The sequence below is a fragment of the Beta vulgaris genome, chromosome 3, assembly GCF_026745355.1.
Source record: "Beta vulgaris subsp. vulgaris cultivar EL10 chromosome 3, EL10.2, whole genome shotgun sequence".
Taxonomy (NCBI): Eukaryota; Viridiplantae; Streptophyta; class Magnoliopsida; order Caryophyllales; family Amaranthaceae; genus Beta; species Beta vulgaris.
Genome location: NC_079204.1, coordinates 8,411,470 through 8,470,614, shown reverse-complemented (window position 1 = coordinate 8,470,614; position 59,145 = coordinate 8,411,470). Strand labels below are relative to the sequence as shown.

At 33.9% G+C, this 59,145-nt stretch overlaps 2 protein-coding genes and 2 non-coding genes across 5 annotated transcripts; 2 read left to right on the top strand and 2 right to left on the bottom strand.

Moving 5' to 3' along the window:
- The first annotated feature begins 3,390 nt into the window (after positions 1-3,390).
- Positions 3,391-6,171, top strand: LOC104888551 (hypothetical protein). The gene is made up of 3 exons (XR_008968638.1): positions 3,391-3,613; positions 4,094-4,418; positions 5,526-6,171. It is a non-coding gene; the product is annotated as a hypothetical protein (transcript).
- A 3,984-nt stretch (positions 6,172-10,155) lies between these two features.
- Positions 10,156-15,122, bottom strand: LOC104888550 (seipin-2). Its single transcript, XM_010673569.3, has 2 exons — positions 13,953-15,122; positions 10,156-10,922 (listed from the first exon to the last, which is right to left on the bottom strand). Exons 1-2 carry the CDS (start codon positions 15,018-15,020, stop codon positions 10,476-10,478), a joined length of 1,515 nt encoding a protein of 504 aa, XP_010671871.1. The 5' UTR covers positions 15,021-15,122; the 3' UTR covers positions 10,156-10,475.
- A 3,905-nt stretch (positions 15,123-19,027) lies between these two features.
- Positions 19,028-19,099, bottom strand: TRNAC-GCA (transfer RNA cysteine (anticodon GCA)). Its single transcript has one exon. It is a non-coding gene; the product is annotated as a tRNA-Cys (tRNA).
- Positions 19,100-19,151: 52 nt separating this feature from the next.
- On the top strand, positions 19,152-27,662 carry LOC104888548 (uncharacterized). Of its 2 annotated transcripts, none has more exons than XM_010673568.4 (14): positions 19,152-19,302; positions 19,423-19,570; positions 19,679-19,797; positions 19,903-19,990; positions 20,287-20,426; positions 21,007-21,156; positions 21,228-21,338; positions 21,510-21,603; positions 22,194-22,328; positions 22,437-22,474; positions 22,566-22,655; positions 24,848-24,931; positions 26,429-26,578; positions 27,106-27,662. In XM_010673568.4, the coding sequence occupies exons 1-14, from the start codon at positions 19,228-19,230 to the stop codon at positions 27,241-27,243; spliced, it is 1,560 nt and encodes a 519-aa protein (XP_010671870.1). In that variant the 5' UTR covers positions 19,152-19,227; the 3' UTR covers positions 27,244-27,662. The 2 variants fall into 2 exon arrangements, with proteins under 2 accessions (XP_010671870.1, XP_057249534.1); XM_057393551.1 differs by having other exon boundaries at positions 19,903-19,994; positions 20,291-20,426.
- Positions 27,663-59,145: the final 31,483 nt, after the last annotated feature.

Genomic DNA, 59,145 nt, shown 5'->3' with positions numbered 1-59,145 from the left:
TTACAAAGAATTATTAAATCTCGAGCAAAACTTTCTAACAGGTAAAAATCGGTCACCTTTAGTTCAAAAAGATAATAACATTTACAAAAAAACCTCATTAATTTAAATCACTACCAAAATAATTTTGGATTAAAAAAATATATGCCTATTCGTAGATAAGATTGTTGACGCACGCATCGCGTGCATATACGGCTAGTATTTAAAATAAGAAGTTTGTTTAAATATAACGATGTGGACCAATATTATTGAGTGCGCGGTTCATAAAATGATACCTTAAAGTGGGACAAATGATTTGTGTTAGAACAAACCGTACGCAATGGCAGAAGAGAAAGATTTCAAAACTGTGCCGTGGTAGGAGACCACTGACTTGAAAGCAATTACGGCCCGACAACGGTGGTAATCAATCTGGCTGGAACGCTCCCCAAGTTTAACACAGTAGCTTAGACTGTCACCACTAGCAGAATAAGCTTTGGAGAAAAGCACGAAACCCAGGAAAGAGAAGAGAGTGTTTGTTTTTGTGTGTCTTAAACTCATCAGAAGCACTGATTTTATAGGAGAAAATCAGGCCAAATCTCCAACGATCACACACGCGCTTAGTCCCGGGTCCAAAATTTTAGTTAAGTTAATTCCCCAAATCCCAAGGCCCAAGGCCCGGTCCTGGCCGCCAGCGCGCGTGATAGAAAGCCCAAACCAAACATGACATATAACCACAAAAGCATCTCAACTCAATGAAAGGAAGGAGGGAGGGAATATATAAACAAGGAGGCATTTCCTCCCACAAGCAATGTGACTCCAACAATTTGCACTCAAGAAATCACTTTTATCTATTATAGACCACTGTTGAGATATACTTCCTCCGTTTTGTAATAGTTGCAACATTATGACATTTGCAGTATTATTTATGAACTAACTTATACTGAAATTTTTTTAATATATAATACACACGTTAGCATGTAAGACGATGTTGTTAGATTCTAATCATCTATATATATATATATATATATATATATATATATATATATTATATATATATATATATATATATATATATATATAGAGGTAGGATCCGCTGAAAACAGCTCTTAATCTGAAAACTGAAAACAAAGTAACTTTTAAGCCCTTTGGGGTAACTTTTAACACTTTTAGGGTAACTTTTGTCAGTTTTAGGGTAACTTTATTATATTAAGGGTAGTTCTATATATTTCAAGGGTAACTTTATTTATTATAAGAGTAACTATTACCACTTTTAGGGTAACTTTTACCATTTTTAGGACAACATTTTAGATTTTAAGGGTAACTTATTTTAACTTGATTATAGTTAAACCTATGAAGGATTCGAACCTACATCGTTGTTTTGCCAATTGAGCTAATAGGTTGTATGAATTTCGCCAAATATATGTTAGTGAGAGGGGGTAACAAAAAGCTTTAATACAGCAACTAATAACAATTTTTGGAAACTAATAAAAACAGAGTATGTTACACCATAATGAACAAGATAAAAATAACAGAGAGAACACCAAAAGTAAAAAGTAGACAATACCACATGAAACGAAAGATTAGGAAAATTAAAATTGCAAGGAAAGATTATCAGTTTTACATCAGAGAAAGCAACAACATCCAAGTAATGTAACCATAAGATTTAATTTCATAAACACGCAACATAAAGTTACCCTAAAAGTGCATAAAGTTACCCTTGAAATATATATGAAATTACCCTAAAATTGCTAAAAGTTAGCCTAAAAACGGTAAAAATTATCCTAAAAGTGGTAATATTTAGTCTTATAATAAATAAAGTTATCCTTCAAATATATACAACTACCCTTAATATAATAAAGTTATCCCAAAACTGGCAAAAGTTACCCTAAAAGTGTTAAAAATTATCCTAAAAGTGTTAAAAGTTACCCTAAAGGGGTTAAAAGTTACCCTTGTTTTCAGTTTTCAGCCTAAAGATAGTTTTCACGAGATCTCATTCCTATATATATATACTAGAATTTTTTGCACGCGATGCGTGCTTGAATTTTTTTTCGAAACAGAAACTCGATTTTCTTCGGCATAAGAGTCAAAATTTGAAAATTAGACATACAAAGTATAATTGTTTTTAGTTGCAAAATTTGATTGGTTTAGTTTCTTCACTTAAGTCTCTCACCATTCTTTTTTTTTTTTTTTTTACTTTTCAAAGTTAGAACAAAATAGAAATTTTATTGAATTTATTTATGATTTCTAATATTATAATTTTTTAGTTGATTTTTGAATTAAGTATAGTACTTCATAAATTGATAAAAAAGTGGACACTTTGATTTCAAGTCAATTTTTTCATAGGTAGTAGTTTGTGAGTGATTGTTAAATTTATTTTTGGTATTTTTGTTTGAAGCCCCATTTGATTTGTAAGTGAATTTGTAATTTAGAATGGGAAGGGGGTAAATAGTCTCTTCATTTGGAGACACCATAGCTCCCCCTTCTCTTATATAATAGAGATATGTTGTACTTTAATTCTTGGATGATATTATACATAAACTTTTTACCTTGATAATTAATCGCTATTATATAATAGAAAAAGATAGGTCCAAATATATGTAAAATTTTTATTATATATAGGAAACACTATAAAAAAGTAAATAATTTTTTTCCTTGTCTAACTTCTAATTAAATTCTGATTTCACTACAAATACACCTCTATTTTTTATTATGGCCCACCATTAATTGTGAATGGTTTTTGAGAATAGTGATTTGCAAGTAATTTTTGTAAATGTTTTTGTATGTATTGACGTTTTAGGTTATTAGTTTTAGTTTGTATGTTAATTTTAAGTTTTAATAAAGTTTCCTGATTATTTGGGTGATTTGCGTAATTTTCTCAATGTATGAGTGATTTGTAAAGTTTCTTCTTTTAAGTGATTTGTGAATGAATGTTGTAAGGTAGTTTTCTTTGAGTGCCTATTTTGATTTTGACAATCCTTTTGTAATTTAGAAAGGGAAGGGGGGCAAAATTGGCATTTCAAAAAAGGACACCATTGCTCCCCTTCCCTTATATAATAGAGATATATATATATATATATATATATATATATATATATATATATAAACAAGATTTCAACTTTTTGAAATTTTCACAAATATAGTTAAAAAATTAATTACCAAAGTTGTATATATTAACGAACGTGAAGATTATAACGTTGCAATTTAACAATAAAAAAAAAAACTATTTCAAGACAAAAGTCAAGGGCCACTATGATGGGGAAAATTTCATTGACGAAATTTTCCGATGAGTTTCTAAATTAGCCTACTTTACATTCCATAGTGGCATGATCTCCTCATGAAATTTCAAGGGTCCACAGACACTGTTGGAAGTTGGAACCAAAGTTTCAAACTACCTTCTATTTGAAATCCTTTCACATCTGCCACGCAATTTTGCATGTAGTGCTATTATAAATACTCATCCAACAAAGCTTTTCAACCCACAACATTCCTGATCTCTAAAGCAATAGAAGTGCAATAATAACAATCTAAATTTGATTTTTATTATTGCTCATCTATAACAAAATGGCTTCCCTTTTCAACATGATTACCCTTGTATTCCTTGCTCTCCTTTCTTCCCTTTTAATCCAAGGCACCCTAGGTAAGCTTCCATATAATAATAGCATTGCTTATGTAACGCGTTAAATGTTACTTATTTGCTATCTTTTGTAGTTTCATTTTTATACTTAAGAAGATTATGATAGAGTATAGATCTATTCTTGGGACTTCAACCATCAGTTTAAGCTTTTGGTTGAGTTGGTCCTTTGACATGAGTATAGATCTATTCTTGGGACTTCAACCATCAGCTTAAGCTTTTGGTTGAGTTGGTCTTTTGACATGGTATCAGAGCCAGCGTGACAAAAAGGTCACGGGTTCGAATCTCATCCACCCCTCCTTTCTCGTGGATTATTTAGCGCAAGAGGGCGTGATAGAGTATAGATCTATTCTTGGGACTTCAACCATCAGTTTAAGCTTTTGGTTGAGTTGGTCCTTTGACAGACTATGATAAGAGTAGGAAAATCTTGTACTTTCTCAAATGTACGTTGTTATCACTAACTTTCCTTTGTTCATATGTGTTTAGGAGAGGTAACATGTGAGCAACTTAACAAGGAGGCGTGTGCATTTGCTGTATCATCTATTGGCAAGCGTTGTGTGCTAGAGAAGTATGTGCGGAGGATGGTTTGGAGGCATACAAGTGCACTACATCCGCCATCGACACCGATGAGCTCAAGGACATGGTTGAAAGCAATCATTGTATTGAAGCTTGTGGCCTAGACCGTGATACCTTGGGAATTTCTTCCGACTCTCTTCTTGAATCTCGTTTACCCGAAAACTTTGCTCCCCACAGTGTTACCAAAAGTGCCCAAATGTTGTCGATCTCTACTTCAACCTTGCTGCTGGTGAAGGTAACAAACTGCTCTCTCAACTTAATAATGTTACTTCTTCACATAACTATAGTTCTTCTTATTCTGTATTATCTAATATCTATTCAATAACAAGATACTAATTTAGTGTAGGTAACTTTGAATACTAATAAAACTAACAAGTTACAAGCTGTTAATTAATCTATGTGCAGACATCATGAAAAGTATTATTTTTGCATCGTATGGGGTTACTCCTAACTTTCCATTGATTGCTAGTCAAATTTGTTGTCATATAAAGAAAATTTGACGCTGTTGGAGCAAGAATTTGACTTTTGTTTACTTTGAAATAAAATTATAAACTTCTAAATAAGTTTGAAATCTTCAAGTATATGTAATGTCACAGCACTTACACGCTTTAGTAAGCTATCATAGACTACATGTCATAATTCCTTTGATTGTTTTATAATACGCTAAGGAATGGCTAGATAAATTTTAAACAATCTTAATTATAATAGTTACCTTATAGTCATATGAGAATATTTATAGTACACCTAGGTGTACCATGCTCATGGTACACCCAAGACTATTTTCTCCAAATGAGCAAAATGAGCAAATGAGCAAAATGAGCGAATGAGCAAATGAGTAAACATTTCGGCTCATTTAAGAAAATAAGCAAACACTTTTATTACAAAATAAGCAAAATGAGCAAATGAGTAAATTAGCAAAATGCCCATATGAACAAACTTGGTGTCAAATGAGCACCTGAAGTTCTAATTTGTTACAAAAATACCCTTGGGTGTACCATGAGTGAACTCATAGTCATATTATATACTCTTCACCTGTCAATTGTAATATCCTGAAAGATACCTTATAATATATAGCTATGGTAGTGACTAAAATTAGAACCACACCCCAATAAAATCCTCGGAACAACTATTCTAGGAAAAAAAACTTAGACTCCTAATGACATAATAAATCTCATTTCATTTTGTTATTTTATGTCATGTCCCTAAGTTCTGTTTCGTGGTGCTTTGCGTGTTGTTACACCATAACTTATGGTGTAACAGCTACCCCCAAGAATTTGTAAAAACGTTATAGTAGTAACCACTAACAAGTAACAAGCAAACTTAACATTAACGAAACTTGCAGGTGTATTTCTACCCAAATTATGCGAGTCACAAAGTCAGAATCCAAGGAGAGGATTGTCCGAAATAAAGAGCTCAGGAATAGCAGCACCTGGACCAATGTCAGGAGTTCAAACTGCACAATTTTTGGGTGCTCCAATTAGTTCTCTTGAGTTGGCCGACGCTCCAATTGGCTCTCCTATGACTTCCATGGACTTGGAGATAGATATTTTTGCTCCTGCTGATGCTCCTGCTGCTGCTGCTCCTGCTGTTGCTGATGCTCCTGCTTCTGCTGCTCCAGCTATGCCTCCTTACTAGATTCACACATATCTGATTTTTCAGCTCATTTGCGAGGAAATAATTATTATGTGCTTGGAATAAGAACAATAAATTAGCAGTTAAGGCTAGAATTCTGTTATCTTTTGGAGTCTTAATTAGTTAGGAAGTTACTTATCATGAAGTATCGATCACATAAATAAATCATTATATTGTACTGTGTTGCGTAACTTGGGTTGGATTGGTAAAACATTACCATCACCATCTAGCTACTAGCTTATGGGACATGTATTGTTGTAGTAGTTTGTCTTGTGTTTTAGATGTTTTGCTCGCTCGTGTATAATTAAATTGATTTTGGGAAATAAAATCTATATATATATGCTTTGAGTGTGACATTGGATATTTCATATTGTTGCACCAATATTATCTGAAAAGCACAATAATACTGATATTTATTAATTATAATCTAGCTAAGTAGCTAACGCATCATGCAACGTTAGCTCTCTAGCTACTTCTCTTTTCATGTTAAGCTCTCAATTAAAAAAGAATTACATTTTTTTTTTTTGTGTGAAGAAAACAGAATAACATTGTAACCATAAGTCTTAATACCACATGTCTTTATGGTATATAAAAATATAAGAAATTTTAAGGATTTATTATTTATCGTCCGTATTTATTCAATACTGTCCATATTTTTATATGTATTTGTTTTTTTTTTTTTTTACTTTCTTTACCTCAAAAATATAAAAAATTAGAATTAACGAAAAAGATACCATTCCACATGGACCGGAGGAACATAAATGTTTTGTGGTTCTACCATGGTGGAACCGAAAAAAACTGTTCAGTTCGATGAACAGTAATTTTTTTATTTTTTAAAGATTTTCTGAGCAAGGAGGAGGAAGGAGAAAGATGACGAAGAAGAAGGGTGGGGGGGCCTGCGCACGGGAAGGGGGCTCTCGGGGGAAGCACGCAGGGGGGTGTCGTTGCAGGGGTTTGGCTGCAAAGGGGGGACCGCTTGGGCCTAAGAGCGTAAGCGGGGGCTAGGGGATAGGGACGAAGGGAGAGTAGAGAGGAAAGAGGCGTAGGGGGGAAAGGAGAGTGGGGTGGGGCCGGGGCTGCTGGTGGGGGTTAGGGTGGGGGTGCTGGCAGAGGGTGGCTAGGTGGTGGTGATTATGGAGAAAGAAGACAATAATATTGTATAAATAAATATAGGCGATAAACGATAAATACGAGCGGCAAATAACATGGAGGAAATTTTATTCTAATCCAACACGGGTCATTACATACCCAACATAATTATTACAGAATAATAGGTTCTCTTTATCAGTCTCAATAGCAAATGTGTCCCTCTTTTTCATTTCCTTTTGTTTCTCTCCTTTCCTAATAATTGTGTCAATGCTACATTATGCAAGTATAAGAAAAGGTAGGAAAATAAATCTTTCAAAATAGATTATTAAATTTTTTTTGAGGAAAAGTACAATGATAAGTCAGTTTTTTGGAGTTGCATTATATGACTATAAAGTCAAATTACAGCCTATTAGTAATAGAAAAAGTATCTTTTTGAGATTATTTTATGCCTCTATGGTATCTTCATTCATTTTCTTGAGTTTCATCTCATTCTTATTTAGTGCCCCTCTCCCTCCAAAAAAAAAAGGAAAATTGAATTCGGTATGACACCTAGGATGATCTTGAGGGTAAAACCAAACCCCATAAGGTAAAAGTGAGGAAGTGATAATACTATTAATATCCGATCCGTTTAGATCTATTAGGCACTATCACAACACACAATAAAATAATAACATTAAATCATGTTATTTGTTTGTACCAATCTGTAATTTTTGTGGTGTCAATTGAAAGAGATATAGGTACCAATCAATCTGATTTCACCGTAAATTATGATCTTATAACGAATAAAGATCTATACAACGGACAACCTCAAATAAAAGTGAAATATAACATCTTTAGAGACCATTTAGTTGGGGGGGATTTTCAAGAAAAATGATTTCCTCATTCTCTTTTGTTTGGTTTGTGAATGACATAAAATAATTTTCCACAAGGTTGAAAACATGTTCGAATACTACATTTTTCTGTCCACCTCTCACCTTCCTCTTTTGTTCCTCATGGCTCCCATCTATCCTTTTCCTTCTATTTCATTGTTTCATTTTCTAGTAACTTCTCGTGCAAGAAATTATAACTAAACATAGAAAACTAAAAAAAATTGGCTGAAAAATCAAATTATATCCAACTCTTATTAGTCATCATCTGTGCCTAAAAATGAAATTTACAACTTCGTCGAATCATAATTGTGGAAAGAAGATTCATGATTATGCTTGTATGTTCTGTTAATAGTTCTTATGATTGTAAATGTAGCGTGGTGTAAAGCGCCGCTGAAGAAAAAGCAGGAAAGCAAGATGAAGGCCTATGAGGCATTGTTGGCGAAAGTTGGAGGCAAGCTCGAGCTTAGTGTAATTTTTTTATATATATATTTTAGGGGAAAAGCATGATAATATTACTCCAAGAACAAAGTTTTCCAGCAACCAGCAGTGCATGAGGGGGCGAGATCCAACGACGCCTCCCGGATTCTTACAAGTTCAACTTGGATATCATCACTTGGAGGACAGGCCTCTCAAGGTTCAAATTCATGCTGTTTGGGATAAATCTAATCTTGCAACAGGAATGGGTTGGGCCGTTTCTTCTTCACTTGCGCAACAGTCACAACAGTATGGGGCCTTTTCTTATACTTCGTCAGCAATAGCGGCTACGGCAATGGCATGTCTTAAGGCTGTTACTTGGGCCAGAGCAGCTGGACACTCGAACATTATCCTTCTGACGTCTTCCACCCAACTTCTTCAAATTCTACAGTCCAGAGATTATCAAGATATTACTATTAAATGGACTATCGGAACTCTGAGGGAGGCGGGCCTTTCCTTCCCTTCTTGCAAGGCATTTCGAGTTTGTCGGACACAAATCACAGGTCTAGCCTTCCTTCGTCTGGTTTCGTCTCTTTCTTTCTTTTCCTGTTTTGTTTGGTTTGTGTTTCAGGTTTTGGTTTGTTTGTACGCTTCCTTGGTGTCAAAAAAAAAAAAAAAAAAAAAAAAAAACAAAGTTTTCATCAAAACATAAAGAATCGCCTAGCATAGTTCTCCCAAATTTGTTCCACACCAAAAGAAATTAACTTAGCTAGATGTAGACAACATAGTTTCCATCACGCTTAGTGTAAGTCAATGGTCAGTCGGTCAAGTGACTATTCTTGAACTTTCAGTGCGCAATTGTTTTAGTGAAAGCAGGGGCAATTTAATTGCTATAGAGGCCGAAAGATAAAATTGACCATTATTAATAGATTAAGCAAAAATATACAAAAAAATTTAAGTGATACAGTATGCGAAATTTGAGTTTTACATTATAAAAGTAGTTTGGGATTCTAAAAATCAACTAGTACTTGGTCTAGTGGTAAGGAGAGCACCCTTCCCACCTTGAGGTTGGGGGTTCAATCCCCACTAGAGACACTTTGAGGGTAGGGATTCTCGTTACCCTTCCCCCTTACTCTCAAATCCCTGGACCATTAAGACCTGAGCGAGTCCGGGCCACTTCTTCTTACCAAAAAAAAAAAATTGGGATTCTAAAATTTTGGGGGTCCTATGTAGTTCCCCATGTTAAACATGATCAGCGCACGCCTGAGTGAGGATCTCAGATCATCACCTTTTGACATTGGCATTGGGAAAAAAAATTGCAAAAATGACAAAGTAAGAATGAAGATGAAGAATTGGCTAATAGTTCTGCAATATACTTCATACCACATCTGCTTACTGCAGAAAAAAAAAAAAGCAGCCATGTCTCTCCAAGGAAAAGGACTCATCTCATAAAACTGTGGTTATATTCCTCTTAGTTTGTCTTCAATTTATCATAAAGTTTTGATCTTTGTAAATAAATTTTTTTTTTTGATTGGGTCTTTGTAAATAAAATTAAGTTTGAGTTACATGAAATTATTATGTATTAATGTTAGTTCATTTTTGGCAGATGACTTGTTTGTTTTTCTGTTAATTTTTTGTGTGAAATAGGATGATGAGTGACTACAAGGTGGAGATGATTAATGATAGCATGCGACAAAGTAATGTACTTCCTCTGTTTCATAATACTTGCTACACTTTCCATTGTGGGAAGTTTCACATTACTTGCTACACTTCTTATTTGGACAATAAACTCTCTCTCTCTCCTCTCACATGGGTCCCTTTTCTTTTTACTCTCTACCTCTCTCTTCTCCAAAAATTGCATAGGAATCCGTGAATTGAGAAGTGTAGCGAGTAATAAAAAACGTAAGAAGTACTAAAACTTCTTTCGGTGGAGAAACTTCTATAGATATATGTGTTTATTAAAAACAATTAAATGAAATAATTACCATTGAAAATGTACAGATCCAATATAAGATATTCACCTCACGAAATTGTGTTTTAGAGATGTACAACGATATTCAAGTTGAGACAAATGCTATGACAACTATGACATGTTAAAAAAGAATTAAACAAAAGAAAGAAATCTCTCTAGGGGAAAAGAAGAAAAAATCAACTGAAATTTACAGGTTAGCACAAAAATAGTTCAAAAAAATCTGAAGCACTGGTTTGAATCCTCCACCATATTCATGATGAAAGAAAAGGAGCTAGCAGATATCAGAAACTACCTTTGAAGTGGATGAGATGTTGTTTCAAGCAGCATTACCCCTTGCTCTTGTTCTTGGCATAATTGCAGATCTACAGCATACCAGAGCAAACAACAATTCCACCACAAACAACGTCATACTGACCCAAACAAATATAGTTTTCCTCCAATACCATAGGATTCGTTTAAAGAACGGGAGTTCAGATTCCAGATGTAAAAATGCATTATATACTTCAGGAATACCCGCACCTGGCCGGAACTCTGCTCTTTGTTCGAGTATAACTTTCAAGCAAGCAGTAGGAAGGGCAGACTCGGTATACCCTCTAAATTTTAGGTTTAGGGTTTGTGACTCGGACACATACCCAGCAACCAGAGGGATGATTTTGAAAAATGTCAATAATAGACGGAGCGGTTTACTCTTGAACTCCAGCATGCATGGATGGCTTAAACTGGCAAGAGATTTACCCTTCTCTGACACGAAGTCGACCCTTACCTGTAGAAAATAACCAATAAGTCAATCTTATATTACCATATTGCATATTTGCATTCACGAATTGGGCTGGATTGATGAATATATGTTACTCCCTCTGTCCCAAAAAGGTTGCCCTTTTTTTTATTAGGGATCATTTATAAGAAAATAAGGACAAATACCTCATAGGTTATATATATATATTATATAATATATATTATATATAATATATATATATATATATATATGTTGTGCTCTTACTTGACCCTATATGCTAGGACAAGAAGTCCTCCAGAACAGGAAAATACAACGAGGCCCAATTTCGTTGAGCTACTCGCCTTCAATTAAACTACAAATAGTAAAATGACCCAGAAAAATTCCAGGAGTTTCACTTAGCCCAAATGCACCAACACCAACAGACAGCCAAAATTGCACACATTCATAACAATTTCCTCACCTTACATCGCTCATCACCAAAAGCAAGAAAACCATACAAAGAATATAAGCAAAATCACAATGAAAAAACAAATGAGACCTGGAGTCAATTTCCTCTATTACATGACACAACTAACTGTCCGGACTAGGCAGCAGTAGGCTGTAGATGTTGAAGATTGTGATTGGTGTCAAATCTTCCCAGCACTATAGGCCAACAGAAAACCCTCACTTTTAGTGGTGCTTTTGCTTTCCAAATCCCATGCACAACTTAGTGTATCGAGGCCCACAGCTAGGATCGATAAAGATACTAGAAAGTGAATCATCATTTTGTGTTGAGCCAAAATACAATTGTGAACAATCTTTATACGACAAAGGTAGCACATAATTTTCACCATTCTATCAACAAAATCCAATCTTCCAAAACAGTGTTATCAGGGTCCAAAATTGAGAAAGCTACATATTTATGTCAAATTGGTAAATAAAGAACTTGTAAATTTTTCTGTTGTTACTCATGGCTATCAACTTATGAATATTTTTCAATTTCAACTTTACCTAACAAGTCTATACAATTGAAGTTTAAGGGGTTTCAAAAAACTAGAGGGCTCTATCAAAGGACCAACTCAACCAAAAGCTTAAGCTGATGGTTGAGGCCCTAGGAATAGATTTATACTCTATCACGCCCCCTCACGCAAGAGCCCTTTGGGCTTGAAGTGTGGATGCAGCACATGTCTCTCTCATACCTGGCGCTAAATATTCCACTGAGGAAGGAGGGGTGAAGGAGATTCGAACCCGTGACCTTTTTGTCACGCTGGCTCTTGATACCATATCAAAGGACCAACTCAACCAGAAGCTTAAGCTGATGGTTGAGGCCCTAGGAATAGCTTTATACTCTATCAGGCTCAATAGAGGGACAAGGAGTATAAGACAGTAACAAACACTCACGTAATGAATCTATTATTGACTAACACTAAAACTCCCATGAAGGTGTGAAAAATTAAACAATTCCATGTTCAGTTTAATTACACATTTTGAACATTCCATCAAATAGTGAGAAAAGAGTGTTCTAAAAGCAAAAAAGAAATCACCCCTAGTCTTAAAGTGGCCATTTGGTTTATGATTAGACAATATCAACTTTATAATTCTATTTCCTCTGACCAACAGCTCTCTCCCCATGTAGCTCGACCAACTGCCGCCAATATCACCATAACTACAACCACCGTGCTTCACTCGACTGACACGGCCGAACATTTTGCTCTGCCTTCTCACAGCTTTTCTCCAATTCGATCATCACAGAAACCAAGTCCGACCACCATGGATATCAAATTACAGCTAGCACATGTTGGTGGTGATGAGTTATGACCACACCCTCCCTCGTGTGTGTGGGAGTGGTGATAGGAGGTGGTGGTGTAGGCGTATATACATCATTGGTGTGTGTGGATATAGGTTGCTGCTGCAGTGGTTTGGGAGGCAACGTGGGTGGACATGGGTTGTCAGCTGGTGGTTTGAGCAGAGAGTAGAGATATGGGTGGACATGGGTTGTTGGTGATGGGTTCCGACGGCTATAGGAGCGTTGTCTTTAGTTGTAGAGGGGTGGTATAGGAGAAGGTTATAGAGCGGTGGAACAGGTAGTCACGAGGTTGTGTTGCAGTGTTAGTGTTGCTGTCTTGGTGATAAATGGGGATTGAAACCCCAAATGAGGAGAATGGCTGAAACCCTATGGGGTCAGGAAATGAGAATTAACCAGTTTGAGGAGAACGGCTGAAACCCTAGGGGGTCCGAGTTTCCTTTTCTTTTCCTGATCACCCCTGACCAAATACCCACTCAGACACAAATCTAGGTGGACCTGAGTACTAATGTGATGAGAACTGATAAATGACCATTTAAAGCAATCCACTTGAACAAGAATAGACAGAACTAAAACAAGAACATATAATGCAGGGAGGTGAGAATCAGCAGTTAAGCACAGAAGCGGAACAATGAAGCAACATAGCAAAATAGGGAGGCATCGAATCTGAGATGCTAAGTGGAGGCTTCCTTCATACTCATAAATTATCACAATAATGTACATGACAATATTAGTGGCATATACATAATAAGCAACTAAAATACGGATATAGAAGGAACGATGAAAGCGAAATGTCATTTAGCTCATTAATCTGGAACTATCATACGCATATGCTAGCATCTTTGTCATGACTCATGCAGTTACATGGAATAGCCAGAGTTCTAAAAAAAACAACTGATCGATACATCAAAACAACAAACAAAATAACACATTCCTACTGGAGATGGTAAATTCAGCAAGCTAACTAAATCCCAATCATAAGAGAAATAAAAATGAAATTACAATACCAATGCTACAGCACCTCATTGATTGATGATTCCATATTAAAATAACGAACCAAATGGGTTGGAACATTCTCTAGGATGTGACAAGTAGAAAAAAAGAACAATTTTGAGCAACAAAATTTCTAAACCACTAGCACAATGTTAAGCTTATAAGCACACATAAAATGAAAAAAATCACCACTATGATTTCATACAAAAGACCAAACAGTGAAGCCAGACCATCAAAAACAATGCATAGCTCAAAGATGCCAACTTGGATGGAGAATGTACCTGAAACATCCCCAAATTTTGATTATAATCAGACTCCGGCAAAGCCAAGGAAACAGTAGCCTGCAACTTGTGATTAAGAGGTATAACTCTTAAACCACTCCCAACACTCACACCCTCATATTTCTCGCCACATTCCACAGCCTCGCAACTTATAATAGGCACGAATGCTTCCGGCCTAGTTTTCGTGTAGTCGAAATTCAATGCCTGCTTTAACTGAAACGGCTCTTGGACAACATAAAACCTCATCATCACCCCACCAATCACGAACGCCAAAATCAACAAACTGACCAGTATAGAACACACATAAAGAGACCAAAACAACCCCCAACCATAACGCAACACGAGGTTCAACACATATTTATGCTCCTTAAACCATTCTGATACATATGGGGTCAATGCATCACTAACAAGTCTCCATAATCTCATCAATTTCCGAAACAAATAACTCCTACCTAATCCAATTACATAAAATGGATTTATAACAAGCATAAAACCATAAAATAGTGTCCAAAAAGGAAATGTAATAAAACTAATCAATAAATTAATTTGGAACATAATTGCTTTAACTATAAATTCAGCTAGAAAAACCAACAAACTTAACTGCCCTTCATCATTCCCTCTCTCTGTCGGCGAATCATCCGGACTTTTATTTCCCAATGTAACTGTTAAGTTCTCTTTAATCTCGGCATTTACGGTCGAAACGGTGGCGTTTTCCGACGTTGATTCGAGTGTAGTTAAAGTCGATTTTTCGGCCAATTTCTCGCGGTCGCGCGAATCCCGGTGCGATTTCCGATGTGATCGGCGACGGCGGAGGTTTGAGGCGTAGAAATTGGTGTTCGAAGGAGATGAGAGAGAAAATGTTGAACATGATGATGATGGATCGAAGGAATTAGGGCAATCATAGAAGGGGAATTCGTCGGATGCATCTAAGAAATTGTCGTCTTCATCGGGTGATTTTGGGTCTTCCATGATCAATTGAGAAGGATTTTTAGGTTTATTTCGATTGTTGGAGTTTACGCGGGTAATTAGATGGAGTAGGAGATTAGCCAAATTTGTAGTTTCGCACATGAATTAGGGGAGGGTGGAAAAGATATGGAAATGTCGGGAAAAGACATGAGCATACTAATATTATCCTTTTGCGCAATAAGCTTTAGACTTCCCATCTCATGACTCGTGAGCCATTTGGAGCCCATGAAAAACATGAGCACTTTTCGTTTCTAACCAGTGATTTATATAAAACTAGTCTTCTATGTACGCGATGCGTGCCTCGATTGTTTGGATCTATACTTAATAAATTTCTTCATAATATAATTATAGAAGTGTGATTAATAATTAGTGTTATACAAACGATTGTAATTTATAAAGTGTTTAGAATTTGAGATAAACATTTAGAGGTAAAGTTTTATAGTCAAATTAAATTTGTAATTTTTTTTATTGGGTAATCATTTTTCTCATTATGTCAAGTTACTTTGTTAATGTTTATTTAGTTTATTATTGAAATTTTGACCCATCTTTAAATTAGAAAAGGATATAATTGTACAAAATATGAATATTCAATCAAGTATATATTTAGCTAAGGACAAAAAAGACAGTCCATTGGGGGACACCATAGCTCCCCCGGGCTTTAGCTTATATAATAGAGATAAATGCATAAGTTTCAAACGAGTCAACCCTAGTGTCTTGAAATAAACCATCTTCCCAACCACTTAGCAACCTATTGTATATGTTAAGGGTCATTCAATCCGGTGGAGGAGCCATCACCAAATGAAATTTTGACGTTTATGGAGATTTGATAATCATGAAATTTACTTTTAATTTTGATGTATACAAAAACGTTATGGTTGCTAATAAGAAGTAAATACCTTTCAAAAATAATATATATTTATAGGAACTTGTAACAAAACTACGCTTATAAGAGAGGTATTAATGCGTATATACTCATCAATTTATGTAGGTTTGATAATTATGAAATTTACTTCTAATTTCGATATATACAACCATTAGGATTGTTAATAAGAAGTAAATACATTTGAAAAATGGTACTTCATATATTTATAGTAACTTGTAACAAACCTACGCTTCTACTAGAGGTATTAATGTGTATACCAGTAAAATTTTGAATTTTGAATTCCTTTGTATGTAACTTTAAGGGTTGCATATAAAAATAATTATATACTCATCAATCATCACTAAAAATTAACGTCAAATTAGGAAGTAAATGGTCAAAGTCAAAATGAAAGAACAAACATGGAAGATATAAGGACCACTATCACAAATTGATTAATGATTAGAAAAGAGTGGAAAAAGAAACGATTTTTTTTCCTTAAATATTATCAAAGAGAGTTTTGATTCCCACTATGCGCCAAAGTTGGAATTACATGCATCCTATCCACGTAGGACAAATCGCCAAAAATTTGGTTTGTTATTGTATTTAAATAAAACCGCTGCACAGTGTAGCGATTAACCATAATGAGCCGCAAATTTGAACACTGATCAAAGGAAACCGCTACATAAAGTATCGGTTCATTTAGTATCATCACTACTCTTAGTAGCGGCTTATAGCATGGAGGCATAAACTGAATCTTATTACAATTGCTATAAAATAGAGGAATTTTAACCGCTACTATGGTGAAGATGTGTATTTATTACATCCTTCCTTAATCAAATGACAAGTGTAGGGAAAGACACAAAGAGGTACATATTCTTTTTTGAAGTGAAATAATATTATATGAGCAAATTATAGTGTATGTAGCAGAGTGCGAGAAAAAGGGACTGACAGTGCCCTTGTAATTCAGTGGTTGGTTTACAAATTACAGTGTGGTGGACCCTTGTAAACATTTATCCAATGTACTAGTTCATCTGAAAGTTAACCACATTGACGCAAAGAGAGAATTAAAAAACCCTTTGACAATATCTTGAGAAATAAAAAAAATGACAAGTGTAGTGAAAGACACAAAGAGGTACATATTCTTTTTTGGAGTGAAATAGTAAAATATGAGCAAGTTCTAGTGTATGTAGCAGAGTGCGAGAAAAATGGACTGACACGACCCTTGTAATTTAGTGGTTGATTTACAAATTACAGTGTGTTGGGCCTTTATGAAGCACGGGTACGCCTCTTAAGGGGCGAATCTCGTACCCGGTACGGGTACGACTAGGATTCGTCCCCAAAACGAACTAACAAATCTGGGTACGTTGGATGGTTTTGGATACGGCCAGGCGAATTTTGGGTACGTCTTGGGTACGGTTGGGGATTGTGAAAGACGTACCCAGCCTTGTAAAACTCAGAGCTAGGATTTTCTACAATTTCCCCCAATTCGATTATCTGCCTTTCTCATTCTCATAGAAGCTGCACAACCTCTTCTCTCCCTCATCTTCACCGGCAAGCACCACAAATGCTCAACAGTCACGCATACTCTCATCTTCGCTGGCAACCTTGTTACTTGTAGGCGTTGTAGCCATGTTCGACCTTTTCTGGTTTTACTGTTTACTTTTTTATTTTTGAATGTGGGGAAGGGACGGGGAAAGGGAAGGGTTAAAGTTAAAAACCTAGTAAAGGAGCACGTGAGAGTCAAAAGAGTGTTATAGACTCGTAGTGGTGTAGTACAGGTACAATACAGTTATCCAACATATTTTTAAAAAATAAATAAAGTTTTTTCTTTTACTGTTTGTCTTTCTCTGACTTACAATTTTATTTTTTTTACTAAATAGAATTATTTACTTATCTTTTATAACCCTATGTATAAGTTTATATTCTAGGAAGGAAAACTTATCTTTTATATTTTAATATGTATGTCTTTTAATATTTTTTTTACAAAAATTAAACAGAGATTTATGTAGGAAAAATTTAACGTAATATTTTCATTAAAATATATTATATTTATTTTTTTCCGAATTCAAGCCGTACCCTTTTTCAGAAATTTTAATTTTGCCATTTTTTAATTTTGTCGTTTTCCGCCCCCGTACCCGTTTTCAGAAATTTTTATTTTGCCGTTTTCCACCCCCGTACCCGTATCCGTCCCCGTATTGGTGCTACTTAGCTTGTAAACCTCTATACAATGTAGCGATTCATCTGAAAATTAACCACATTGACGCATAGAGGGACTTAAAACACCATTTGACAATATCAAGAGAAAAATAAAAAAATAACAAGTGTAGTGAAAGACTAGGAATGGCAACGGGTCGGACATGGACCGGATTATGCATAATCCGACTCCGACCCTACAGAAAGTCGGATTTTAAAATATGAGTCCGACTCCGACATCTGACTTTGAAAATCCGAATCGAACCCGACTAAAATCCGAACATCCGACTCCGAGATCCAACCCGACTTAAAATCTGAATACCCCACTTAAAATCCGAACATCCGACTCCGAACCTGATCCGACTTATTTTTCTTCCAATTTTCTATAATAGAATAGTCTTCTATAATACAATAATTTAATCATTATAATAATTTAACCATTACAATAATTTAATCATTACAATAATTTCTAATCATCATATGGAAATCTTATATGGTACAAATAATCTAATTATTACTATTATTTTTTCTATGGGAAAATTCTATTTAATACAATTGGCTAAAAGTCGAAGTCATATTATACATAAATAATACATTACATAAATAAGAAAAAAGGACTGATTGACTCAAATTCGGATTATTTTATGAGATCCGACTCCGACCCTCCTCCGACTCGGAGTCAGATTTTTTAAACGGAGTCAGATTTTTTAAACGGAGTCGGATTACTTTTTTGTCGGTGTCAACTCGGATTTTTTCCTTCGGATCGGAGCGGACTAAGGTCGGATTCAGATTGGATTGCCATCCCTATGAAAGACACAAAGAGGTACATATTCTTTTTTGAAGTGAAATTATATTATATGAGCAAGTTATAGTGTAAGTAGCAGAGTGCGGGAAAAAGAGACTGCCATGACCCTTATAATTTAGTGGTTGGTTTACAAATTACAGTATGGTGGGTCCTTGTAAACCTCTACCCACTCAGCTAAAAAGGGCCCAAAGGAAATTCAAACACTCTTTGACGATATGTAAAGAAAAATTTAAAAAGAAAAAGCTAAAAAGGGCCCAACCGGGTTCGAACCGGTGACCTCTTGATCTGCAGTCAAATGCTCTACCACTGAGCTATGGACCCATTGTTGTTACAAAACCTAATTAACTTTAAAACTTGTTTACCCTATTTCTATCTTCTCCTCTTCTTAAATCCTGCGAAACATTAGAAAAAAGAGTTACAGTGCGACACTGAAGTTCCCGCCGTTATCAATGGCGACGTCAACACCGTACGGCATCAAACTCGCCGTTCACTTAATCGTTAATGACTTCGGAAATATCGTCTCTGTAATTTTTCTCTCTCTTCTTCTATATAGATTTTTTAATACATCTTCTTTTTAATTTGATTGCGTATTAATATATATTAATCATACACATTTTTCTGGTGAATTTATTCAATTTGAGCAGAAAGTATGTGAATGCTTACTAAGAAGAGGAACCCTAAGTAAAGCCCTAATTTGTCGATTTACTGACCTTCCTCAAGACAAAGTTAAGAAAAGTTTATGGGTTTTAATTCAGCATAATTGCGTTCAAGCCTTCGCCCTTGAACAAGAAGGTGTTAATTTTATACTATTTTATTCTGTTATTATGATTTTTTATTTTATTTTGTTGTTATTGTTGTTATTGTTGTTGTTGTTGTGATCGACTTAATGTTGTTGTTTAGGTGGTGGCAGAGATACTACTGTGGTAGTGACACAGTATATGGTGTTGTTCAACAATATTATTCATCGTTTGCGGTTTTCGAAGTTCGCGACTTTAGCCACAAATGATCTTGATAAAGAAGTTAGTCATTTTGTACTTTATGTTGTATTTACTGTGTTGTTGGTTGTGGTGCTACTGTGTGGAATTTTTTTGGGCAAATACTCATGGGATATAGAATTCATGTAGGTTTTCGAGATTCTCGAAGGGTTGTTGCAGCATGGTAGACTTACTCTCACACAAATCCTGGATAGAGCTCTTGATAGTCATAGTGGAGGCAAGTTTTATATGGCTATTTGGTTGATTTTTTCTATTGTTGATTTCCATGAATTGTGAATTAGTTTGCACATTCCAATTCGCCAATTTGCATAGGAAGGGGATCCTAATACACTATAACTAGAATGCTGTTTTTTACTCTGTTTGATTGTATTGGTGATTACCTTGTGGAGGATTGCTTGTCTATGCATCCATGACCACACAAATGATTTATTGTTCTAGAGTAGTAGTGTTAGGATGTATCGTTGTAAAGTTGGTAAGAGGAATGTAATTTCTACTCTTCTTTTTTGGGTTCAGGAAGTAAAGATACTCATCGAGAAACCTTCATTAAACTTGTTCAGAATCGCTTCGTGGAACGGTGCCCTGCAGTAGAGCCATTAATTGCTTTACCAACCGATGGAGAAACGCCTGCTAAGAAAGGAGGTGGGAGGTCTAAGGTATCCCCTCTAGGGAGCATCTTGCTGCAGTTGCTTTTTCTTTCTTTTTCTCTTATGCTGCCTTTGGACATTTCATTTGCCAATTAGTTCTTTCTTAATCTAAAGTCCTGTCTGTTTTTGTGTGTGGAAGTCTATCATGTCTGCTCATAAGATCCTTCCTCACATTTGGTTTTGATAGAGAGTCTAGGGTTTTCTTTTTGGAGTATTACGTAATCTTGTACTTATGAAAATGCTCGTTGGACTATATGTACTTCGTTGGAATTTTGTTTTTTAGGAGGTTTATTGAAAATAGTGTTTCTACTAGCATCTACTGCTTATGGTTAACAGTGTGTACAGCATAATTGAGATCATTGTTGCAAATTACTATGATTTAAAAAGCTGGATAGCATTGTTCCTTTGATAACGTAATTCCATGTTCAGAAATGCACCCAACAGTGGCAACAGATTAGCTACTTGAAGCTTTGTTCATTCTCAAGAGTCCATGTTGTATTCATTTGATTTTGCTTTCCACTTAATTGCAGATTGTTATTGGAAGAGTGACCTTGTTTAACTCTCAATTGTCTTCAACTCTTCATTACAGAAATCTAAGAAAGAAGTGACCCTGGAAGAACGCGCTTTGGCTGCTGCAATTCCCATGGATGCCGAAAGATTTTCCATCACATCTGACGACGGAATAGATTCTGATGAAGAAAAAAAAGAGAAACTTTCAGGCCTGAAAGTTGGAGAGAAGGTTGATTTAGTATGTTTTGCTTAATTAAGTGAAGTTAACATAGTCTAATGCACCACTACTCTCTTGTGCAGCGGAAGCAACGTAAAGTGGAGTGGGATAGTGAGCTTGATATTATGGGGGGCAAGAAAGAACCAGTATGGCGAGTAAACTTTGATGAATTTATAAATCGTCTACGGATAAAGGTGCTTTTTCCCCTCTTATTTTATGTGCTTGCCTCATATCAGTAGAAATATCAAAGATGCATACAGTTGGATCTCCATACTGTGGTGGAGGTCATGTTGCCTTCTTACCACCTGTCATCATTTGCATGTATGCTTCTTGAAACTCTCTTTTCCTTGTCCATATTACTCAAGGCCTGCGTTGAGTATGCTAGAGCAGAGTACGACAATGCTGCGGCAGTGATATTGGGTTCCATGTTGGAAGGGACTAAACGCACAGAGAGTGAAGGTAAACATGCTTGTCAATATGGATCTATGTCCTCTTTTGAAAACAGTCTCTACTTTTTGTCTGATATTGTTTTCATTTTCCCTTTTCTTCAAATAAATTATTGCCCAAAAGTTGTTTGTCCAGCAAAGCATTACCCATCACTTGTAAATTTTCTTTTCCGAAACGTTAAGGAAAACCAATGAGAGTTGGATGATCTGGCTCAGTCTGGGACTTTATTGATTGACTATATGTTGTCTACCTTCTTGTTTGCTTTATATCATTGAAAATGCATAACTGTCTTGTATTTGGTTTTGGGTAATTCTGTTGTTAAAACTTGACCCAATAGGCTATAATATGATTTTCAGGAAGCTTGTTAACCTAGATACTGATTCGCCTCTTTTTTCCTTGTCATCATGGTTTTATCTATTGGCTTGAGTGAGAATGTTAAATTGATTCTCCCTTTTCCCTTATTTTGTTGGTTTATCGATGAAGAGGTGCAAGTTGGAAGCTTTATTTGTCATCTGTTTACTTTCTTCTTCCAGTGCCATGATTCCCATAATTTCCTTTTGGCTACTTTTGATATGGTTTACTAAGAACACTTTGCTTAGCAGTGTCATTGTCTCTGGATTCAATTTTCGAGGAGGTCATTAAGAGCAAAGAAGGTCTCACGATGAACTTGGAGCGTGTTAGATCTTCTCTTGAACAACTGGACTTTTGTTCTGAAGTAGATGATACGTACAGCGTTAGTAAGAATTCCTCTGAATGAAGTGCTATTACTTCTTCCCTTCCTGCTCCCTGGATGCTTGAAGGCATTTGTTAATTTCATGCTTGTGTATTAATTTATATTTTTGCAGATCTGAAGGACATAATTCAGAAAGCCCAGTTAGAAGAGGTCTGTTGGTTTGCCTATGTATTGTTGCATTTTCTTTGGAAGTGTGATTAGAAATATTTACTTATACAGTTCTGTATAAATTTCTGAACAGGTGGAATCTATTGTGAAAAAGCGGTATGGGATAGAGGCTTTTAGGATGTTCAGGTCATTATCAAACGGTCGTCCACTGGATACTGATAAGGTAATCAGTTACCATGTCGTTTGTTAATGTCTGCTTGTTTTATCTGTTTTTGGTACTATGATCCGTAAATAACTTGCTCCAGGTCCCTGTGCTCAGCAATGAATATATGTTTGCTATTTGTAGTTCATGCTCAAGTGAGATATGTATATTAGACAAATTGATATTAAGTCATAAGCAGCTGAAAGATATTAGGCAAATTGACTTAACTGCTTTTGCCTATCAATTCCTTCACGACAAGACAAAAAGAGGAGATGAGCCTGTTCTGTTATGTTTGGAATACCCTTCGAAAAATGAAGACTATTTAGCTTCTTTTTCATTTTACTTGATTAAGTATCCTGTTCCTTTCTCCCTTTGAGGTGGGTTTTTCGTTGTGCTAAAAGCAATTCATTGCGCCACTCCCCTTATCTTGTCTTTCTCAGGTCCCCTACCATGTTTAGGAAATATTTGACCATATTATCAGGTGGGATCTTGTTATCAAATCATCAATATTTGAAATTCTTTTACCATAAATTTTCAAGATATCTATGGTCAAAGACTCAAAGTTATGTGTTAGAGACCGTGAAAAAGAAAATGTTGCAATTATTAAAAAACCAAAGGCGGCAAAAAAATAAATGTCGTACTTAGCCAGCATGTGCTTAATTATCAATGGAAGTAGCAAGCATCGACACCCTTCAGACTATGGATTGAATGAATTGGATCACTCAGTGTTCTCGTCACCTTGGTTTCACTTATTTCAGGAAAATTAAGGTTAATAAGTTCACAGGAGTTTTAGTTCAGGATTTGAGCGCCAATAAGGACTACTCAAGTTCGATTTACAACTACAATAAAATAACTTCGTGACCAGTGAGGCCAATGGGCTAACCAAGTTAATTTAGCACTATAATAAGTTCTACTAAGTTTAGGTAGATTTAGTTGAGGGCATTAACTTCAAATAAATGGAAATCAGTTGAAGAGATTGCACCCTTCATCCCCCCCTCCCTGCCAAAAATGAACCCATTGTAGGTGGGACTGTGTGAGATGCATTGAGGTTGTATAGGGAAGCATTACGTGCTTGTGTTTCTTCTGGGTATGCCTCTAGTATAATAATCATTTCGGGGCACTGTGTAATCTGAATTTGGTCAAGAGAGGATCTAAATTAAAACTTTGGACTAGTTGGTTGTTAAAATGCAGCCTGAATCGCTGACAAGCTTGGGTTGTTCTCTGAAGCCTAAAGATGGCATACAACTATTCATTGAGGCGCTGATGATTTTTGCTGCAATACTAGCTAGCCAATGCAATTAAATTTAGTTATTTGGGAAGGACGTTGTTTCCTTCTTGATGCACCTCATTTACAATGGACTGTAGTGAAGAAAGAAATGCTATTTACAATGGATTGTATTGATCGAAGATGGTTTGTGCAGCTATTTCTTACCATACGTTTAGGCTGGGGTTCACTTTTTATGTAAATGTAAGATGAGAATAGAGCATAGCATATTGGATATATGTTGCTTGGGTCCAGCTGTTCGGTCTTCTTGTGGCAAGTTATTGGAAAGATGAAGACTGAAGTGGCGCATGTAACAAACGATTTACTATGATTCATGTATAAATTTTGTTTAGAACTTCCCTTTCATTCATTAATTATATAGAAGCCATTAGATATTTTTGTCCCTATAGTAAATGTTTGTAAATAGTGAACTTGCTTGTATTGCATGGAAATTCTCTTGTCAATATCCATCGTATGTATCTTGTGCTCTAAGTATGTGTTTTCCCCTGCAAATCTTCATTGCCATTTGTTGTGATTTTTGAGATGGTCCTTGTGTATTAATATGTAGAAGAAATTCTCTTGTCAATATCCATCGTATGTATCTTCTGCTCTAAGAAAGTATGTGTTTTTCCCTACAAATCTTCATTGCCACTTGTGATTTTTGAGATGGTCCTTATGTTTTAGTATGTAGAACACATACTTAGAGATGGAAGCCGTTGCATGAATATTTTTTTAAACTCGTTACTTTTACCCTAATTTACTACCACCTACCGACCTGTTTGTAAGAGATCAAATAAAAGCTAAAATGAAGTTCGATTTTGTGATGTGAACCTTGTGTAATTCCAGCTTCTCTATGTCATACAGCACTAGATTTTCTCTGTAAGATCTCTCTTCTGCTTTAGATCTGGGCTTATCATTGTTGAATTCTCTTACTTATCCTCTCTTGCAGATTTCGGATCGGACCTTTGTGGACAAGAAAATTACACCACAAATTCTGTATAAGCTTTGGAAGGATAATTATATACAAATGGAGGTAAGATCATCTTCACTAGCTAATCATCATGGTTGTCTCTGATATATGTTCATCATCAGCACGCAAGGCCTAAAATAACTGGATGTCCAAGAGTTGCATACTTGCATCCAGGAGGCGTTTTACTTCTCCTTTTGTATTCTAATGGATTTTGACCATTAATATTGTTTAGTTGTGTAATTAAAAATTTATAATATATATTAAAAGGATTCTAAAAGAATCCTTGATAATTATATACATGTTGGAAATCAAGCATTGCTTGATCTAATGGTAAAGGTTTGTATCCGCAACCATGAGGTTGTGAGATCAAATTCCACTAGGGCACTTTGGGGTTTGGTAAGTTTCTATATCCGTTTCCTTCTCCCAAGTGGTCATGCTTGTGTAGTTGGCTTGGGCTGACCCATGTAGGATTCCGATCAGGTAAAGACAACCGTACTTTTATAAGAAATTATACACATCAGGAGAGAACAGTACGGCCAAGGTTTTATTTTTTAAAAAGTAAACTGACTTTGATTTTTGAATATGTAAGTGGGACAACTATTAAAGAATGATGGAGTATTTGTTATGAACTCTTGATCCAAAAACTTCAACTATTACCATTTTTTTTTTTTTTTTTTGACAAGGTATCCTTTGTTGAATAAAATGCATCTTCAAGTGGGTTGTATGTGCAACTCAATAGTATTATTACAAAATAAACAGTTCTTGCCTTAAATTTTTTAAGATGATTGGAAAAGTGTCCAATTCAGTGAACCCATGCCATTTCTCGTGGTTTTTGATGATTGTCGGCTTGGATGAAGGCCTCCTCTTCGGATAAAAGTATATTATGTATATTTATAGAATTGTTGGCAAATAACCGATTAGTTGCTTCTTTAGGGGACTTGTGGCTCCTGTTGCTCCTCTTGGCTGCTGTTACCTGTTTGGATTGCGAGTGTGTATCCTTTAGTTGCTTAGCTGATTTGTTATCAGTAAATTTTAGTAAAGTTCCTAAGAAATGGAGAAAATAATAATAGTTCTATTTGTTGAATTTTTGTTTTCTGGATTCTGGAATAAGTTGCAAAGATGCAGAACTTTTGATGTAGCAAATAGTACTTGAAATAACCAAAACACACTAATACGAGAGATGTCATTGAGCAATAGTACTCACGTGGTATATGATGTTCTTGTAATGATGTCAGAAGATAAATTTTCTTCTCTTTTTCAATGGGGTGTCTGCTCATGATATTTCGAGGAATTGAACCCTAGACTTTGCTAGGAAAGATGGGAAAGCTCACCGCTTGAGCCAACCCCAATTTCTAACCAAAATAATAATTATTTTTGGTTTGTATTTGGGGTTTGATAACTCTGTTTTGGACGTGTCTGTTTTGTCCTGAGTTTGCTATTATAATTCATTCCTTTGCTTCCTCTTTGGGTCTAGGACTCAGTATGGCTTTACAAAATATGTCAAATCCAGGATAATATACGTCAATAACTCATAAAGCATACTCTTATATGCTTTTGCAGAAAGTAACAACTGGAGGTCCAAGACAGACAGATTTCTTTTTGTGGAGAATAAAGAAAGACAATCTCTGGCATCAAATATTGGATGAGCTGTACCATGCTGCACTTAATTTGTCCCTGCGATATGTTCATGAGGTCGATCAAGATCGAGAGGTAGTAGAAATGTTTATCTTCAGCTTTCTGTTGGTGCTAGAAGATATTACTTTGTTTTTTTCCCCTTCATGCATTGTCTATTCGCCTTCTCTGACCCGGCCATTCGCAGCATCATACCCCCCTCCCCCCCCCTCGCATGAATATTCCTGTATATATTAGTTATACCATGGGATGTTTTCCTATTGCCTATTATCTCTTTCGAGTACCTCTATGACCTTGTTAGGTGTAGGTAATAGATGAAAATAATGGTGGAGAGTTTTACTACAACTTTCTATGTGAATTTCCATGGTTATATTTATCCAAACCGAGTTTCATTACCACGGGGACATCAGAATAGGATTTTTTTTCTTTCTTTGAAAAAATTAGACCAAAAAAACATTATACCAATCATCAACGACTTTCGCATGGCCTATCACTATCTTCTTATTAACTGAACAGAAGCTGCATTTGAACGTGGTTTTGTAGAGCATCATCATCTTGTTGATCTTCATTTTGCTTAATCAGTCATTTAAAATCTGCTTCTCCAGATCCTGAATTTATCCGCAGAGAAAGCGCCTCCGGAGGTAGTGAAGAGGAAAGAACGTCTGAAAAAAGTGAGGATTCTCCTGGATTCGTCCTTAATGAAGCTAGATGATGCCATTATGCTCTTTCACGACTTCTTATGAGCTCTTCTTAGTGAATTAGTTCATAGGGGTATACTTACTAGGCAACTGATGCGTATGTAGCATCAAAATGCACAATAATAGTTATGTTAGGACATCTATGTAGTATTCTAGTTCTGTTAGAAAACTATGTAGTTTAATTGTTTTTTTATTACTATAATTTGAGTGTTTAAGTGATAAAGGAATCCTATTATACTTAGGAGTCTAATTCCTTATCATTGAATAATAATTATTAATTATATTAGGCGTGTGATATAGTTAGGTTTTAGTTTGTTATTTGTCTTTATCCTTAAGATAAAGATAGATAAGTTTGTTATTTGTTATCTTTAAGCTTTACTAGTTATCGTTAAGTTAGGACTCTTGTAGTATAAATAGGCTATTTCGGCCATCATAATAAAGTGTGTGTTGTTTTTGAAGTTTAACCTATTCCTTGTGGAATTAAAGTTTTAGGAGTGAATCCAAGTTTAAGTAGTGAATGCAAACCCCAGTTATTATCAACCCTTGGTTAGGAATTGGTAATTTCATATCTTGTTACTAAGTGTCGAAATCTTTAATCATCATACGTGAGTTTCATGATCAAAGAGTCGAACCTAAGTCTTGAATTAACATTCAAGATTCACTTTCTTGGTTAAAGAATCAATCAAGAAACCATAAAAAAACCTATCTTTAAATCAAGAACTTAAGTATAGCCTTCAATTTCACATCAGCAACAGTGTATACACGAGAAAGTTGATGAACAAATCCTGCTGTTGCTATCTAAAAATCTATTACTCCATCTATTTTATTATAACGAATCTAATAAGAATTTCCTTGACTATGTTCTTATAAGAATTTACTTGACTATGTTCTTTTCTTACCTATACATCCTAATAATGTTAGACGTGTGTGCAACACATGCCTTGCAAGGGCATACATAAGCTCGGGTTACAGGCTTACAGTAGAGTAGTAGACAACTAGACATGTTGATTGTTGTCATCAACGAGGCAAAAAGTAACACTGCTGGTTTTAAAGCTTTTGAAATCAGTGGAAGTTATTCAAGTAAGGAATTTTTATCAGATAAGACCAAATAAAAGAGTCCACTCATGGATTCATGGTACACCCGGGTGTACCATGCTCATAGTACACCCAGGGGCATTTTCGTAGTTAATTGCAAGTTAAGGGGCACATTGGTAATTTTGGGGCAATAATTGTTCTTTCTCCTTCCTTCCAAAGCTTAGAAACAGAAAAAAAAGGAAGAACCAACACAACCTTGCAGATCATTCATGGCGGATTCAACTCAAACATCTGAATCAGAGTTGCAAATTTTTTTATTAAAAGCAATAAATTGTATTGACGATGATTCAGAAGCTAATTTCGCTCATTTTTGCAAATCAACAATGGCGGATTCAACTCATTCGTGCGAATCATTAATGGCATAATCAATTCAAACATGCGAATCAACAACAGAATTGCAAATTTCCTCATTCAGTGAAATACTTACTGTTAGCATGCAATCAGAATCTAATTCAGGTAAATTTTTGCCCTAAATTTATCTAATTAGTGATACAATTTTTAATTTTGCCCTAAACAGAAGATGAAGACATCAATGGTGAACTCAGAATATTGCCATATTTTCCTGTAGATAACATAAACATCTAATACCTTTTTTGATTTTTTTTATTCTTTTTGGAATTTACTTGTTATGTTTAGGAATTTGATAAATTAATCTTACACTGATTCAAAATACTGTAAATGAATATGAAGAATTTTGCTCAAGTGTTGAGTTGAATGACAATAGATGTGAGTTACTAGTTGCAAAATTCATTATCCAAAATTATTGGTCATTAGCGCAAAATGAGCTAGTTTATATGTTCATTTATTAAAATGTGCATTGTTTTTCTTATTCTGTTTTTGAAACTTGATAAATGAATATCACAATAATTCAAAATAATGTAAATGAGCAAGAAGAGTTTTGCTCAATTGTTGCTTTGAATAAATATGTGTCAGTTACTTGTTGCAAAATTGATTCTCCAAAATTACTGTTCATTAGCACAAAATGAACAAGTTTATATGTTCATTTGTCAAAATGTGCATTGTTATTTAATGATTTGATCATTATCTTTTTAAAATGTTTGCTCATTATCTTAAAATGAGCATATTTTATTTTGCTCATATGTGCACAAAAATATTATTCTTTGCTCAGATATAACAACTAAAGAAATTAAATTAAAATGAACAAAGAGCTTGAAAATGAGCATCAAAAGGAGCTTGCAGGAAGCTGGAATCAAGCAAAAATGGCGGTTAAAGATTGTCAGAGAGGAAAAATGAAGAAGAGAGAGACATAGTGACAGAGGAGAGAGAAACGTAAAGAAAAAGAGGAGAGAGAAATCAGACAAATTTTATATCCATTTGAAATATTATGACCTGGGCTGAAAAGTTTGGGCTCGGTGTACACCTTAAGTTACAATAAATTACGAAAATGTCCCTGGGTGTACCATGAGTCCATGAGCATGGTACACCCAGGTCTACTATAAAGATTCTCCAAATAAAATAGGCTCTTTGTGGAGAAAGATCTATCAAAAGCCTTTTTCGGCAGAAAAGACCAACTATGATATTCTGTCGGCAATTTAATACAACTTTAAGAATTTCCTGCAAAGAAGTCAATATTCCGATATTGACGTTGCCTTTCTCTCGAATTTCTTACTCTTTCTTGTTTTCTACACAACTGCTTGTCGGCTTCCCTCGAAATTGAATATAAAACTCTATTTTGTTCAATTCCTCGTCCTCACCATTGGAATCCCTAATTATGGAATCCCAAACAAGTAGAAAAAATCCTAAATTAAAAGAAGTTTTGAAAAAAGGGAGAAAAATCGAGGTGCAACTAAATCGATTCCAAACTAAAGAAACCGAGGACAAAAAAAGTGAGAAGTTGAAGGGGAAAGTAAGGTCAACACCGAAATGTTGATTGTTTTGTCAAAAACTCTTAAAGTGGTTTTAAGTAGGGGTGCTCATATAAAATCGAAATTGAAATACCGTACCGAAATACTGAAAAAACTGGTCTAAATGGGTGGTTACCATATTGACAACTAAAAGTTTTAATGGTACGGTTACCGAACCGATAAAATTAGCGGTTAAAGGGTACGATTACGATTTTTGAGTGGATGGTTAACCGAAATATTTTTTTCTCTATTTAATTGTTGTGAAACATTTTCAAACAATTTAATATTTTGTTGCTAAGTTACAACAATTAGAGGAAGTATGTAATTATTTGGAAACTCTAGTACTAATACAAACACTATAATTAGGAAATGATGTGAACTCTTAGTGTTGGTTATGTTTTCCAATTGATTTATTATCCACTTTATAATGCATTTTATATTAGAGTATATATAATATTAAAATATATGCACGAAAAAATTGAAAATATATATGTACATTCAGTAAAACATAATAGTATAACTTAAATAACGGTTAGTGGTTAACTGAAAAACCGTGCCGAAAAAACAGTTAACCGCTTAGGCATAACCGATCTAAACGGTGACGGTTTGCAAAAGAAGCGAACCGAAATATTGTTTTAGAACGGTTAACCACCCATGAACACCCCTAGTCTAAAGTTGCCAACTATATAGTATCATGTTTGGTTGTTTCCTCAAAAAAAAAAAATATATTAGGTCTTTTTCCACAACAAAACCTACTTTATTTGGTCTTATCTAACATAAAACCCTTTAAATAATTGTATTTGTTGGTATAAAAATGTGTTTTTTAAATAAGAGACTAAGCATAATAATGTAGACGAAAATCGATCCCAAATCTTGAATACTATCCCACAAGACTTACAAACTAAGCTATATAGCATCTCCGTTGAATAATATATATGTTAATTGTTTCCGGTCATGTTTTTACTTAAATTTCGTGGTCTTCTTTATGTCATTCAAGGTAAAAGTAGTGCCAATGTCATGGAAGATTATTAGAAAAGATAGTGAATCTAATCATATACATCATCCATACGCAATTAGTTTTTGGCACAAAGCCAAGGGAAAAAAACATAATGGCATTTCTTTATCCGCAGCGGTCTGAGGCCGAAAGTTATTTCCACAAAATAGGCTGCAAGTTAGGCTTCCAGATCGCCGGTCGGAGATAGCTCAGTTCATCTATCTTTGACAAATGCTTCAAAACGGTAAGGAACACTTTCTTCTTTTCTTTTCTTTTTGCTTTTTGACGAGGGAAAAGTGAAACTGAAACCAGTTAAGTTATAAAAGAACCTTATTAGGATTTTCATATGTAGGAATTAAAATAAAACAAAACTTCTAAGGAATTAGATGGGTCATGGGAGTATCCTAGTGTTAATTGATGACACTACATTACAATGTTTTTATTGGTGCACTAAAGTTGAATAGCACATTAGGATTTTCATATGTAGGAAGTAGGAACTAGAATAAAACAAAAATTCTAAAGGAATTAGATGGGAGTATCTGCTACACAACAATTTTTTTTTTCTATTGGTGCACTAAACTTGTATCTTATGTCGTACACAGATTACAAGACTCAATAATAAAGTACTTAGCTCCATAACTAAGGCTAAACAGTTCACCTAAAATTTTCTGATCTGATCTGATTTACAAGATCTTATCTTTTAGATTTTTCTCAATATATAAGAAAAAATATAGTCATGTGGGGTCTTGTTTGATTTGTTTCAATGAGTATTTTATTAATATTCAATTATTATAATTTTTACTAATATGTAATGAAAGATATTTAATAGTTATAATGATTTTTAAATATAAGCATGATCTCATCTGAACTTATTTTTTCTGATCTGATTTGATCTGATTAGATCTGAAATAAGCAAAAATAAGGTGAATTAAACATAGCCTAAATACTTTTCCCGCTTGTTTTGACTCACTTGGCAGGAATTCCATCTCATAATTTCAAGGTTAGGGATTCGAACCCCACCAAGTGTGGGGCACTTGGAGGAGAATTCCACTTACAACTCCCCCTCTTTCCAAGTGATTGAGCCTTTCGGTTGGACACTTTGCGTATTTGCTAATGTACTTTTTGGATCTTAAATTAGTCATTAGGCCCGGGCTACACCCCGGGTAAGAAAAAAATATCATTTATTAATATAATACTTTATGATAATAATACTAAATACAACGTAGTCCAGTGGTTAAGACTTTAGTATATGTATTTGAGGTCTTGAGATCAAACCATATACTACGCAATTTCTAAATTTTTTTATTGTACATGGATTACAAGAACTAAAACTCCTTAGGGGAGAGAGCCATGTGGCACAGTTTCTTGTTTATGCACGCCTTTTAGTATAGATTTATATAGATATCTTTTACTGAATAAAAACTAAAAATTATAATGATTGAATATTAATAAAGTAATGGATCAAACAAGATCCCAAATGACTATATGTTTTTTCTTATATATTAAGAAAAATTAAGAATATTTTCTCTAATTGTAAATATTGTCATGATTCTAAGTGGGTGAAATAAAAAAATATAAAGGGAATACTACCTCCGTTTTGTAACAAAATAATTTCAACAAATGTGTTCAGCACAGACTCCTATAGAGAAAATCTTAATTGTTGATTAGTATTAGGGGGAAAGGAGGAGAGATAAGATTACATAACCAAATACCAGCTTCATCACTAGGGATGGGCATGGGCCGGATCTGGGGCCGGATCTGGGGCGGGTCCAACTAGACCCAGACCCGGACCCGCATTTTTTTATTTGGACCCAGACCTGCCCCAGACCCACAAGGTTTAAAAATTTTGGACCCTTACCCAGACCCTTGGGTCTGGTGGATATTGGATCCAAAATGGGTCTCAAGCATATTATGACTTTCTATTTATTTTTTTACCTTGCGGTTTTTTACGCTTATATTCCTTAGTAATTAAAATGATATGTGACCAAAATAGTAGTTTAATATATCCTAAATTAAACAACCACAACAATGTAATACCAAAATATTACAACTCACAATTGGTCTACAATAAGTTTAAGTTACTCAAATTTATAATAATAATAAAAATTCTTTCAAAATAGAACTAGGGATTCGAAGTTCGAAGTGAAGTAGAGAGACAGAGAGAAACAGGAAGGTCGAAATTCGAAGTGGTCGGTTGTGGCCTGTGTGTATCATTGTGTTAGGGTTTAGGGGTTTAGGGTAAAATTAGTTTATACATTTTATATATTTATATGTTAAAAATATACACCGGGTCTCTGGGTCGGAGTTGGGTCTATAATTATCATACCCGGACCCAGACCCGTTTTAGACACTTAGATGCAGATCCGACCCAGACCCAATGTGTCTCAAAATTTTAGACCCATACCCTTAAAAATTGGTCGGGTCCAACCAGGTCTGGCGTCGGGTCCTAGACCCATGCCCATCCCTATTCATCACCGACCACCACACCAACCACCATCGACAACTACACAAACTACCACCTTCCCTACCGACCACCAGTCCACCACTAACAACGACACAAACTACCACCTTCACCACCGATCACTACACCAATCACCGCCTTCACCACTGCCCCTTCATCGAAACAACCACCACACTCGTCGAGCACCACACAACCACCACTAGTCACCACCAACCAAATCAAAAAATGACCCAGAAAATTCAAACAAGACCCCAAAATTCAATCCAAGATTCAATCAAGCAACAATCAAAACCCCAAAACAAGATCTAAAAACCAATCGAAAACATTAAAATTCGAGCATCCCAACCCTAAAACCCTAATATCAGCTCTAAGAAAAGCACACAAAAAATATCTAAGAACCCTAAACCCAAAAATCGAGCGACCCAACCCCAAACCCAAAAATCGAGCGACCCAACCCCAAAATCGAGTATCCGAACCCCGAATGGAGCGACATGAATTTAGATCTAATAACCCAAACCCCAAATCGAACGCCACAAGTTCGAAAGCCACAAATTGAACCTAATCAATTTAGTGGTTGTGGTAGTAGATTTATTGGTATGGTGGTGGAAACAAGGTGGTGACGAGCAGGAACTGGTGGAAACGAGATGGGCGATGTTGGTGATATGTTGAAATGATGAAAATGAGATGGGTGGTAGTGGTGATGATGAGTGGAAGCTAGTGGTGGTGATGAAAACGAGATGTGTGGTGATGATGAGTAAGGGTGGTGACGCTGAGTGGGGGTGGTGATGATGAGTGGGGGTGGTGGTGGTGGTGATGGTGATGTGTGAAATCATTAAATTTAATGAATTTGTATTTAAAATATAATGAGAATTAGGATGTTATAATCATATAATTATTTTCTTAAGTAATGGCACTTTTGGTAATTTTGTTGAAAGAATTTAATAAAATAAATAAGTTTTCAATTGTTGCATTTTTGTGTGACGACCCAAAATGAAAATTGTTGCCTTTTTTTTCTGTTCGGAGGAAGTATAGATTACTACTGTCAACTATAATTTTCAAATTATTGAAAGATTCTTATTTATGTTTACATATAATATTACTAGTTGTATATGCATGCGATGCGTGCGTCAACAACCTTATGTATTTATATGTACGAATGAACATGTTTTTCAATCTAAAATTATTTTGGTAGTAATTTCAATTATTGAGGTTCTTTATAGAAGTTATTATTTTTTAAAATTGAAGTTGACCGATTTTTAACTGTTTAATACCGTCACTGAAAAATTTGGTCGATGATTCAATAATTCTTGTCAGCGATTTATTATAGTTCTTTAACGATTATAAATGTTAAAACGATATTGGTTGAACTTTGTAAATTATGTTTTAAGAATATATCACTAACTTTTTTTTTATTGAAGATTTTAATTAAATTCGTGAATGGATTATGTTAATCTATTTTGTCAAGTTATTAATGGTGATTGCACATTCCATTTTTGACTTATTCTATATGACAAGTTACATTAATTCTCATTTTTTATTTTTTTTTTTATAAAAAGAAAATGTTGTTTTAAATTATTAGAGGTCATTCTAGTCATTTCAAAGGGGTACATCACACCTCCTCCCTTAATTATATAATAAAGATGTAATATACATACTATATTTAGTTTCTTAAGTGATACTCCCTCCGTTTTATAAAGATCTTCCCTCTTTCCGTTTAAGGGTGTTTTCAAAAGATCTTCCCTCTTTTTCTTTATTCCTTATTTGGCAAAACAAATTTCCCTATTTACCCGCTCATGTCACTATCATATGGTCCACCATTACATTATTAATTCAATTTTACTTCCTTTCTCTCTCCTACTTTAACCCATTTTTATTTGTTTATTTATCTTAACCCCTTTCTCTCTCCTACTTTACTCACACCATGCCCCACACAACTTGATTTTTCTTGGTATCTGTAGGAACAATAAGTGGGAAGATCTTTAGGAAACGGAGGGAGTATATCTCTATTATATAAGGGAAGAGGGGGAGCAATGGTGTCCTCTTTTGAAATATCTATTTTGCCCCCCTTCTCTTTCTAAATTATAAAAGGAATGTCAAAATCATAATCGACACTAAAAAAAAACTACTGAAAATTAATTTACAATGCTCACTCACAAATCATTTAAAAGAAGAAACTTTACAAATCACTCATACAATTGAGAAATCACGTTATAAAAATCACGCAAATCACTCAAATAATCCGGAAACTTTATTAAAACTTAAAATTAGCATACAAACTACAACTAATAACCTATAACGTCAATATTTACAAATCACTATTCTCAAGAACCATTCACAATTAATGGTGGGTCATGATAAAATAATAGAGGTGTATTTGTAGTGAAATTGAAATTTAGAAGTTAGACAAGGAAAAAAATTATTTACTTTTTTATAGTCCGAGTTGCAACACTCCTTATATTTCGAGTGTTTTATTTAGTTGCAACATTTTTTTGATTTGGACATTCTCTCTTTCTATCACTCTCGTTATCGGCTATCGCATAGGTTATCTTTTTATTTCTCTCTTCACCTTATTTAATATGTCTTCCCCATATTGCAATTAAATATCTCCTCTATTTCTTAATAAATGCATCATATTAAATGGACACACTTGTTGATATAAAAATTTGACCATTATATCTTGGATATACCGATATATTATATATAATTAAAAATTATAAAATAAGGTCGTAATATTTTAAAAATATATATTGAGATTTACCTAACAATGATTAAGACAATGACATTTGTCTTTATATAATAAGTACATATTATCAAAATTATATTTTAAAAAATATAAAATATTAATATAATGCATAAGAAATAGAGGAAGTAATAACGAACATAGTTTCATAAACATGACCTAGAAAAAGGACACTAGATAAAGCAAAACCGCCCTCTCTCGTTTTAACCATAAAAAAAAATGTGTCCCTCTCTACGAACAGAGCTGTACAATGTTATCAATCAAGGAAGCTTAGACTAGAGTGTAGTTAGAATAGACCGAACACCAAAGCTTATAATGACGTGTGAATGCTATAAGCCGCTCTAAAATGAGGATACCTTGGCAAGATCATAATTCGGCGTCTTTGAAAATCTAAGCTACCAATTTCAAAGGATTTGGACGAAATATTAAAGGAGTGATCGAGCTTAGAGAGTTGAGAGTCTTAGGGTGTCACTAATTTCTTCTTATTAATTATAGAAAACATAATTCAAACCCAATGAAATTTGGATGGATGCCAATTGTCAAAATATCCAAGATATGTATACATTTATATTGAAAACTATCATTAAATGAATAACAATAAAATGAGTATTGGGTGGTGTATAACTTATTATTAAAAATATCTTCGTGAATATCTTTATAGTTACACCATAATTTACCCATTTCACTTTTTATCAAACTAAGGAGATGAGGCAAATTAAAAAAAAATAATGGAAAAGGTGAGAGGAGTAAAAGAAGACACAAATATAAAGTATAAATATATGGTATCATATTCTATAATAAATGAGTAGTTCTTTCGAAAACGCGATAAAATAGAAAAATTGATTAGTTATGTATGAACAAATGGGACAAAGTGTAGTGAGGATATGAAATAAATGAAATACTTTCTCCTTTTCAATTCTCACGTAAAAACCAAGAAGTATATGATTAAACCAGATAAATATTTACGATCTGATACGGATTGTACCTTTTTACTTTAAAATCAAGGGTTCAATCTCTACTAAAGTCATTTTAGGGAAGAGTTTCTTTATCTTTTCCATTCACTTTCAGGGTCCGTTTGGTAGAGTGTAAAACGTTTTCCTTGAAAACTATTTTCCTATTTTACATTGTTTGGTTTGGTGTAAAATATTAAAATGTAAAACTTGGGATGGAAAACCATTTCCACCCCATTGAAAACATTTTCCCCCAAAATTGGGAGGAAAACATTTTCCACCACTCCTCTTTGTACATTCCTTTTACTACCTCTTTCATTTTCCTTGTTTTCCATCATTTTTCTTACATCGAACCAAACAACGGAAAACTAATTTTGGAATTGTGTTTTCCATTGTAAATTGTTTTCCATGAAAATCATTTTACACTGAAAATGTTTTACGCCCTACCAAACGGAGCCTCAATTCAACTCTACTTGGTGGGGGAAGTTGCAAAGACAATGGATTGTTTATACGTGCATAATTAAGGTCCTATCTTTTTTAGACTTATATTCAGTTTAGTTCAGTTTCATTTTTCTTTGCAATTCATTTTTTTTCCAATTCAGCTCAGTTTAATTAAGGCTCCGTTTGGTAGGGCATAAAACATTTTCAGTGTAAAGTGATTTTCATGGAAAACAATTTACAATGGAAAACACAATTCCAAAATTAGTTTTCCGTTGTTTGGTTCGATGTAAGAAAAATGATGAAATGAAAGGAAAATGAAAGGGAAAGTAAGGAGGTAGTGAGTGGAGTGTACAAGAGAGATAAGGAAAATAGTTTTCCCTTCATTTTGAAAGGAAAATGGTTTTCCATCTTTGGGAGAGCAATTTTACCTCAAGGGAAAATGGTTTTACACTATTTTGCCAACCAAACAATGTAAAACTGAAAATAGAGGAAAACAGTTTTCCGAGAAAACGTTTTACGTCCTACCAAACGGAGCCTAAATTTAGTTTCTTTCACTACAGAAGAAAGAAACCTAACCTTCAATGGTTTGAGTCAAAATTTCTGATCAAACTACTGTCATTTCAATTTGATGACTGATCATTGTCATAATTAATTGATATCTCTCTGTATAGTAATGCAAAAAACTCCACTAGACTTGATTTATAACTTTTCTCCTACTTTAACTATGATGGAAAAAAAGCAGTTGGACCTACTAAATCTATATCCACTACCCCACTTTTGCTCTCAAAATCAACTTTCAAACAACTCGTCACTGGGTCATGAGATATTGCACCAATTTCCTTTTTCTTTTCGAATTTTTTCCTTGAATAATGCAAAAAGTGGGTTTTAATTTTAGAAATATGCCAAAAAAAAAAATTCCCTGCATACCGTCCACGTAAGACGGCACGCGAAACTAATTTTTTTTTGTTTTTGTCCACATAAACCGCTACTCACAGTAGCGGTTTATTTTAAAATAAACCGCTACTTTAAGTAGCGAATTATACACATAAACCGCTATCTCAAGTAGCGGTTTACATGGGCAAAATGTTGCAAGCACATATCAAACTCTGGTGTTGGGGATTTCAGTTTTTGATTAATAAACCGCTACTTGAAGTAGCGGTTTATAAAAAAAAAAAATATTGACCGCCACTTCAAGTAGCGATTTTACTTAAGTAGAAAAAAAAAATTCTCGCGTGCCGTTCTACATGGACGGTACTCATGGAATTTTTTTTTGGGGCATATTTCTGGAATTAAAACCCACTTTTGCATAATTCAAGGAAAAATTCACCTTTTTCTTTTCTATTGCAATAATGTTTTTCCTTTTAAGAAACAAATTTGGTTAAAAGTTATTCTATCTCTCCCCAATCTCATTAATTCTTATTACCTCTTTGGCCTTGTTTTGTAAAGAAAAGTTTGAATCAAAATTAGAAGTTTGAACTCATATTAAAGGATTTGACTAGTTTGAGTGTTTGTTAAAAAGAGGTTCCGATTAGCTTAGTGAGCTCAAAAAGCTTTTTTTGTAAACGTTAAAGTGATGAACTTTTTTATATTAGAGGTTTGTGAGTGCATGAATCAATTATACTTATACCTAAATTAGTTGAAAATTACATTAATAAATAATAAAGAGTACAACAACATATTATACGCACTATGTAGCAATCATCTATTAGTTATTTACCAAACACAATTATACAAATAATTAATTAAATCAGCTAATATAATCAACTATCAGCTGTCAACTAATACAATCAACTAACATCACTCATTTTATCTCCTTGTTATTCACATGCTTTGAAGTACGTTAATTTCCAATGTTACAGTAGAAAAATAGGTACGAAATATCACTTGACCTTTGTGCATAATATACGAAAACAATCTAAAATATTATCCCAGATATGGGACAGTAACCTATAAGCCAATGATTGACATATTATTAGAATGATCACTTTAGCCGCCAAATTCGTTGAAATAAAAGTCTAGTCACCAATGCATTACCGTCGGAACCGTCCTATGCGCAGTTAAGTCATAAGTGGAACTGTGGAAAGCTATTAAATTCACTATCATTGCGTCCGAAAATAATACTAACACTTAATATTGTTAGTTACATAAGTGGTCCATTTTTTTGACAAATTTTAGAATTTATTTTGTGAGGGATTACTTCAACAGTTACGATGTTACAATGTTTTTGGGCGGACTGTCGGATTTATAATGCGTATTTTGCCCAAGCTTTTGATTACTCCCTCTGTCCTAATTTAGTTGCTACATTTTAACCGTAAGCAATATTCACGTTATAACTTTGACTATCTTTTACTTTATATACATAACAAAAAACATATGTTGGATTTTGTTTGACAATCCGTCTTGCATGGACCCGGTTCACACTAAAAATAGTGTGGACCAGGCCCAGGCACGTGATTGGTTAAGAAGTACTCACTTATATATTACATCAAAAATAGATACACTATATCAAAAATAGATACACTATTTGATACATAGGTATACTATATCAAAAATAGATATACTATATCATAACTACGTATACTATATCATACAGAGGTACACTATATCATAACTATGTACACTATATCCTATAGGAATACTATATCATAACTAGGTACACTATATCCTATAGGAAAATATTTACTTAAACGCATTACAGAAACATACACTATATCAAAAATAGATAAAGTATATCAAAAATAGATATATTATATTATACATAAGTACACTATATCATTTTAACATATACTATATCATTTTAACATACACTATATATATCATATCAATATATACACTATCCTAAACTCACGTGATATGAATCAGGTGCACACTAATTAGTGTGCACCGGGTTCATATTAGTTTTTTTACTTGTTTGATTCGTCCCAATTTGTATTTTCCAAATATATAATTTTTATAATTTTTTCATATATGTAACTCAAGATATTAGTGTTTGAAGTTGCATCTCGTAAACTGTGAAAAAGCAAATGTAGCAACTAAATTGAGACCGTTTTTTCTTAGCATATTATAAAACTAAATTGTATGTAGTTAAGACAATATTGTATCAATTTAAGACAATGAATCTTTAAACTAAATTGACAATAACTTTTTTATAATATACTTTATCCGTTTAAAAATAGTAGGCATTGTTTGCTTTTTCACGTTTGCGAAGACGCTTTTTTGAACGTTAATATCTCTAATTGCGTATCAGTAAAAATTATAAAAAGTTGATATTTTTTTTTATTATTAGGAAATTAAGTCAGCCCAAGGGCTAACCCCTACAAAACTACTAGCCTGTAAAAACACCAACACATTGGCTGGTAAGGCATGCATAGCATGCTAATGAAATACCCCAGCATAATGCTAGGAGTAAGGATCGAACCCCTGACCTCAGGGGCCAAGGGGGAGCACTCTACCCTCTTGAGCTAACTCCGCTATCCTTATAAAAAGTTGATATTTAAAATCCTCGTATTGGGACGAATTTAACAATATCCCACTTGACTATGTTTTTTCTTATAGAATGGTGAGGGAAGGCTTGTCAAAGTTGGTTATGAATAGTGACCAACCACCAAATGGTGTAACTATTTTGAAACGGATGAAGTATAAAATAAAAATGCTATTAACTAGCATTTTATTGGAATAATAGTCTCGATGTGTATATTTTCGAAATATAATATGAAATTTTTATAATTTTTACAAATTGATAATAGAGATATTAATTTTTTAATGGTAAAAATTGTGCAATGACAAGTATGAAAGTATTACGATTGCACGTATCCACCAACATAATCGACACAACAAGAATCCGTCTTTATAGCGACTGCATGTAGCGTCCGCCGAAAAAAAAGACGGTACCCGTCAAAATACCGTCCGTTCCGAGGGCGGACGCCATTTAGCGTCCGATATTTGACAATTAACGTCCGCCAGAATGACAGACGTATTGTAACGTCCGTTTTTTAAATTTCCCGTCTGTACTTTGTAACGGACGTAAATTAGCGTCCGCCAAGCAGACGCTAAAGCCCCACAGCGGACGCTAATTGCGCGGATATACCAAGAGGAATTCGACCCTTTCCAGAATTATTCGACCACAACCAAACCTCATCTACGGCGAAGCATTCGAACCACAACCAAATCCCAGAAAAACCTAACCTCCCCATTTCGGCGAACCGCTGCCCTCCTTGTCGCCGGAGACTCCCGCCGGACCCGCGCTGCTGCCCTCCTTGTCGCCGGAGACTCACGTTTCGCGCCGCCTTCACGTCTAAAGAGAGGCCAATTCACTCCTTTTCTCTCTCTTGTATTGTTGAAGACAACCGCCGCCGCCACAGGGCTTGAACGCGCCGCCGCCGCCGCCTTTTCTTCTTCTTCTATAGTTTTTTAAGTTATGAATTTATACTTTTGTTTTGTTGATTTTTGTTTTGAATTTGTTGTTGTTAATTGGGGGTTTTTGGTATTTTTGATGTATAGTTGTTGTGTGTGATGATTGTTGTTGTTATTGTTTTTAATTGTATTGTTGTTGTTGTTTAGTGAATTTGTTGTTTAGTGAATTTGTTGTTGTTGTTAAGTGAATTTGTTGTTGATAATTGAACATGTTAAGTGTTGTTGTTGTTGATATATTAAATATGTTAAGTGTTGTTGTTGATGAAAGAACATGTTTAGTATTAGTGTTGTTCATCAACTTGTTTAATTTATTCACAATAATTAGTGAAGTAATGTTATTAATGTTACATGCTTTAGATAAATTGAGTGATTAATTTATTACATGTATATTTAGTTGTATATTTAGTATATGTTCACTATATATTTGTGAATTTATTTATTATGTAGTGTTGTTAATCTTTTGAATTTGTTTAGTAATTCTTAATTATTCATAAATTGTCTAATATTTGTCTCCTACATATCTTACGTATTTCTATTAACAAGTAGTGAATATAGTGAATTGATACTTTCTAGTTGTATGTAGAGTTTTAAATTATGAAAAGGAAGGAACGTAGCTGGATGTATAAAAGACTTGATGGGCGTTGCCTTAGAGCTGAGTTTGTGAAAGGAGTTGATAAGTTCATTGAGTTTTGTTTACAACATCCTCATTTAAATGACGGTGATAAGATAAAATGTCCATGCATGAGGTGTAATAACTTGCGTTATTTGGATGTGGACACGGTCAAAGTACATTTGTACAGTAAGGGTTTTAAACCGAATTACTTTGACTGGTTATGTCATGGTGAACGTGCTACGGGGTCCTCCTCATCTTCTGCTCAGTCATAGAGGTAGGATTATAGGAACATGAAACCCAAAAAAAGGCTTGAAATTGTTTAGTTTCTCTCATTTTGATTGGCTAAGTGTCTTAAACTTGCTTAGAATCATACAACCAAGTAGTAGATAGTTTAAATGAGTATTCTAGGACTTGCATGAGCCATTAGAACTTGAAATAGGCATAGAGATAGGATTATAGGAACATGAAACCCAAAAAAGGACTCGAAATGGTCTAGTTTCTCTCATTTTGATTGACTAAGTGTCTTAAACTTGCTTAGAATCATACAACCAAGTAGTAGAAAGTTTAAATGAGTATTTTAGGACTTGCATGAGCCATTAGAACTTGAAATAGACATAGAGGTAGGATTATAGGAACATGAAATCCAAAAAAGGACTCGAAATGGTCTAGTTTCTCTCATTTTGATTGACTAAGTGTCTTAAACTTGCTTAATCCATTCTTGCAGGAAAGTTATGACAAAACTCTTGCTCAATGTGAAGAAAGAGGTGAAACCAAGGCCCCGAACCAGATTTTCTTTGAGACTGTTGGTGGCAGAAAGAAAGGGTGGGTTCCTGGTTTGGGGACGAGTGCAGACCTCTATTTTGAGAGGTCTTCGAGGGGAGGAGGTAGTTCGTCCTCCAGTTGCACTCCTTCCATGTTTTCTCAGATGTTTGCGAAGTTTGAGGAAGAGAGAGCCGAGATGCAAAGAGAACGTGAGCGGATGCAGAAGGAGAGAGAAGAGGAACGCATCGCCAGGCAGAAGGAGAGAGAGGAGGATCGCAGGGTGTATGATGAGTATCTGGCGCAGATGAGGGCGACTATGGAGACATACAGCCAGATGATGAGCCAGTGTGGTGGTTCATTCCCCTCTACCGGGACTCGAGACCCCCCCACCGGTGGTGGTGATGCGTGTGCGACTTAGGATCCTACATTAGCTTACACTATCTAGCTTGTTTATATTTCAGGACTTCAAAACATATAATTTAGTTAAAACCGTTAACTTATGTTTATGTATGTATGAACTTATATTAGTGTATTTATGAATTTATATTTAATGCAAACAGGTCATTAATGCAGAATTCGACGCATTAGCGGACAACTTGAGTATGTATTTTGTTGGAAAACGAAACAGGTGAAAAACTATTCAAATACAATTTGCATTGTAATAAAAAAAAATGGAAATTAGCGTCCGGCTATGAATTTAACGTCCGCCAAAAGTAAATTGAATTATGCAAGAGGTCGAAGCTTTAGCGACCGCTTTCTACATTTAGCGTCCGGTGAAGCTGACGCCAAGTAGCGTCCGTTAAGCTGGCGGACGCTAGGTAGCGTCCAACTTGCCGGACGCTACCTAGCGTCCGCCAGCTCAACGGACGCTACTTGGCGTCAGGGTTGAGAGTGGACGTTACATTAGCAAAAGCGGTCGCTAATAGTTAGCGTCCGCTAGGCGGACGCTAAAGCAGCCATTAGCGACCAAGCTTTTTGCATCAGCTCTTTAGCGTCCGTTGTCGGACGCTAAATAATTTAGTGACCGTCCCCGCTTTTTTACCGTCTGATTCGGTCGGACGCTACAGCCTAACATTCTTGTTGTGCGATTTTATTTTCTCGTTGTGAGAGTTGGAAGATATTGTTTTTGGTGTTTTGTTTTCTTTTACGTACAGGCTGATTTATTAACAGGAATTCCGAATTCATGTAATATCATGTTAGATATTGATTATTCGTCTACAATTAATTGAATTATATCAAATCCTCTCAAGAAAATATTGAATAATATCAAATTAATCGCAAACATCCATGAACCCCTTCGCAGAAAATTATATCAAATAATAAACTAGCTGATCTATAGAGTAAACATACACTTTATATATGGGATGCACTTATCAGAATTGAGAGCCTAGCATCCATCTTAATCACCGGCCAGTTGATGCTAAGAATTCGTCTGTTGAAAAGTTCAAGAAGCAAAAAAAAAAAAAAGTATGGTAATTAATTATCCAAAGAAAGTACAATTTTGATAACTCTCCGACCAGTAGTGCTGCCTTCATGTATTGATACTCAAATTTTGTAAAAACTGAACCTTTCCATCAGTAAATAATAGCCTTATATTTAACTCATGTGATTTAAAACTGAACCTATCCATTAATAAACACTATAGCTAGCCTTATCTTCTGATTATTTTAGGGGTTTCTCTAAGTCCAATTTAAATAGTTGAATGTAATGACAACTGCAATCATATCAAGAAGTTTCTATTCAGCAATAATTAAAGTGGGTTTGAATTAGGATTGAGTAATGACGATAGCCTTATGGCTAATTTTCTAGCTAGGGTTCACATATCCTAGCACATACTCCTGCCATGTAAGAAAAAAAAATTCAAGTATCCTAATTATAAAAAATTCCTAAAGGGAGTAAAATTGAATTAATAATGTAATGGTGGATCATATGATAGGGATATGAGAGGGTAAAAAGGAAAAAAAAAATTCCAAATAAGGAATAAATTAACAATGGGAAGATCTTTAGGAAACGGAGAGAGTCTATAGCAAAACGTACAAATTATATAAAACAGAGGGAGGGAGTATATTAGTTAATAAAAAAAACGTAAAACTGCCAATGTTCCAAATATTAATCCTAGTATACTCGATAATTCCAATTACTATAATGGGTGAAAATTCACAAGTAATATTACATCAATTTGCATCAAAAGATCATGTTTTATTTAGTAATTATTATTATTATTATTATTATTATTATTATTTTATTGTTGTTGTTATTATTATTATTATTATTATTATTATTATTATTATTATGATTAATCCCCCATCTCGATATATCTAATTACTATATTGGATGAATATGGAAAAGCTAAGAATTGGTTTAGTAGTTGAGAACGGCTTTGAGAAGTATTTTTTTTTAAACCCTAGCTTCCCCCTCACTCTTTTTCTCTTTAAAACCTAGCCTCCCATACCCCTTCTTCATCAGTTAGGGACTTCCATAAATGATTTCATCCATGGTAATCCCCCTTTTTCCTTTTATTTTCAGTTTTTAGTTTATTTTCTTGTTTTGTTGAATAAATTAGTATCTCTTTATGAGATTTTTTCAAACCCTGTTATGGGGTTTTTACTCTCTATTGTGGAGATCTCCTTCTCCCCTATGGGAGTTGTGACTTTTGAGTGTGGTTGCTTTATTTTTAGGTATGAGAAATTGTTCTTATTGGTTGAAGTTCAAGACTCAACATGAAGTTATTGGAATCTCGGATGCGGTTAACATGACTCGATCAAGAATAATGCTCTTCCCAAACTATGTCAGAATGATAGACTTCCTCATCAATAGTTGTTTGATTCAGCGAATACAAGGAGGCTGCGCTATATTGCTCGATCTGGTTCATTATAGTTTCTTCGAAGACGAATTTGATTTAACCTTATTTGATTGTATCTTGTTTTTCTTTAATATCTATTGTAGATGTCGTTTGACCTTGATCAATTAATGAAATTTGTCTTTAAAAAAAATTACTATATTGGATGAAAGTCACAATGTTACATCAATATGCATCAAAACATCATGTTTATTATTATTTATTTATTTTTATTTTATTATTATTATTATTATTATTATTATTATTATTATTATTATTAGTCCCCTCATTTTATTATTTTATCCACTTGACTTTTGTAGTCTCCAATGCACACATTTAATTATTAATATATTTAATATGTAAATATTATAAAAAATTGCTATTTGGATGCTAAGTACATATATCAAGGAAATTCATTCAGATTCTGATATAGTAACTAGTATTTTGGTCCATGCGATATCTCGGATCAATTAAAATAATTGAGTATGTTATTATTCATAAATTTCATAATTCATTTGTTACTTTTCGTATTCTTTTGTCCAGTGAGAAAATGAAAAACTGACGTCATGCATGCCGTGTTAAGTTAAAAAAAATTTAGAGGATTTGGTTTGAAAATAATAGCTTAAAAGGAATCGGGGTAAAACAATACGACATCAATAGTCTCTTTGAAGTAATGCATAATAAGAGTTCTAGCTAGAGATCACCTAAATACTTGTTTAAGTCTTTTTAGTCAAATATTTATTATAAGACTTTATCATATTTTATTTGAAACATTAAATAATAAAAATTACAGTGCATTAATGACCAATCTCTCACTTTTCATTTCAAAGATCACGTGTTGGATACCTTACAGTTACATAATATTTATATTTTATAATTGAGGAGTTCACATCGACACAAATTATTTGCATTGGATGTTTGAGAATAATGTCACCGTGGCACGTGGCACATAAGCTTACTTAGGAACGTCTTTCAATATATTACTACAGATGTTTGGTATTTGTATTAGCGAGGGTTATGAGGTAAACAAATTCTAACTTTGACCAGTCAAATTGATAAATTAAAAAAAAGAAGAAGAAAAGGATTAATGTTGTTATTGTTGTTGCTAGGGCTGGCGCCTGGCAACAAGTTGAGTTGGGTCAGGTTCGTGTTCCGATCGATAATAAATGGGTAAAGAATTACTCAATCCAAACCTAAACCAATTAATAAATAGGTTAAAAAACTCAACCCTGACTCGACCTAATTAATAAACGGGTTATCTATATAACCCATTTAGTTATAATTATTGTTACAATGAAAATTATTTTTTTTTCTTCTGAAAAAGCTAAATGAGCAAGTTCACTATTGAAAGTATGCATGTTAAAAGTTTTTTAGAATAAGCATGACCTATTTTAAGGACAGTTTACTTTTTTTCAACCATATTTTTAGATTTACCAATGTATTTTTTTTTTTTTGAGAATTTGTTATATGCATAAGTCAATAAGGTCAAAGCAGGTCATTTTTCGGGTCAAAAATATCAACCTGAATCTAACTCGTTTAATGAAATGGGTTAATTGTGTCAAGTCTATTTACTTATAAAAAATCTCAACCCTAACTTGTTTAATTATTTCGAGTTAGGTTGTCAGATTGGTCACCTTTTGCCAGCCCTAGCTAGTCGTTGTTGCTACTTTATTATTATGATTAGGGCCTTAAGAGTATAATTAACTATCAACACACGATAAAACTTGTTACTTATAAGTGACTAATTAACATTGGATTTATTAATAAAAATGTATTTTTTGTACTTTTAAACGGGATTCAACTCTTCAACCTCACAAATTGATTTAGGGTTTTCTACGTTGTACCCTTGTTTCTAAATTTTTACGTTGTATCGCAACCTTTTTTTTTAGAATTCCACACAGTATCCTTAAAGGTACCCTTTTTAATACACAATGCTTCTACCGCTAATTATATATACATCATTAATCTCATCATTTACTTTTTTTAAAAGTGGAACTAATCTAATTTGTAAATTATATATTCCCGTCAAATGTTAAATTAGGTATAAGTTAAATTAGTTTCATTAAATAAAAAATAATAAACGAAAACGTATAAATAACGGTAGGGGTATTGTGCATAAAAAATTTAAGTTTAAAAATATCGATAAAAATTAAAAAAGGTTACATACAATGTTAACAATTAAAAAACATAAAGATATAACGTAGAAAAACCCATTAATTTATATATATGTATCTTTCAATGTGCTGGAGCAACTCAGATGTATTTATTAATTTATATGAGTTTTATGAGATCTGATTTTGATACCAAAACAAAAAGCATTCTGCAAGTTCTAGAAATGTGATACATACAGTGTACAGCAGCAAACATTTCAGCTTCAGTAAAATCGTAATATTTCCATAAATAAAGAACTTCATTTATTATTCCGGAAAGAACTCCATGACAATGACCTCCATAAGTCCATAATAACCTCCACTCACTAAAAGAGAAGAGGGGTTTGATTTAAGTAGAAGGACATGGACATCACTTTCTACATCGATCACAAACGGACAAACCCACTTGTAAATAAAAGTTTGATCAGACCCAATTAAAATAAAGTACCTTTTTTTTTTTAATCAATTTCACGATGATCCGTTTTCTTTTTGCTGTTGAAACTAATCCATATTCTAACAATGCCATGCATGGCGCATTTTATGGGGAGGACCTTGCATAGGTCTTGCATAAGAGATCCTTTTTCTCACTCCTATTTTCTTTCTTTCAATCTCCTCTTCAGTTTAAGACTAGCATCTTACTTCTTCTGATCTACATAAATGACAACATTGGGGAGCGCACATGTTGAATTAAGGAGGTCTTATGTGAGTATGTTTCATGTAATTATTACAACGTGGGAGAGTGCACTTTATCTAACGATGAGGAAAGAGATTGAGATCGATAAAAAGGACCTAATTATATGATGAAGAGAGAGATAAAAAGAATTAATTATTAAATAAAATAATGTTACGATTAATGTGAAAATAAATAAGACAAATATTATTGCAATTAGTATTTATGAAATGAAAGAAGTACGAATTATATAATAATTATTCTACATGCGGAGATTACACCAGATAATTAATTCAAAAGTACTAAGCAAGACTATACCTATTTATATTTAAGAGGATCCACATATATATGCCACTTAAGAAAGCCTAAGTAAGACAAAAGTACTAGGTAAGATGAAAGAAATATGTGATATTTTCTTATAAAGAGAGTGCACATATATATCATGCTATAACTTATTTAATTATTCAAATGTATAGGATAAATTATAAAAGATGTTATACATGTAATATATATTACATACAAGATGTTATAAATGTAATATATATTACTATGAGTATCAAGTCCTAATTACAACTTACTCATGATCTCAAACTAAAATTAAACCTCTAATATCTTAGAGAGGAGAGGAGCGTAACAACTGGTGTTCCGTCTTCTGATTCTTAGATGCATAGGATAATTAAAAATCTTATGGTGATTGAAACAACAACTTCAGCTACTCCTTAACACGCACCCAGGTTGCATAGACAGTTCATGGGGTGAAATGTTTTGAGTCCTGACACACGTTGAAAATCTACACGCTTTGGACACAACCAAATATGTGTTGGACACTTCATATGACGTGTCTTGTATCTTAAATCTTATACACTTAAATAGCACTTATTGTGCGACACATTTCAAACACTTGCATTTGAAATGTGTTCCCGCAAGGATATAAGTAATTGATATGTAGATTTCAAGCTTGTATTTTGTTGAAACTATGATGTCTAGCGCATAGCACATGTGAGAGTCCAATATTGATAAAAGGAAGAAAATGGGTTCACTTTATAAGGCAAAGGGGGTACTCCATTTATTGCCATATGGTTTTAAGATAGAACCTATTTAGTCTTGTGAGATTGACTATCTCTCCTTATTATGGGGTTGCGGCCATAACCTATATTTAACATGTTATCAAAGCCAGATCCACAGTTGGGATGAGTGCGACCCAGATCCATATTTAACATATTTGCTTTTGTAGGAAGCTTGATATAATAAAATATTATTTTATTATATTTTTTTATCATATTTTTGCTCTTCAATTTTAGAATAACTAATCAGGCGCAAATTAGATGGTAGACATGAGTCTACCATCTAAATGGTGTGCACCATTGCATACGACGTCGTTTCGCATTATAATACAATGAACAAAACAACATCCTCAATGAACAAATAAACTAAGCAACATGAAGATGAAAGTAGAACAAAAAAACAACACACGAGACTCAATGAACATTTGACTCAGCAATGAACAAAAAGAAAAAAAATGAGCATAAGAGGAAATATCTGATGAACAACCCCTCAACCTAATGAACAGACAAAGAAAATACAATGAACAAAGAAATATCGGCAATAAACAAACTGAGAAACATAAAGATAAAAGTCAGCAAAGGAGAAATGTCGAGATCGATATTCATTGGAGAACATTTGATATATACTTTTTAGAGTAGAGAGGAGATTAAATAATATATGGGGAAGTTTTGCATTAAACTTGCTCAATTAAGCTCAATACAATAAGTGCCTTTTATAGGCTTACAAAATAACACTACTAATAACATGTCTACTACTTAACCCACTACTTTTATCCCACTAAATAGACCATTATGTAGATCACTACTTATTAGCCCACTAACTAACTATTAGCAACTAGTCCTACCTATCAGGAAAACTATTTGACTAATTTTGGAGCATAATCCAACAAGTTTCACATGTTCATTGGAGAACAATTTGATGTATATTAGTTTCACACGTTTTATATTTTTTGGACTGCGTTTTGACCCTTGTCTACCATCCTCATGATAGACACGAGTCCACCATCTACTAATGGTTAATGAGAAATGATAAACCTCTAACTGCTAGATGTTTGTCAAACATCTAACATTCATGTGGCAACATATAAGTGGTACACGTGTCATTATATTCTTTATCCAAACAAATTACTTTTTCCAATTTTTTAAACTTGTATATCTCAAAAAATATATTTTAGAAAAAAATAAAAATATACCAATATTCATATATTTTTATTCTCTACAAATAGACATCCATCTTGATATAATTTCATCATATTTTTTTTTACTCTTCTCTATCTTTTTAGATTATGTAAAAAAAAAATACGAACACTATATGTTTATACACAAACACTATTGTAAGTTGCATAAACACTAGTTATAGTTACACAACACTAGTTCTAGTAGCATGAACACTGTATATTAGCATCGGAATCTTCTGACAGTGTCCAATTAAAAAAATACGAACACTATCTGTTTATACATAAACACTATCTGTTTATACATAAACACTATTTTTAGTTGCATAAACACTAGTTATAGTTACACGAACACAAGTTGTAGTAGCATGAACATCATATATTAGCATCGAAATTTTCTGACAGTGCCCAATTTTCGAGATTACTTTTTTGTTTGACTGATAACTTTTTTTCATGTATATTGACAATTTTACCCCTGCTAGATGTTTATAAACATCTAGCAGTTAGAGGTTTATCATTTCTCAATGGTTAATTAGGTCTATCTTCTAGTAACCTACGCGCGGCACGCCCTCATTAGACCAGTACGGAGTACTTTACGTCTTTACCACTGGATCGTTTAGACTTTAGAGATATACAAGGAAGCGTCAGTGCGTCACACAGTCACACTTGACAAGTGATTATAAATGAACACATGGCGCATCATTTTTTTTTTGGTGAACACATGGCACATGACTACAGTCTACATGAAGGGGCAGGAAAAGATGCCAATAAGTAATTTCGGTCACGTTTTAAGTGATGCTAGACTTTTATAGGTGCAAAAAGGATGAATATATATGGAACACTTCTATGGACGCCTCCCTTTCCATATACGGAAAGCATGCTAATTTTAGAGGATTCAATATTAAAGAGATTTCAAATATTTATTTGATTGGGGTTAGCTAGGTGTGTGTTCAATTATTATGGAGATTCTATGCAACCTTACTCATCGGGCCTTTGATTAATTAAACTATACAAGTAAAAGTATAAAATGAAGAGATAGATAACATATGTAAAATTCTCAATTGACAATATAATAACACTTTAACAATATAAAATAAAGAATATTCAAATATTTTGGAGTCTAATACGAACATGAAAAATTTGTAGTATGGTATTAATATAGCGTAGTAATTAATTATTACATTAATTATGATAATAATAATAAATGATAAATACTAATAATAATAATAATTAATGGAAATAGAGTTTGAGTTGTATTCCTTAATGCGGGAGAAAGCGAGCTACACTAGCTCAGCAAGATTCAATGGTCACCAAAAGTAGCACTTGAGAGCCATGTGATTAGAATGGCAATACGTCGGAATTAGATCGGATTATGCAAAATCATATCTGACCGCGACTCCGATCCAATTTAAAATCCTGAAATTCGACTTTTTTTTCTCTCCCCTTTTTTTTAATAGAAAATTTTTCGATAATACAAATAATCTAATTAATACTATTGTTTAAAATAATCATATGAAAATCTTATATATTACAATAATTTAAATATTATAATTATTTTTAACAATCATTTCTTTAATGAATATTTTTTTATATAATACAATTATCTAAAAGTTAGAGTCAGATTATACACGCATAAGACATTAATATAAATAAAAATGGATCAATTGCCTTAGAGTCAGAGTCGGAGTCGGATTCGGATTCGGATGTGGGATAATATTATGGGATCCGACTCCGACGCTCTTCCAACTCAGAGTCAGATACAAATTAATTTTTTGTCGGATCCGACTCGGATATTTCCTCCAGATTGGGGCGGCCTAGGATCATATTCAAACTAGATTGCCATCTCTACCTGTGATGTGGTCGTTTACATAGCACATGCTCAGCGTCAACCATGATTTAAGCATTTTTTGTTAGGTACATTTTTAGAGACATATTCCCTCCGCTTGTTAAAATTTGTTCTATTTCTGTATCAAAATATTTGTAAATAATTGTTCAATTTTCTTTTATGGGATAATTTTCCCTTATCAAATTCGTCTAAATTATTGATTAATTGTTACCTCTATTTTCTAACTTCTGCCTCCTTCCTCTTTTTTTTTTTTTTTTTTTTTTTTCAATCACCATTGACTCTAGAAATCCTTATAACTCTTAACCTACTTTTTATATATACTACATCCATTTCACAATACATACATCATTTCTCATTTTGGACACTATTCATCAAACAACTTTGACCATTTTTCTCTCACCAATTATGTAAGAGAAAATATAGTCAAGTGAGATCTTGTTAAATTCGTCTAATTTTCTCAATGCGAGGTTTTCAAATATCAATTTTTTTATGATTTTTACTTATAAGTAATTAGAGATATTAATGTCAGAAAAAGTATGTTGTATTACATATAAAAAGGGTGCATGTGTATATTTTGAAACGGAGGTAGTATATCAAAATACTTAAAACACTTTAATTTTACGCTATATATATATATATAATATATATATTATATATATAATATTATATATATTTATATATATACTAATTTTCAATATATATATAGTACTCATGAACCAGTGGAAAGAGGTCTTATATATTGAAAAGTGAGAAGTGAGAAGTGAGAAGTGAGAAGTGTGAAGTGATATGTGAGAATGAGTAGAGTTACATTAACGTCATGACTTAGAGTTACACCATGTTCATTGTGTATATTAGTCTCAAAATTTTGAAAGCTTATATTAAATTCTAGGGTTTTTTCACCAGGTACCCCTGTGGTTTTTCAAAATTCATGGGGTATCCCTGGTTTTAAAAAAATGCACAAGGTACCCTTATTGTTTAAGTTAAATGCACCAAATACCCTTAATGACTAACGGTGTCAAGTTTTCGTTAGTCATTAGGGTTAATTAACTCCTCTAATCCTAATTAAACCCTAATTAAACCCTAATTATCTAACTAAACCCTAACCCCATAACTTGAAACCCTAACCCCACAACCACCATCCAACCCACCACACAACCCACCTCCACCCCCACCCCTGGCAGCATACCCGGCCCTCCCACCCCCACCCCATCCCCACCCCGGCAACATCTCCCCTCCCCCACCCCACCGCCGGCAACATCCCCCCTCCCCTAGTAGCAGCCACCACCACCTCCCTGTAGACCGAACCACCACCACCTCCTCTAAAACTGATTTCGAAAATCATTTTCGAAAATTAATTTCGAAATCATTTTCAAAAATCATTTTCCAAAACATTTTCGAAATCATTTTCGAAAACTGTTTTCGAAAACATTTTTCGAAAACATTTTCGAAAATCATTTTCGAAATTTTTTCGAAAACCATTTTCGAATCTATTTTCGAAAACCGTTTGCAAAAACCATTTTCGAAAACCAATTTTGAAATCAATTTCGAAAACCATTTTCGAAATCAATTTCGAAAACCATTTTCGAAACCATTTTCGAAATCAGTTTTTGAAATAAAAAAGAAAATCAATGAAGAAGAAGGAGAGAGAAAAAGAAATGAAGAAGAAGGAGTTCCTGGGTCGACTTGCAGTGAGGGGGAGGGCAAGGCGGTTGCGGGTTGGGGGAAGGGTAGAGGGGCTCTGGGTGAGGGGAGGGCAGAGCGGTTGCGGTGGGTGTGAGGTGTTAGATGAGGCGTTAGGGTTGGGGTTAGGGGGTGGGGGCTGCTGGGGTGGGGAGGGAAGGGGACTGGGGTGGTGGGGGTGGTAGGGTGTTAGGGTTAGGGTTAGGGTTAGGGTTAGGGTTAGGGTTAGGGTTAGGGTGAAGGATTTAGGATTAGGGGGTTAACAATGGCAAAATGGTAAATATGAGTAACGGAAACTTAACATCGTTAGTCATTAAGGGCATTTCGTACATTTGTTTGAAACAATAAGGGTACCTTGTGCATTTTTTTAAAACCAGGGGTACCCCATGAATTTTGAAAAACCACAGGGGTACCTGGTGAAAAAAACGTAAATTCTATTTTCATTACTCTCCCATCTATTTACATTGCTTCATTTACCCTCGTGCGGAAGGTCTCCAAATACTTTTAGAAAGAATTAAAGCCTTTAGAATAAAGCAATATCTTTAGAATAAAGGTCTCTAAATACTGCTACTGCTAACGCTCCTGCTCCTGCTGCTACTGTTGTTGCTGCTGCCGCCACTGCTGGTGCTGTTGTTGTTATTGCTGCTACTGTTGTTGATGTTGTTGCTACTGCTGTTGTTGTTGCTGCTACTGCTGTTGTTGCTGCTACTGCTGTTGTTGCTGCTACTGCTGTTGTTGTTGCTGCTCCCGCTCCTGCTCGTGTTGTTGCTGATGTTGCTGCTACTACTACTATTATTAGTACTATTTATAGTTTATTATTATTATTATTATTATTATTATTATTATTATTATTATTATTATTATTATTATTATTATTATTATTACTAGTTACTCTTTCTGTTTCTTTTTGTTCTTCCTATTTTGACTTTTATGTTTGACAATGCACGCCTTTGACCTTAAATCACTAGGGGAAAAACAGAAAGGGCTGCGCAGGAAGGGCTGCGCTTTTTTAAAAAAGCGCAGCCCTTCTGTAGGTAAGAAGGGCTGCGCTTTTTTAAAAAGCGCAGCCCTACTAAGTGATGAAGGGTTGCGCTTTTTTAAAAAGCGCAGCCCTTCTGCTATGTAGGGCTGCACTATTTAAAAAAAGCGCAGCCCTTCCTGAAAAAATTTGAAATTTCGAAATCGCGGGCTTTGAAATATTGAGCGGGGATTCGTCAAATATATTATCCCTCATTCTCTCTCCTCTCTCACGTCCCTCATTATTCCTTCCTCCTTCTCTCTCATCCTCTCTTCTCTCTCATCCTCTCTTCTCTCAAAAACTCCCATAAACATTTGCGACAAAAACCTTGAAATGATTTGCACTAAACATGGCGACGGAGTCCGATTGCCTATTGTGATACCTTTTCGGAAGCGGAACGGGCCAACGAGTCAAACTCACCCTATGCGTGAGTGTTAGGCTTTTTAAGCCATCCGAGTTCGTTTAAGCCTCCAAATAGCCATTTTAAGTTTTTCCGAAATTTTTTTTCCCTTAAATTATGTATTAGGGTTTTGTTTTATGTATTTAAATTATTAGGTTAATGTTTGGAGGTAGTTCTTGTATTTTCAGATCTATAATGTTCTTGTATACTTCTCTTTGTTATAATTTTGATTAATGTTCTTGTATACTTCTCTTTGTTTTGATTAATGTTCTTGTATACTTCTCTTTGTTTATTTTGATTAATGTTCTTGTATACTTCTCTTTGTATATAATTTCTTGTATTTTCATCTTTGTTTTGATTAATGTTCTTGTATACTTCTTGTATATTTCTCTTTGTATATTAGTTTTTGTTCCTTTTTTTCATTTTCGTTTCATTCTTTTTATTGTTTTGGGTTTAGTATTTTCGTTTCGTTTCTCTTCTCTTCTGTTTAATTTCAGAAAATGTGAGATTATGAGTAAAAAAATGTCAAAAAAAATTTTTTTTTTTTTTTTGGTAGGAAGGGCTGCGCTAGTTAGGAAAAAGCGCAGCCCTTCTAGCTCAGAAGGGCTGCGCTTTTTCCTAACTAGCGCACCCTTCTAGCTTAAGGGCTGCGCTTTTCTAGCGCAACCCTACTTAAAAAGTGAAGGGCTGCTATTGAAAGGGCTGCTGTCAAAAAGCGCAGCCCTACATGCCTTTTTTAGCGCAGCCCTTCTTCATTTTTCCACTAGTGAATATCTTTCATCGTCTATTAGTAAAAATTATAATGATTAATTATTAATAAAGTACTCATCGAGATGGATCAAACAGGACCCCACATGACTTTTTATTTTTATTTTTTATCATATGTTGAAATAATTTAGAAGATTCTCTTTAATTGTGAATAGTGTCAAAATTTTAAATAGGAAGAAAAAATAGAACGGAGGGAGTAATATTTTATCATTATTATTAGTTAATTTATTTTATTTAATGACTTATTATTATTTTATTTGATAACTTATTATTATTAATTTATTATTATGAGTTTATTATTAATTAAATAATATTTTATTATTATAATTATTATTTAATATTAACATATTATATTATTAAAAACTATTATTATCATAAATTAATGTTTAATATAGTATTATGCAACGAATTTCTCCTACATAAGACTCCGCCTATCCTAAAATAATTGGCATGCATGTAAAACAATTTGTCAGTCCATAAATAATTTTTTTGTTACTTTTAGTGGAAAATTCACTTCACTAAACCCACTCAATTGAAACCATGTATATGGGTCCCTTTATTAATACTATGTTTAGTTCACCTTATTTTTACTAATATGATATGATTTGAACTTATCTGATTTCAACTCATCTTTTATAAAACATATTATTAACGATTTTTTCATCAAATACCACCGACAAATTAAAAAATTCACCATATACCCTCAATGCACCATACACCCTTGAGTTTTCGAAAACGTGTGCACTAGATAACCTTTTCCTAACTTTTGTTAACTCACCGTTAGCTTTATTTAACATTTTACCATTATTAACCATAAACCATAATTCTAATCTAACTCTAATTCATAACCCTAACCTAACCTTAAACCCAAGCCCTAATAAGCCTAACCCACCACTAACCCTAACACCCTAGCTACCAGCCCCCACCCCCAACCTCTCCCCTTCCCCTCCCCCCCACCGCCGCTCCCCTCCCCCTCCCCCCACCACTGCTCCCCCACCCCTCCCCGTCGATTTCCCAGTCGCTCCCCCAATGGGTATTTAAATTATGTCAAGTTTTTGAAATATTGTATTTATATTATGCAGGGGAAATTAAATAAAATTCAAAAGAGACACCATCACTGTACTTCCCCCTTGGCTTATATAATAGAGTTTTGCAACTATTTGACTTTTGTGCTAGTTATCTATCAATTTTGACTATAATAATTTTATCATATATAAAATAGAGTAGTCATTAATTTGTTGTTGGATTAATCTCAATACTTATTTTTCAAATATCAATTTTTGACGATCTTTAGTAATATACTCCCTCCGTTTCATTTTAATCTACACACTTTGATATTTTACACTATTCACAAATTTTACTTTGACCATCATTTGTGATTTATACGCGGATGAAAATATAGTAATTTTACAATTTATATAACTTTGAATGTACCATAAAACCGAGAGTATCGGCCCGTTCTCTTCTGCATAAAACAGCTGAACTGAATTGAATTGAATTATATTGAATTGAATTAAACTGAATGTAATAAATATATAAATAATATTTAAACAATAATAATATGAATATTAAATAATGATTATAATAATAAGTAATAATAATGAATAATTAATAACGAATAATAATAATAATAGTAGTATTTTGGATATTTTTAAATGATAGTTATTAATAAATAATATTAATAATCATAAATTAATAATAATAATGATAATTAATAATAATTATTTTATATTATTTGTATTAATATATTAATACTTGATGATGATTATACAATAACAATAATATCTAAGAAGTAAATTAATATTACTATTTTAATAATTAGATTTAATAATATAATAATATTTAGTAATAAAATAATGATTGGGTCGGACCACACATAATTACATCATAAACCATTTGATTGGTTTATGGGCTAAAAAACGTGGGTTTATTTGTGCTTTTGTCCTAAACCATGTTCCTCCTCTTAATAATAGTAATAATAATGAGTAAAGCTATAATAAACA

Bases quoted from the DNA above. Each gene is read 5' to 3' on its own strand.
- LOC104888548 (XM_010673568.4), top strand. From the start codon at position 19,228: ATGGCGACGTCAACACCGTACGGCATCAAACTCGCCGTTCACTTAATC. The intron at 19,991-20,286 runs GCAAGTTTTATA...TTTTGGGTTCAG, and splicing joins TCTTGATAGTCATAGTGGAG to GAAGTAAAGATACTCATCGA. The intron at 21,604-22,193 runs GTAAACATGCTT...TTTGCTTAGCAG, and splicing joins TAAACGCACAGAGAGTGAAG to TGTCATTGTCTCTGGATTCA.
- LOC104888550 (XM_010673569.3), bottom strand. From the start codon at position 15,020: ATGTGCGAAACTACAAATTTGGCTAATCTCCTACTCCATCTAATTACC. The intron at 10,923-13,952 runs GTACATTCTCCA...TATTTTCTACAG, and splicing joins AAAATTTGGGGATGTTTCAG to GTAAGGGTCGACTTCGTGTC.